At 37.8% G+C, this 72,089-nt stretch overlaps 1 protein-coding gene and 1 long non-coding RNA gene across 3 annotated transcripts in view; one reads left to right on the top strand and one right to left on the bottom strand.

Annotated features, from left to right (window-relative positions):
- Positions 1-6,886: 6,886 nt before the first annotated feature.
- LOC125920451 (uncharacterized) lies at positions 6,887-12,221 on the top strand. Its single transcript, XR_007457055.1, has 5 exons — positions 6,887-7,136; positions 8,058-8,128; positions 8,924-9,021; positions 11,977-12,047; positions 12,135-12,221. It is a non-coding gene; the product is annotated as an uncharacterized LOC125920451 (long non-coding RNA).
- A 44,833-nt stretch (positions 12,222-57,054) lies between these two features.
- IGF1 (insulin like growth factor 1) overlaps positions 57,055-72,089 on the bottom strand; it is a 77,741-nt gene continuing 62,706 nt past the window's right edge. For both annotated transcript variants that reach the window (XM_049626188.1, XM_049626189.1), the window contains one exon: positions 57,055-63,355. In XM_049626188.1, the coding sequence (XP_049482145.1) occupies positions 63,330-63,355 (26 nt within the window). In that variant the 3' untranslated portion in view covers positions 57,055-63,329. The remainder of the gene's footprint in view (positions 63,356-72,089) is intronic.

Consider the following 72,089-nt stretch of genomic DNA (forward strand, 5'->3'; position numbering starts at 1 on the left):
CCTTCTTGTTTTTCCTCTAGCCTTAGACTTCTATTGCTTGTTACTCTGTGCAGGGCTCATGATTAGGCTAAGGGTTTTCACTTTTCCTGCTTTGGCCTCAGTCTTTGGCAGACCTTATGCCCCTGAGCCTCACTTGTCAGGCTGTTTGATCATTCCTAACTCTCTGCCAGACAAGCTATCTTTGCCTTCCTCTCAGTGCAGGTAGGTTCCCTGCACTTTCCTCTCTCCTCTGCCTTTTAATGAGTTTACTGCTCCTCCTTGAGCAGTAACAGTCTTCTGCTTTGTTAGGAGTATAGCATCTTGGGTGCAAGCGAGTTCTTAGGCACTTCTTCCTCAGAAGCAGCCAACTTTTGCCTGGGAATAGAGATATGACAGGGTTTCCTGGTCTCTCACTATACCAGATGCATTTTATTTCATGTAAAAACATGGTGATATTTGGGATATGAGCAGGTTCTTTCCACTACCACCAAGAGAAGACAAATTTTGCTTCTTATCAAGGAGATTCTGAGCTGTGGGCAGTAGCAGCATCTCAACATCCTATATTCATGCAGAGCCCAATGTGAGAGGAAATTCTGTAGATATTCTTGTTCTACTTTGAAACCTTAGCAGGCCCTGCACATCTCTGCTACCAAGAGGAGCTTTCCAGTTTCCAACCTGCACCCATTCTTTCATGTGAATATGCAGTGGAGGCCTATTGAGAGTAACTTGTGTGTGGGTGCAGACACCCTTGTGTTTGTGACCTGTAGGGGTTCTACACTTTCACACTAGTCCACACTTGTCCTTTAAGAATGTGACAAAAATTCGCTTGTGTTCTTCTTAGCCGCTCATATCTTCTTTTCTCCTATGTTCCCTACAGGGTAAATCATTGGGTGTCCCATGTTTCTTTTGAGCAGCCTTTTACCCTTTGGAATTTAGTTCACCCGATTACACTGAACCTCATCTCACTGATGAAATCAAGAATGATTATTCTGTAGATTATTTGCTCTTCTCTAAGGCAGTGTGGATTACTTAAGAGTATGGATTATTGAAAGCAAACAGACAAATCCAGAAAACCACATTGTTTCAGGACATTCTGTAAGACAACTGACCCAGCTTCTACAACAAGTCAATGGCATGGAAAAATAAATAAAAGGAGAAAGTACTCAATAGTTAGAAACCTAAGAAATATAACAATACAAGGTAATTTGCAGACTGCGTTTGTCTCTTGTTTCAAACAAACAGTGATGAGATATTTCTTAATTGGGAAATTTTGAATATGGACTAGTTAACTAGATGATACCATGGAATTATTGCTAATTGTGTATGAGAGATAATAATATTATAATTATGTTAAAATGCATTTTTAGAAATACATAATAAAATATATAGATGCAAAGTGATGGTATCTGAGATTTGAATTAAAATCTTGGTAATCTTAGAATTTAAAAAGATTACCTAGCATATGTGAGGAGAATGAATTAAGAAGGTATGAAACTATGTAAGCAGAGAAACTACTCCTATGGTCTACTCCTATGGGGAATGACGGTAGCTTTGACTGAGGGGAACAGCACGTAGTAAGTCCTCAGTAAAGATTTTGTTAAATAAAGCAATGATAATGATATAAGTTTACACACACACACACACACACACACACACACACACTCACTCACTCACTGATTTTTTTAAAACAAATTTAAGAAAGTAGAATGTGTCCCTTTTGAAAATCACATTAACTTCAAATAAAAATTTAATAGGAAAAGAACTCTTAGACTCATGAAGGCTAGAATTGTTCAGGTCATACTCTGTCCAAGAAATCTTTTCCTATTAGCCTATCAGTACCTGGAATTCAAACACTATAGGTATTTGGATTGAAAAACAAAAAGTACAGATTATCAACTTTATCTGTTTGGATGATAGTGATGTTCTTTTGTAGCTTCTACATCCAAAGTGAAAGGAGAACTGCATGTATTGATTTAACAAATATTTATATCAACAAATGTACACCTGAATAGACTAATTGATGTCTCGAACTTGAACGTATACATAATGAAACTTTTGAGTTTCCCCAACTTCTTCCTGTTCCATCCTAAATCTATTTTGATAAATTATACTACTGTCCACCTAGTTGGTCAAGCCAGAAACCCAAGAGTTATCCTTATTTTCTTTCTTTCACACCACACATTCAATCCAAAAGTAATCACTATGATAACTGATTCTATCTCTAAAATAGATATAAAATACATTCACTTATTTCCATTATGGTTATCACTAATGTAATCCAGGCTGTCATTGTCTCTTGCTGAATTTATTTGAAAACTAGCAAACTGGTCTTACAGCTTTTACTTTTGTCCCTTTAGACTACATTATCCACCCAGCTACCAAAGTCAAAATCTAAGTCTAATCACATTCTAAAAGCAGAAGTTAAATCAGAACATGTCACATCTCTGCTTATAATCATTCAATGTCTTCACATTGCCCTCAGAATAAAATCCTAATTCCTTACTGTGGCTTGCAAGGATCTGGATGATCCAGCCTTGCTTACTTCTGCAACTTCATGTTGGGCCATTTTCTTCCTTACTCACTCTTTCTGTTCCTTGAATACATCAAGTTATCTTCCACATGATCTTTGTCCTTGCTGTTCCCTTTGCCTGGAGACTCATTTTTAGAACTTTACAATACTGACTTCTTACCATTGCAGATCTCAGCTTTAATATTGCCTCTACATGTGCCTTTTATGGTCTCATGATGCCATGTCCAAGATAGCTTTATCTCCACCTCCTCAAGCCCTCAGATTTCCTTTATTGGCATCCTATGTGTTTCTTTCATAGCATTCCCTAAATAGATGTTTGTTTATTTGAGGGGTTTTTTTTTTAGTTTGTTTTTTTAGTTTCTCCCTTATTAGTATGTGAGCTTCATGAGAGTTAATTTAGTACTGTATCTCCAGTGTTCAACACAATAGCTAGAACATAGTCAGTAATCAATAAAATTTGTTGAACAGATGAACTAATTTAGCACCATCTATATGTCAAGTCCTAGGCTAAGTGATGGGAATACAGTAGCAAACAAGCGAGAGTAGTTCTTAATCTTCTATAGGTCAATACTTAGTGAAGGAAACAGATATTAACAGTCACAAAATCAACAATTTAACTATAGTTGTGATTGGAGCTATGGAGGGATCACAAACAGGAGAAATTGACTTTAAATTGCCCCTAGGAAGTGATGTCTGAGGTATTTTCCAAGACCTGGTGGGAAGAAACAAGTGAAAAGGGGCAGGGAAAAACAGTCTTAGAAAAAGAATAGCATAAATAAAGGACATGAGGAGGGAAGAAGAGTGGGTGGTTGTTGTTGTTGTTGTTTTTCTTTAGACAGAAGCAGTCCCAGAAGGTTTTTGTGCTACATTCAAAAAAGTTTTCTTTGGCCCCTGCTCTTGGTGCTTTTTGGTCTTAGGGGTTCACAGTTGAGCTGTTGCCTCACTCAGTGCCTCTTATACATTCTCAGACACATATTGTCTTGTACAAAAGGCACAAAGAGACCATCTGCCCTAGCTGAAAAGATTAAGTTGAAATGTTAATGTTTCTTCAGAATTTTAGGGGAAGCTAGGAAAGGAAATAGAATAAGTTTCTTTTCCACATCAGTTTCTCTTCATTTTGACATATATCAAAGACAAAAGTGCCCTTTCTCAAATTTATATTTGTGGACTAAGAATTTAAATGTGTGACATTTAAATGATGAAAATAGAGTTCCGTCTGTTAAGTCAGGAGAGAATCAGTGTAACCTGAAGAAGTCCCCGCTACCCTTGACTCCATGGTGGTCCAGCTGTGAGATGCTGCAAAAGCCACTAGCCTTCTCCGGAATTCTGTTATTTCATTTGCACAATAATATATTTAAATCTGCTAAAGGAGGCCAGAAATTAAACAGATTAAATATAATCACACAATGAAGTATCAGAATACAAAGTAGTGTTTAGAAATTTATCTTAATGCAAAGTGAGTTTGATAAAATAATAATACATTACCTGGAATTTATGTCTAAATTATTGGCTTGCTAATTTTGCTAGAGGAGAGAGAAATGGTTCTTACCATAGTTTACAAAAGACCATAAAAGAAAAGTAGATGTATCATGGGGTACCTGGTTTTTAAAATGATTTATAACAAGATACTATAAATAACTTACATCATTAGATGTGTTTAAAATACTTTATTATAAAGATTTTATCTATACAATACTTTATAGGAACACCTGTTGAGAGGCATTCCCAACTTATGCATGTTTGAGGAAGTACAGCATACCATGAACATACCCTTGAACTCTGTAAACTTTAAAATATAAAATATTATTCAAAAAAGAATTCTAAACTTTAAATCATCTTTATTTATTCCAGCTTTGCTTATTTTGGGGCATATATGCACTATTTTCATCTCTTTCAAAACTGACTCATGTTTTTCATAGTTAACTTTGGTTTATTTTTGCAAGCAGACCATTGACTCAAAGCACTGCATTTACTGATGATAGTGGATCCTTATGAATCTCTTTTAACCCTTGTTGATAGAATGTCCCTTTGGTATAGAGTGCAATGAGGTTTTCTCAGGGTAGACATGAAGAAGGCAGGACGTCTGTCTTTGCTCAGTTTTCTAGCCATCACATCTTATTTGGAAGTAGTCTGCTTCAAGTAGTTAAATCAATTCCTGGGGAACCTCTCCTTCTTTATGTTTTATTTTTTCCTTTTTTTTAAAAATTACATCATGCAAGTAGTTTGACATGAGGAGATCTTGAAGGCAATGGTTTCCTCTGGCAATGGTGACTTCCCTGTCACTGGAAGTGTTTATTTAGTTGGGCATAGGTGCACAACCATTTGGAACCATTCTTTCATTCAAGAACAAATATTTATTAAAACACCTTCTTTGCCAGGCACTGGGATACTCACTAGGAGTTCAAAGGTGGAAATTCATACTCATAACAAGGGCCCTTGTTTGGTGTCAGACATACAGCTTTAAATCAAGTGCTAATTATTCTAATGGAAAATGGGGAATTCAACTTTTAAACTCTTATATGGCCTAGAAGACATTTAAAAATATTGACTGATTTCTTGGAGTCTAAAAACCTGAAAGCCTTCTAGAGGGGTTATTAAAAAAGACAAATGAGAATAGTCTTCAAATCCAGACAAACTTGGATTAGCAGTCTGACTATACCACCTCTGAGCTTTGTGAGTCTTGGGCAAGTCCCTAACCTTTCTGAAGCTCAATTAGGTTTTTGCTTTTTTTTTTTTTTTTTTTTTTGGTTTTATTTTTAGTCTCTAAAAAGGGTATATTTTGAAGAGGGCTAAATGGGATAATGTATGAAATCCCAGCACCTATTAGGTATGGTAGAGTAGAGGTATGTTTAGTGAAATTGGAGGTTGGATTTAAGCACAGATACTAACGGGTCTCTTTTTCTCTCTCACTCTCTCAATGTGTCTGTTGGGGGGATGGGCTGGGGAGGATGTTTTATAATAAAGAAGCAGAGGGGTGCCTGGGTGGCTCAGTCGGTTAAGCGCCCAACTTCAGCTCAGCTCATGATCTCATGGTCCATGAGTTCGAGCCCCGCATTGGGCTCTGTGCTGACAGCTCAAAGCCTGGAGCCTGCTTGGAATTCTGTGTCTTCCTCTCTCCCTGCCCCTCCCTTGCTCACGCTCTGTCTCTCTCTTTCTCTCAAAAATAATGAATAAACATTTAAACAATTATAATAAAGAAGCAGAAGGGAAGAAAAATGTGAAGATCTAGGGAGCACTACAATGAACTGTGACAGACAATGAACTGTGTGGCTTGAGCAGGTTTTCTGAAGGCAGTGAGCTTCAGCTAGTGCATCTTGTATGCACCCAAAAGAATGACATTCACTGTGTCCAAGGGTGTGTGTCTGATGACAGTTTTATAATCAGTCTGTTTGCGACCTCAGAGAACCTGGAAAGCTTAATCTTAGTAGTCTTTAGTTTTGAGAGAAAAGTTGTTTTTTTTTTTAATATTTCACTGCTTTATTTATTATTTCTCATTAAGGAAATAACAGTATGTTCCAGAACTAATCTTAACTTATTAACAGCTAGCTCTTTATGAGGCACTTTAGTAATAATAACCAATGTTTTGTAGCATTGTACAGGTCGAAAATGCTTTCACATCTTTGTTCCCATTTTACAGATGAGAAAACTGAATCTCAGAAATAACTTGTCAAGTTCATACAACTGGTATATGTTAAAGTAGAGACTTGAACTCTGGTCTTTTCCATCATACTGCACATAAATGGGCCATACCTCAGATTAGGAGATCAAAATTGTCAATGAAAATAAAATGAAAATTCAATAAATATGTGTCATTATATTTTACATCAGTCTTAAATTTATGAGTAGATAATCTTATAAAAGCCCTTATATTGTCATTTAATTTACCCCTGCTGATCAATTTCTATTCTACTTAATGTTTATATTCTATTAAATATGATGTCACTGAAAACTTCTGGAATTTGATGAGCTTGTGAGATTGGACAAACAACTCACTCAAAACACACACACACACACACACACACACACACACTCGTAGGCATTTAATTAAATATAAGAACTATATGCAGTAATTAATTTAAGCAATTAATATTTGCTTATTATGTTATTAGTAAGCTACTTTCAAATATTCCTGTATAAGTAGTATGATGTCAATTAAATTTAATTCATACCATAGGGGTGGTCAGTTAGAATAATGTGCTGGCAAATGTTTAGCAACCAGCTCTCAGAGGGGCAGAGTCCTGATTTGTAGTATTTGCTGATTTCCATTGTGTAACTATTCCCACTCACCAGGCCAGTTTCAAGTTACCAGTGTGAGGTCATAGAATGCAGCGTTGGGAAGAGATGTGCACAGTTGACCCATAGCCAGTACAAGCCAGCTCTAGCACAACACTGTGACCTTACAGTTCTTTACTTAGGGATCCAGATCCAGAACACTTCAAATGTTGCTATTTAATTCTTCACCAGAAGGTTTGGTGATAAGTGCAAGGGATGTTGACATAATTTCTGGAGAGTAAGCGAATGATAGGGTGCAAGGGATATACCTGGCTAAAAGATTACACAGGCATCTCTGTCCTTGAAGGAACAAAATGAAGGATCCAACAAAACCCAGAAGACTAACATCTTTAGAGTATGTTCTCAGTCTAGAATTTTGGTCCTGTGTCTCCCTATTTACTCAAGACTCTGTCTGATTTAATGAGAAGTTTTGCTAAATTTTTTATTCAACTATTATTATAAAGCTTGTTGCTGTGCCTAAAAGGTAGAGAGCAGGGACTTCCTCAAGCCCATGGGAATAGCTTGTATGACTATTTTGAAGCTTGCCTGCTAATAAATATTCCTATGAGGCAGAATTTGGTCAGATGTTTACTTTCACTACACTTATCACCTAGTGGTGAGGTCATGGGGAAGAAGTCATAGCTTCTACTTATCTTATATTACCAAATGTGGAGGCAACCGATATTTACCAAAACAATGTGACAATTGTGTAGGGCCAACTTGGCATATATCAATTTTCAATATCACTAAATGCATACTATGCTTGGGGCATTGTAGCACAATAAAGTCTCTGTCTACACAGACCTTTTAGGTTGATTGTACCATGAGTGATTTCAAAATGCAGTGTTACCATTTGTATTTGTAAAGAGTGAAAACAATCTGGATGCTAAGATCACACATACCAGCAGAAAATGGTTTATTCATAATACTGGTGTTGTAGTCAAGATAAATATACAAATCCCTTCACTCTCTTATCAGATAACAAGATCTTAAAGTGTGCAGGTAATATTTAACAGTACTGATTGTGTAGCACCTTGGTGTAATGGGTTTAAAATATGGCTTCCAAATTTCTGACTCTCCTTCCTCTAGATGTGGGAGGTCTATGTCCATTTTCCTTGAATCATTATGGGTTATGATTGCCTGATCAATACAACATGACAGAAGTATTGCTGTGTCAGTTTCTTAAAATATGAATTTGGGAACTCTGGTAAGTCCACAACCAGATTTTAAGAAATTGACTGCTTTCACTCCTATCTCTTGGGATGCTTGCTCTTAGGAACCAGTCTCCGTGCTACAAAGAAGCTTGAACCACCTCTTGAAGAGGACTGCATAGAGAGGAACCATTAGGTAACACCAACCTACCAGTCATCTAAATGAGACTTTTGGGAGGTGGATCACTCAGCTTCAGGCAACAGGGAACAGAGAAGAGCTGCCCCCGCTAAAACTGGCCCCAATTTTTGTTTTAATTTTTATTTGAGAGGGGGAGAGAGATAGATAGATAGAGAGAGAGAGAGAGAGAGAGAGAGAGAGAGAGAATACAAGTTGGGGAGAGGGGCATAGGGAGAGAGAGAAAGAGAGAGAGAGAGTATCTTAAGCAGGCTTCACTCTCAGCACTGAGCCCAACACAGCGCTTGATCCCATGGACCTGGGATCCTGGGATCATGACCTGAGCCAAAATGAAGAGTCAGATGCTCAACCAACTGAGCCACCCAAGTGCCCCCCTCAAATTGTAGATTCCTATGCCAAATAAATGCTTGTTGTTTAAGCCACTAAGTTTTGGGGTGACTTGTTATGTGGCAATAGAAATCTGAAACACCTGGAAATTTCTGCAGCTGTGAGAAGAGGCTAATAGATTTTTCTCAGCACCTAGCCATCTCTCTTTCCTGTTACCTGGTGAATAGTTCACGTGGAGGTAGTACATAGATTTCTCTTGTGTTTTCTCCCTTCTGGAAAGTTTACTTGTCTTCTGCCTGGCCCTTTCTGATGGGAATCTGCATCATACAAAACTCAAGCTGAGGCAGGGATTGGGTATGAATACCTTTCGCACCAGTGGAAGTTTGCACAATCTGTCAGATCTGTAGTTTCTGCATGGGTACTTTTCAAATATGTTAAATTGCATAATTCCTTTTTATTTTTGGTAAGGTATCATCAGTCCTCTGCTAATTCTTCAGGTGTGGACTTATCTTACAGCTCTGTGAATTTCTTCTAAGGGATAGCACCCTGGATGAGAATTTAAAGATGTGAGTAGTTGCTTGGCCAGTGATTATGAACTTGGTCAAGTCATTTGACGTTTCTGGGTCCATGGAGGACTAAGACATTTAGAAGCACTAGGCATTGAGTATATCATGGCCCCTTGATCCCAGATCTAACTGTAAGCAAATACAAAAAAATTCTGATTTTCCCCAAGATGACCGCTTGATGCTTTTTTTTGAATTACCGCCTGTCAAATTTGCTATTTTTTTTGTCGTTGTTCTTTTGGTACCACTTATTAGTCTAGCTAATTGGGCAACAATCTTCTAACTCTCAATTGTCTCATCTGTAAGATGAATAAGTAGATTAGTTGATCTGTTAAATATTTTCAGATCTAAATATTTGATCCTGAAAGTGCTTTTATTTCCTTTCATTTTATTGCTATTTGCTTTGCCCTTTGCTATAACTTTATTGGAGTATAATTGACAAAAAATAAACTGCACAAATTTAAAATGTACCATTTGAGAATTTTTGACACACTTATACATCCATGAAACCATTGCCATAATCCAAATAGTAAACATGTCCATCTTTGCTATAAATCTCCTGTTGTCTTTGGGAAGCCTTCCCTTTCACCCTTATCCACCCCAGTCACCAAACAACTACTGAGCTAGCTGTTTTCTGTTACTACTGATTAGTGTGCATTTTCCAGAATTTTATTTAAATGGGATCATAGAGTATGTATTTTTTTTCTGGCTTCTTTCACTCAGCATAATTATGTTGAGATACAGCTATGTCGTTGCATGTATTAATAGTTCATTTCTTTTAGTTGCTAAAGAGTATACCATTCTATAGTTATGTTTATCCATTCACTTATTGATGGACATTTAGATTGTTTTTAGTTTGTGGCTGTTATAAATAAATCTGCTATGAATGTTCACATATGAATCCTTGTAGGAACATATGATTTCATTTTTCTTGAATAAATATCAAGGATGGAATGACTGAATCAAATGGTAGTTATATGTTTAACACTTCAAGAAGCTTTTCCAAAGTGCTTGTACCATTTTACATTCCCACCTATAGTCTGGGAGAGTTCCAGTTCCTCTAAATCCTTACCAAAATTTTGAATGGTTATTCAAAAAAATTTTAGCCATTCTAAGAAGTATGTAGTTGTATCTTTTTGTGGTTTAAATTTGTGTTTTTCTAATAACTAATGGTGTTGAAAATCTTTTCATGTGCTGATCGGCCATCTGTATATTTTCTTTGGTGAATATCTGTCCAAATTTCTTGTCCATTTTTTTTATTGTTGAGTTTTAAGAAGGTTTTTTTTAATATACTTGTTAAAATTTCTTCATTGGATATATAATTTTAAATATTTTTTTCTCAGTCTGTGGCTTATATTTTCATTCTCTTAATGTTTAGTATGTTCTTAAAGAGAGAGTTTTAACACAGGTGACTTATTTTACAGACTGTTTTATGCTCAAAGAGGAGCATAGATGGATCTGGGATGACAAAAGTAATAGCAAACAATTCAGTGGTTTGGTATTGAGTGTCTTTTTGTATGGTTTTATTTAGTTAGCATTTGTTAAGTGACTTTTCTTTATAAACCATTGTTTTAAAAATTTTTTTTAATGTTTATTTATTATTGAGACAGAGAGAGATAGAGCATGAACGGGGAAGGGACAGAGAGAGAGGGAGACACAGAATCTGAAGCAGGCTCCAGGCTCTGAGCTGTCAGCATAGAGCCTGATGCAGGGCTCGGACTCACAGACCGCGAGATAATGACCTGAGCCGAAGTCGGACGCTTAACTGACTGAGCCACCGAGGTGCCCCTACTTTTCTTTATAAACCATTGTAATATAAATAAGCATTTTGGTAAGTAATGTTTAAACTTGAATTCTGGGCCCAAAGAAAACTTTTGAAAACAGTCTCCAGTTTAGAGAAGACCTATTCTCTTGGTTGTCACTGTATTATGTCTGATCTGTGAATAGTCTATGCTAAAACCCCATGCATGCTATCTGTATTTCTACACCTATGTCGTCATCTGCATCTGTAACTATTTTTATTTCTATATATGTGTGTATGACTTGCAAAAAAAAAATCTAACTTGCATTCACATTCTGCTCATGTCTTTGGTCAGACATAACCATTGGGAACACTGTTATGAACTTAGAAGTAAACTAAATGATAATATAGTACGTGTCACAAAAACCATGTACTTTAGTCCATAGTGAAAACATGGATCTTCTCTCAGGCCTTTATCCAGACAATTATTTATAAAGTAAGATAGATTATAACCAGTGAGGCCATACTGACAGCATGTGGAATAACAGTTTACAATGGTGGGAGGAGAGAGAGATAAAATACAGATCCAACAACTACAATGCACAGAAGTCTGGATTTATTTTATATAGTTACAGAAAGCCTTATAAGCATGAATTCTCCAGAGGACCTTGAGTCATCAAAAACTTATAATAATTTATTTCAGAAATGGTTGAAATAAATTATAACTTCTTAAAAGGAATAAAGTTTTGAAAAGCACATAATTAAATCCTTGATAATATAAAAGAATTTATGTAATGAAAGAATCTGAGGCTATGAAAATGTAAGACTTACAGGAGAATGGAGTCAGAAAGCTGAATGGAGTTAAGGTAGAGTTTATCTTGAAAATTCTTCCACTTTAAATATTCTAAGTACAGAATAGAAAGATACAGTTAATTGGAAGGGAAGAAAGTAATAGTTACTGAATGGATTTCTGGCAGTAATTGAAAAGGGATATTCCCACGCAACCAGTTATTAAGACTCATGAAATTAAAATTTTATCTAACATTTGAAATATTTGATCTAGAAATTTAAGAACAGGTAGGTCTGAAGGAAGGAATTTTATTTCCTCTGTTAGAGCTTTTTAGTGCTTAACAACGTAACTTTAGAAACAGCCCAAACTGTGTTTAGGTTACAGCGTGATCGCTGGGTTTTTGTTTTTGTTATTTTCCAAACTCTAGGTTTCTCATCTGCAAAATGGAACTAGAAACCCCACCTCATGGGATAATGGTGAAGATGACATGGAATGCAGGTATAGGACTTAGTACAGTACCTGGCCCAAGGTTTCCAACACTCAATAAATATTAAATATTACAATTATCATTATTGTTTCTTCTAGGCAGAAATCTGGAAGTGAAGAAGCACTGGAAAATTCAAGTAAAGAACATCAGCTATCAGTCCCATAATTTGTGATTGAGGATTGAGATCAGGTTGTATTTTCATCTGTTTTTGTTTCTTTGGTTTTAATTTAAAAAACTTGAGGAAGTCCCCAGAAATAACTGACCGTTTTTTGAGGGTGTCCCTCGATGCTTGTGGGCTCCATCTGGGTTGCAGCCATTATTTTACCTACTTGACAGATGAGGAGGTCCCTGAGGTTAAGTGTTCTTCACAGCAGACACCCAGGTTGAAGGCGGAGTTAAAGTATGCCCCAGGTCGCATAACTCATTCTCCGTTCAAGAATCTTCCCTAATCCCTGGTGCCATTTGGGAATGGTTTCAAAGGCATTCCAACGGCAAAATCATGCCAGTGCACTGGTTATCAATTATTTTGTTGATCCTTTAGCAAATCCTCAAACTGATTTTTCTGCCCTCCTGGGACACAAATCACAAAGCTGACCTTAACCACTTTGGCATCCCCCTCTACTCCCAAGGCACACAAAAAAGCAATGCAGGGCTAGTGATTTATTGTTTTCCCACACAGGTCACCCTCAAGCCCAGACAGATAGAGAAGATCTGTCTTTAATGAGAGAAATGTACCATTACTTGGTCATAAATTCAACTTAGTGGTAATTTTAGTAGGGCAGCTTGCCCAGGCTTTGTAGAAACACAAATCAAAAATCCCAAATTCCAGGCATATCCTCCTAGAAACTCTTTTGGCAACTCCATTCCCTTTGCTTTTTAAGGAAATCCATTTCCCTAGTTATAGCCCCTAGTTGCTTAGGGTAGATTTGCACAAAGTCTAGAATCACTGTGGCAGCAGAGAGGGGAGTGGGTGGCATGCTGCTGAAATTATTTTCGCCAAGCATTAGGCCCTGACTTCAGTCGTCAAGGAGGCACAAATGAACCGACACGCAGATTCAGTATACAGTCCAGGAGAAGTAGTTCGCAGTAAGAGTATTCAGACAATTCCGTCTAAGGATTTTTTCAAATCCTCATGTCCTTGGCCAATTCTAAACTGACTAATACTAGTCCTTACCACTCTTAGATTGTAGGATGTGTTTTTATCCCCAGAGTTGACTTAGTTTGAGTTGCTGGGTTAGAATTATGTATAGAGTATGTTCAGACATAATACTACCAGACATCTTGCCACACTCTTAGAGGTAGACTCGAATGTATCCTCTTACCTTGTATCATCTCCTGTGCTCACTTCCATCATAACAACCATCAGCTCTTTTGTGCTTAATTATTCACATATGTTGCTGTCTACAATGCTGTGTCCTCCCAGGTGTAGGGTGATGTCATATCTGATTTTGTTCCTCTAGTTTCTAGCCCAGTGTCTGACATGTGACAGATGTATAGTTAACATTTGTTGAATGAACAGAAGTATGAATAAATTAAGTTCATGCCTTTCCAGTAAGGTCTGACTTTGAAGTCAGGGAGGCTGGTAAATTGCCATTTCTTTCTGTTTTCAAGATGATATGCTTGGCTAGGTGAGGCAGTGTTTTGGAAGACAGTGGAAAAAAAAACCAGAACTGAGAACAACTGCCTCCCATAGGTAGGATAACTGAAGTCTATTAAAAATATTACTTCATCAATTTGAACAAATATGTATAGATTGCCAACATAGCTAAAGCACTTGTGCCAGCTACTGAAGAAAATTCAAGGTAACTAGAAATCAAAGAGTTTATAATATATTAATCTTTTGTTCTAATATCCAGTGTATAATGTTATCATAAATTACTTTTTTCCAATAGCATAACTCTCTCCAGAAAAAAGACATGAAATTCTAGCTCTCCTTCTCTGATTTGGTTTTATAGGTGGGTCTGCCGACATTCCTCTCCTCAGTTGTAGGGTGAAGTTTAACTGGCAGTTTATTTGTGTTGCTATTCATCCATCTAGCGTATGAGAAGGTCAGGATTAGAGCAGGAAGGGAGGCCTAGAACACCCATGGGATGGCATGTCTGGATTCTTACAGTTCTCTAGGAAAAATCATGGAGAGATATCATTTGTACACCTTCCATTTGTATGATGTCAATTTACATATGTCAATTATATCACAGTGAAACTGGGAAAAAAGAGTTCAACAATAAGAACTAAAAGACAGTGGTTCTCAGGCTTGGGCAAGCATCAGAATCACCAGGAGGCCTTATTAAGACACAGGTTGCTGGGTGCCACCTCCAGGATTCCTCATTCAGTGGTTCTGGGTTAGGATTCCAGCAGTTGTATTTCTGAAAAGGTCCCAGGCAGTGCAGGTGACACTGACACAGTGCAGGCAGGCAGACCAGCTGATCTGAGGTAAGCTCAATACTTACCTTCTACCAAGTCTTGTTCTGCCATTCTCTTTATAACCCATAGGGTGATTCTATTTTTATGGTTTTGTCAGGGTAGTCTTGGCCTGGGGTAAAAGAAAATCAGTTTGAATTATTTTGTAGCCATTTCTTAGTGATCTAGGGCAAGTTTTTTTTTTTTTTTTAATGTCAGATGTTTTCCTTTTGCCATTTAGCCTATGTACTTATGAGCTGCCTCTCCTGCCATTTAGTTGGAGATAAAAACAATGATAATATCAATGAAAACAACACATAAGCCTACTGTTAACAAAGACATGTATACATGTTAAGTGTTTTACTTACGCCATTGGCCTTGTGTGAATAACTACCTGAAACGATGAATTTAACATTAGCTCTTGGATTTCGTACTTCTTTCCCTCATCTGCTCTGACTAGGAAAATAATTGTAGCTTCAGTCTAAATGGGGAAATATCAGCCAGGTCTTTCTGTCTTCTAGATAGTTCCTGTAGTCCAGCCAAACTATCTGGCTTTCTGATTAAGCATTTTTTATAAAGAGGAAAAAATGTTTCCCCAAGAATCATTTTTAGTTATTTTCCCCTTTCATGATGAAAGGCTTATCTAAAAGCCCAAACTTCATTCAGGATTCTTCCCCATTCATTGTCATCACCCATCCTTCCCTGACCCCACTCATCCCTCAGACAGCCAGGGATTTAAAAATGTGTTGGAAGATTTTAATAGTGTCTGCAGAGGAGAATTATATTCTTCTGTAATGTAGCATTCGGACACTAAGCAGAGAGATAGCACAGTCTGTCTAGCTCATGTAATTAGTTTCATGATACTGTTTTAATTGTGGCACAGCTTAATCATTGGCTGTGCACAGATTATGCCACATAGTTAAAATAATTATGGGGATTTGATAAGATAATACTTTGAATTCATCTGATGCTTCTTTTCCAATGGGCTCCACACTCTAAAATAAGAGAGAACGAAGAAAAATAGTTGATGCCAGCATTTGTCTGCACCTTGTCAGGGCTGGCCAGGGGACGATTATTCATTTCTTCCAAGTTATCTTCCACCTGCCCAAGGTAGCATTTTATCTAGTACTTGAAGATTCTGAAGATAGTGTGAAATGATGCATAACCTGTTTGCCAGCTAATATTTAATACAGTCTATATATCTAGCAACTTACATAAGCTCATGTAGATGCGTTAGTTCTAAATCCAATGTTTTGTTTACATAACTGATGGTTGCTGTATTCATAAGCAGTTCTTTATTTTCAGAAGCGTGCATCTGATCATAGATCTTTCTTAGAACTACTATACAATTTATATGGCTTATTGAATATTTATTTATTCATTCATTCATTTACAGTAGTATGCCTACTATGTGTCAAATGCTATTCTAAACTCTAACAGTAAACATGTTAAGCATAATTCCTACCCTCATGACACTGATGTAGGGGACATTCCAGATGTAGGGGAGCTGACAGTAAACAAACAACAAAATAATGACTTCAGATATTATTAGTCTTATAAGTAAAATAAATCAGGATTAGAGAATAGAAAGTTCCTAGAATGGGGCAATTTTACATAGATTAGGAAATATCTTTTAAAGAAGATAACATCTGAACAGAGTCCTGAGGATGAGAAGGAATTGAACATGTGAAATTTAGGGAAAAGGGAATTCTCGGCAGAAGGAAGAGAAAGTGTAAGGGGCTGAATCTATTTTGAGCTTAGTGGCTCTGGGAACAGCAGGCAGAGTAGACGGGCTAGAGCAGAATGAGTAAAGGGGAGAAATATTGGGCTGGCACAGAAACAGGGACCAGGTCAGAGGGCTGTGCCCCACAGCTATAAGATTGGACTTTAAGGTGATGGTAGGTCTTAGAGGGTTTATATTACCTGATTTACATTTTTGAAAGATCACTCTGGCTGAGGAGATTAGACTTATGAGCAAGAATTGAGATGGGAAAGACTAAAGAATATAAGACTTTTTTTTAGACATTTGAGTTTGAGATAGGTGTTACACATCCAAGTGAGGAATCTAATATCAATCTGGAGCTCAAGAGGTAGGTCCAAGTGGGAGACATATATGTGGATGTTCTTAGTCTTTATATATGGTATTTATTACTTAAGCTGGATCTAGGGTGAGTGGGGAAATGAGGTGAATCAGCAAAGGAAATATATACATCATTGCCCTATCCTAAATGAGGGTTTTTTTTTTTAATTTTATCTTTTCTCTTCTTTTTTTTTTCTTTAGTATAGTTGACACACAATGTTATATTAGCTTCAGGTGTGCGACATAGAGATTCAACAAGTGTATACCTTATGTTATGCCTTTTTATGATGCAGGTAATGAATAATAGGAAGTAACAGAATATGACTTTAATGCAATTTATCTGTTTATTTGTGTGTTTAATGGCAAACAGAGCAAAATTTAGATATTCAAATAAATCTTATCCTTCAAAGGAGCCACTTTGTAGGGCAGTCAATTGGCCTAACAATGCTTCCCTTGCTTAGAACTTTCTTGGAATGATTGGGACTCACTTTTTAGATTTGCTTATGCGACATGAGAAAGTCAGCCTAACTTTCTCATAAAACTTTATCTCATTTTTATTTAAAAAGTAGAACTGGATTGAAAATTTTGTAACAAAATTTTGTTGTTGTTGTTGTTTCATAAAACCAAATATTTCACCATAGAGAGATGAGTTGCGTCATGGATGATTTTAAAATGAATTTGTCACTTGCTTTGGAGAGTCTCAGAAGAGCATCTGGATATGTTTTGAGCAATAAAAGAGTGATTGGGATAAGTATCACCTTCCATGTGCTAATTTGAAGAAAATTCCGTTTATTTGTGTTTGAAGCTTCAATTTTAGTCATTCATTCACTTATTCATTCATAAAAAAAATGTGTTATCTGCCACATGCCAGGTGGTTTTCTAAGCAGTGAAAAGGCAGTTATAAGCAATAAAAAGAATAAGACAATGCTAATTTTCAGGACTTCATTTTTGGCCTAAAAGATTAGTATATCTTAGCCTTCAAAAACCTCATTTCTGCAAATCGCTCCATTAATCAATTTCCTGAAACAAAAACACTTACATGAAGGAATAAAATTTAACTTTATCTTTGCCTTCCCCATCTGTTTTCCTCTTCCTGTTATATTTCCAGAAACCTAACTCTCAACCTCTGATTTTTAACTTTAAAATAATCTGTTCCTATAAGATCTCCCTCAGACATGGAACACCCTATTATCTTTCTTTCTCCCCATTTTGTTACTACAGGATGTTGAGAAATTTCTGGGATTCTAATTTATTAATTAGTTCATAGTAAGGTGTAAATTATTTGATGTTGAGTTACTATGGCCGGAATTTTTATTTTAACAGAAAAAGACTTAGATCAAAGTAATACATCTATAATGATGGAAGGTAAAGCATTTGCAAGGAGTAAAATGATGTATTTCTTGGCTGAGAGCCTTCTCCATGTCTCTGAAATCACAGCCTATACAGCTCACTTAAATTGGCAATCATAATCTCTAGGAACAAGAAACTTTCAGTTTCCCCTTGATGCCACTATTTCTTTTTCTTTTTAAGAGATATTCAGTAGCCTCCAGGACTATATAATAATGTCAGCAAGCAATCCTCATAGTTTTGTTAGAGCAATGGACCAAATTTTGCCTTGGCCTTTGTTTAGCTGGAAGGTGCCTACCCACTGAACTGGGGCTCTCCACTACCATTGCTCCTTCAGCCTTGTGCAGCATATTATTACAATCAGCTTCACTTGTTCCTAGTTCTTTCAGCATCTGTAGTGGCAGCTGGCGCATCTCCCACTTCATCAGGAAGTGCATTCAAGGGTATCCGGCTAGAAAGCTCCCCCAGCAAGCATTTCTTCATATTACAAAATGAAGAAGCAAGGTTTCAGTTGGAGGTATTCATATTTGGGGTCAAGTAAGGTAGAGTAGAATCGGGGAGATCTTCTATCATCAAAATGTCTTCAATCATGGGTGAAACCAGTAAAAAAAAAAAACAACATTATTTTTTCTAGCAGACTGGCATTCCTTTGACCCCGGTTTAATCAGAAAAGGGATGAGCAGAATTATGCAATTGGCACGGCCTTTGTTTGTTTTCTAAATTCTCAAAGAGAATTGCTCTCATACCATGGGTTTCCCTCAAGATCTGCAGTTCTGATTACTATGGTTCACTTTTGTGTGGAGTTTTCTGCATTTTGCCTTTGGACACCCATATCTATCTTTATTCCAGCAGTTAGTAGGAAAATTCCATTGTGCCAATTGTGGTTTTGCTTTTTTTTTCTTTTTCCCCTGAGTAAACAACTTCTGTTGTCCTCCACCTGACTTTACCTCCTGTATCCTGTACTAATGTGTAATTGCTTGTCAGGGAGGCGGTGATGGTGATCGGCACACGTCACCAAACTGTTGTGGTTCATTAAGGAGAAGAGATGTGGTGGTGGAGGTTTAGTTCACGTGAAAGTAACTGTGGCCCAGACAACTAACTTGTGTATTTTCTCCTGGGGGAAGAGCTTTGGGACAACATCTCTCAAGGTCATTCATTGTTGTCTTTTAATTTTTTAGTATGCCATGTGTCCAGTACTGAGTATAGAGCCAGAAGTGTTGCTAGCCTTCAACAGTCTTTGGCAGATATTGAGATAGATGTGTCTCTTGGAGAAAGACTAACTGGAGTGTGATATGTTTAAGGAAGCTAACAATTATCGGGTACTTACTTTGTGCCAGGTGATATGCTAGGAATTTCTGCATGTGTTATGTCCTAAAGTTTCAATTATTTTTGTGCATATTAGTTAGAATATCGATTTTATTTAGTTTTATTTAAGTCTTGTTTTTATTAATTTTGTCTGAAATGTTACCTATGTCATTTTGTACTTGAGGGAAAGTGAATTTGATACTCTAAAAGAGCAGTGGTGGTAGTAAATAATTCAGAATTAGACCTGTTCATGAAGTATATAAATTCAAAATGCACACATACATTTAAATTACAGACTTAGGATCAGTCAACACAACAACCAGGGTAACTCCCAGAATTTGGTACTCTGGTACTTATTGAGACCATTCATCAATATTTCCAGACATCCCCCCTCAGCAATACCCTGTGCCATATAACATGTTAGTAAGTAATACTCAGAGTCAGACTCTATTTTCCCACATCCTTAAAATTAGATGTGGCCATGTAACTTACTTTGGCCAATGAAATATGAGCGGATTGATGAGTATCACCTTTAAGTAGAAGCATTTAAAGCCAGTGTACAAATTGTCTTTTTATCCTTTAGCCATCATGACCAACAGCATTCCAGAGGGAGAGGCTCTGCCGGCCAAATCCCGAGAGAGGATAACACGAAGCCAAGTTCACTACTGACCCAATATTACATGAGTGAGAAATAAACTCATTCTAAGACATTGAGATTTGGGTATTGTTTGTTATTGAACCACAACCTAGATCATTCTACCTAATAATGTAGGCTCCATCCATCCAGAAAGTAGAAACCCCCAAAAGCCCTTCCTAAATGTATCTGCTTTCCTTATATGAGTGGTTTAAGCAGAGGTTTGAACAGACCAGCCCCTTGTGATGATTGGATAATCTAGAAGTTAAGAGGTCTGCGCACTCAGGCTGCCTCCGTTTGAGTAGTAGCCCTGCTATTTTCTACCTGTAAAGACTTGAATGAGTCACTTAATCTCTGAATCTCAATTTCCATATTTGGAAAATTAGGACAATTAAAGTTCCTACCATACGAGGCTATTGTGAAGTGAGGTAAAATAATATATTAGAAACACTTAGCTTGGAGGATAACCCTTTTAAAGTCTTGGGGAAAAAGGGAAATGGGGAGTTACTAAAAATGGACATGAAGTTTCTGTCAAGCAAGGTAAGTTAGCTCTAGGATCTGCTGTACAGCATTGTATCTAAAGTTAATAATCACATATCACACACTCAAGCATTTGTTGAGAGTGAATCTCACTTTAAGTGTTCCTTCTACAATAATTAAAAATAAACGTTAGCTATCATTCTGTTATCTGGTACCATTTGAGACTGGCTTTATGGATCCTGTCTTCTTACAGGATTTTTTGGGTAACTGATCCTTAAAGTTGCTTCCAGCTCTAAAACTCTATGCTTCCATGAAATACCTTGCTTTCTGGTCTCTAACTTTCCTTAGAGTGGCTTTCGCTATGGTTTGAGTTTTGTGGTACATGAAGGAACAGATGCCAGCAGAGTTTCTTTGGCTTAGCAAGAAATCATCTACCAAAAAATCAATTTATTCTGCTTCAAATTTCTCCTGGTTGTCCACTGCATCATTTCTTAAAGTTGTTCCAGAATTCTACTTGACTTTGTAGTGCTTGATTGTTTCTCATTCTGAAATATATTTTTATTTTTGGCCTTTGACACTGGACAACATAAATTTTCCTTTTAATAGACTTGCTCATGCCTGTAGTAAATAAGACCAGGACTATGTCAAGGAAATTTCCCCAAGAGATTATGGAGGTTTTTGATGGTAAGTGTACTAAGATCTAGAGACTGAAGAGGGGAGAGGAGAAACTCTTCTTGTTAGACACATAGTAACTTTAATATTATACCGAAACATTTCATATGCACATACTTGTAGAATTATTTCTGATTTGCTGTGTGTATTTGCCAGTGCTCTCTTTGGGAAAGAATGCATTGTCCCCTGAAAACGTAGTCATCATTGGCTAAAAATGTTTTGTTAAAATTAAAAAGTTCAGTCTTAAGTATCTCATTAGTGTGGTTGGTATCAGTGACTGTTGCTTTGAAATGCCGATGTGGATTGTGAAGCTGTGAACAGGACTGCACAAGGAAGATGGCATTGTCCAGGATGAAGGAAAAGGGCAGGACCTGTGTCAGATGTGAGCGGGTAATGCCAACGTTATTTGCAGAAAAGATGATGAGGGAGGAGAATGGTTGAGTTCCTGGGACAATAGCCTGAGAGCTCAGGGAAGTGGAAAGAGTAGAGGGCAGGAAAAGTGACCCTGGGGATGGGGGTGGTGAGAAATACTGGGCAGGAAGAGGGAGATCAGAGAGGATGCAGAATAAAGGCAGGGCAGCAGACAAAGCGCCCAGGACCAAAAGCCAGAGAGAATCCCAGTTTGTTTAGTCCAGAGACAGGAAAAAGGACATCCTCTAAAGGGACCTAGGTTAAGGGCTGGAGGGAGAAGATAGATAACAGGAAAGAACCCGGCTTCTCTAGGGACCCAAAGAGCAAAGCCTGTCCCACCATCCCATCCTCCCTTTATTCCTGCCCTAACCTTTCTCATAAGACAATAGCTTAACTTGAGTCTAGAAGGTAGAAATGGAACAAACAGTCTGACAGGAGAGAGAACCTGATCCCTGAAGCCAGGAGACTGTCAGGGAAAGCCTGGCAGAAAGGCCACCATACTAATGGAGACTGCAGTCTCAGGCCAGGAAGAGCTTGTCTCATACTTTGAAAGCATTCCTTTATTGAATAAGTGGGTATGTGGAGTGGGAAGCATTGAACTTGAGCTGAGCTTACTAGAAACGTGGCATTCTATTTCAACTGTAGAAGCTGAGACTGTAAAATTTCCTCACAGGTGGGAAAGTTTTTTGTCTGGAGTTGTTGCCCAACAGATACTGTGTGAGGGAGAGGACCCCAGAAGCTGAGTCAGATGTGAAGTGGGGGTGGAAAGAAAGAGGAGAAGAAGCACCCCGTGTTGGAAAGCAAGTGCATTATGACAATTCCCTCTTTTCTCTCCCCCAGCTCTCAGATTGGGTGAGTAATGGGGAACTCAGATTGGGAAATCATCACAGTCGGGTTACTTTCACATGATGGCATTTTGTAATTTGATGTAACATTTCCACCATCTAGGCTGTATTGGGGGGAGGGAGTCGCTGAAAATCCAAAGCAAATACAGGAGCAGTTTGGAAAACAACCAGTACTAGATGAATTTCCAGAATCCTCTGTCAATTCAATGTCACGAATCCTTAGCTATTCTTCCTTTGCATTGTTTATGGATCCAGGTTGAATCAGATCTAATTTAATCTTAAGGGACTTCAATCGCCCCAGTTTGGGTAACTAGATCCTTGACTTGCATCTTTCCCTCTGAGGGGCCTTCTCAAACATTTTCTGGGGGGATAGGTTTGGGTGCTGTTCCTCGAACTCTGGTTTTCTACATATTAGTTATATCCTTAGGAGAGTACCTTACTTCTCTGAACTTCAGTTTTCTTGTCTATAAAATAGTTCACCACTACTACCATATAAGGAAATTCTGTGAACTGATTACATGATGTATTTGAAAAGTGCCAAGGCATGTGGCATACAGAAGTCCTTCTTCAGTAACTATGCCCCTTCTTCTCTCAGAAGGCCAGACATGTAGCATGTCATCTTTGCCCCAGTAGCCTGGGGGATTTTGCCCCAGAAAAAAGCAAGCCAGCATTGTGTGATGTTCTCAAAGATTGCTCCAAAGACACAAGCTTTGTCCTAATAGCTGAACAGGCATAAGTAATGGACAGTCTCATTGTTGCTTTCAACCCCAGTAGTAGACTTCTTCTTAGAGCTCTGGCTGCCTGAAGCAGTCAGCCACTAACCCCTTCCTCCTCACCAGGAGTACAATGGAGAACTGGTGATAGAATTGGTGAAAATGGGCACCCATACATGTATGTTTTATGTGAGTTATACTTTCCTAGGGTAAACTTAAAGGAAATAGGTTTTAGCAAGACTGGGGATGATATCAAATAGGGGCATTTGCTGAGTGTGGCTTTTCAGGAACCCGCAGATCCTAACAGGGGATCCATTTAGGTACTTCTTCAACCTTTGTCCAGGACACCCCAGAGCCCAGTGTGGTGACCCCATGGTTACACTGGCATTGCATTCCTGTCTTAGCCATAGGTTATAAAATAATTTATTGGATGTCACACAAATGTGACCTTAATGATGACTTATCTTTTAGGCCGAGGCCTGGAAGAGACTGAGTACTTCCAGCCTTGCTGTGACCTCCCCGTGCCTCCAGTATTTGTGCAGGGTGATGTGATTCAAGTCAGCAGTGTGCATAGTGTGGAACCCCATACCTTTTGGTGTACCTCAAAGAGTTCATACCATCTTCATGCAGGGAGCGACATATACCAGGGTCCCTTGCCAATTGGTTTTCAGGTAAGTTTGGCCAGTGCGAGGTACTGGTGGAAGACTGGAAGGCAGGATGTACCAGAGTATTTCTCCTCCATTTTGCTTCAGATGAGGCCTCCAGCACTAGCTGCTTTTGTTTGCTTGTTTATTTATGCAGTTTCAGCTCTTACTGGTCAATCCCATTCTCTGTGTTCCCAGCTACTGTGGAGTGTTCCCTATCACAGTTCTAAATCTCACCCACTGGCTTCAGTTCCTGGCTGTGGTAATGCCACATCTTCCCTGTGTCCCTTCGACCCTAGATGTAGTGGTGGCTTTCTGTTCTTGCTAATATATTAGTTGCCTAACCATCCTTCCTTGGCTTCTCAGCCACACTCTTCCATCACCTATGTAACCAGTTCCTTGTTTGAACCAGTTCCATTGTTCCTGTTTGAAATGCTTCTGGCAGGTCTGTGTTCCTCACTAGACACTGAACTGCTATACCTCCTTGAGTCAGTGCTATTTTGTCATCATGTTGGACCTAAGGCTCTCAGGCGAGGTTTGTAGTCTCCTGGGCCATGCACTGGAATATAGGCAATGTTTCCTTTCAACAGTTAGGTTTCCCTGAACATACTGTGGGTTTCATGTACCCTTTCATGACCCTGTGAGGGAGACAGGGTGTTTGTCGTTTCTTAGTGACCTACTTTCTATAAACACTAGTTAAGCTTTTTGAGATTGTCCTTGTGCTCCTTCCTATTGGTTACATTAATTTCTTTTGAGGTAAATAAACTGCTCTTAGTTCAACACCCATTTTCCCTTTTTCTTTGGTTTATGATATACACTCTTTGTTATTTCTCTGGACTTTGCAGCTAGAGATAAACCTTTAAATAAAACAAATAAGCACAAAGGCAAAAGCAAGCCAGGGATGCAGAGCATTGAAGACCACACAGATCCATTAAAATGATCAGCAGCTGCATCTGATTTCCAGGGAGAGCAATGGCCACAGGGCTATCAGCAATGTACCGTGATAGGGGTGTGGGACATCCAGTGGTAGCGGTAGTGGTAGCGGTAGTGGTAGTGGCAATGGTGTCTTCACCAGCCAGGTTCTGTAGCATGATTTTGAATTTGATCCTTGAATGTGTAGCATCTGAGTCTGGTTTTCCGACTTTCCTAGAGATCTGGTGAGCTACTCTATATCGTTTTTTTGGTAAATCATACAAAATTTGTTTCTGATATTTATAAATTAATAATAGATACAGAAATTGGAAACATGCACAGTATTTTCTGATCCATAAAAGCCATACGTTCAGGTGTGCCCAGGTGCCCTCTAATCTTATGTGCTTTCAGATTAGATCCATAATATCTGAGTTCCATATAAATATTTCACTAAAAGTGCCTGTGATAATTAGATGATTAACATGATCTGTCCTTTGAATGCCAGTAGGTCTTTGACCTCAGCTATGCCAATGGTGCCCATTGGGCTCATTAGTTAAGTGGCCATGGCAGCAGGAACTAACCTACTAGTTTATTTATGTGGAATTCCCTTCACTAAAGATTTCCCAGAATCACCAACTTGCCAGCTCTAGTGACCAACCTTAACCTGAATGACTGATACCATTCCTGTCATTCAAATGGTGGAAGGTTCATCGTATTTGACTTATTTTGTGGAGGGAGAAGTAGTATGTCCTCGCTAAAATACACACTATTTGGATTTACTTCCCTTCTTTCCATGCTTCTGCCAAAGCCATCATCTGCAGATACTCTGAACACCTTGTTCACTATCACAGTATCTCACCCAGTGTTGTTTCTCACAAAGAAACTCATAGTTTAGGAAAGGAAGCCAATGGGCTGGTGCCCATGGAAATTCATAGTCTTATCATAAATTCTGTCTTAGAAGCACCTGGCTTTTTACAGTAGAATGACTGAAAGAAGACTCAGTTGTTATGCCAACGTAAAGTCAACATCTTGAAATGTTGGGGTGCCATCTTAGAGGTGAGATCAACTTGTGTTTGATATATACTGTAGGCCCTTGCAGAAAACATGGATCCAAGGACCAAGGTGAAGAAATGTGAGTGCCGTTTCTCACAATTATGTTTAATATTATGGTCATTATACTGTGACTCTATGCAACAATTGTATAAAAGCTTTAGTACTTGGAGAAGACATGCGTCCACCAGAAGAAACAACAGAGACTGCCATTCTGCCTTTCCAGGCTCCTTTTACCACTGGACCAGGAAAATATAGGCCATAGTATTGGCTGGGGTGCCTGATGTGAGTGATCCTGGTTATCAAAGTTTTCTGATATACATTCTGCTATACAGTGGGATCAGAGAGGAATATGAATGAAATCCAGGTGAAACTCCCAGGACTTCCCTGTTCAGTCATAAATTAAGGGAAGCTATTTCAATTCTGTCTAAGCAGGAACCACTGAGAGCTCAGATCCTTCAGGAACAAAGTTTTGAGTCACTTCACAGTAGGAACACTGGCCATCTGAAAAGAAAGTAAAGGGATGAATAGTGGAGGGTTGAAATAATAAATATTTGCTATGGTCTCCTTACCAGGGAAATCATAGTTTGAGAGTACACATGAAAAGAATAGGAGACAATCTGCATTTTCAGGAACATAAAGGAAACCCTCCAAAGGTTTTCTTTTGCAACAAGAATAAAAGCCAAAGAAAGCCCATGTGAGATGGGCATCCCTCTTACTTCATTTCATTTCACCCATTGTCTGCCATGTTAAAGCTTACCAGGGAGGTTCATTCTAACCTCAAGGATCTGTACTACCTGTTCCTCCAACCTGGAATGCCCTCCTTCTAGATATCCAAATGGTCTCATTTCTCACTTTATTTGGATCTCTGCTCAAATGCCCCTCATCAGTGAAGCCTTCCTTGGCCACACTATATGAATTGTACTGTCCCATTTTCTCTCTCTACCTCCTTAACCATGCTTTAGTTCCCATTACAGAACTAATGACTATATTGCATATTAGATAATAGGCATATATATGTTTATTATCTGTTCCTCTCCAGTGGAATATAATCTCCATGGGGACAGAGTCATTTTGTTTATTGTTATATCCATAGGGCCTAGAATAGTGGAGGTGTTCAAATATTCATTGAATAAATGATTTAATTAATTAGTTGATTAATTAATGCCATAAATAAAATGTATTACCAGACCATGGAAAGACTTGGGAATCAGATGAGATGTTTGTATCTCTCAAAGTTCAGATAGTTTAATAAGCATAACATAAAAGATGTTTTAGGGAGTTTTTGAAATTTCTCAGAGTCCTTTGCTATCTTCCAAGCTCTTTAGTCATTCAGAATTCTACTAAGGCTTATTCTACTCTGAAAATGCTTTTAAGTTGATCTCTATTCTTCCCAAACCACCTCCAAATTTCCCTTCTGAGCATCCTCAATTCCTTTTTCCAGAAAACTACTGACTTCTGTGTGTGTGTGTGCATTTTTTTTAACATTTTCTTCTCTAGGTGATATATCTTGATTATTGAGCAGCTGTTTCATAAAGATGGTGGGAAAGGGCCTTATATCTTTGTTATCACCCAGCATCCTGATTAATGTCCCTGTTTGCTTCTGCATATCAGCTTTTGAAGCTATCTGAAGCTTTTGCTTTCATTATCAGAACGTCCACACTGCTACTCAGAGGGTTGGCTTTCGTGAAATATAGTATGGAGTTAACTCTTTACTGGCCCATCAGGGCAGTCAAGGTGGCCTTATTTTTCCATTTGTTCTGTCTACACTATCCTGCTTCTTCAAGATTGGTCCAGAAATGTCTGCCGCTTTTCCATGCCTCATTTCTTTTTCCTTTGAGCTCATTTTACATATATAGTTTCTACCTCACATTGAAGCCCTTGCTTACATACTATTAGGCATTCTATTTCATTGGGGGATTCAAACTCTTTTCTTTCTCTAGGTAGTTACCATTTCCCACTTTCTCATCAGCAACATCTCTCTCAGTAATCATCAATAGTGGAGAATTTGACATGCCCCAATTGCATTCTATTTGAAAGCCTCTGCTGATTTAATTTGTCTCAATTATCTTTCTCAACTTGTAACTTCTGGGATCCTTGACTGTATCTCATGTTTCTATAGTATTTCTCCAAATAGTGGCTTAACATATGGGATAGTGCTGGGCATATTGCAAGTACTCTTTCAACAAAAAGCAATTGATTGATAGATTTCTTGATTGATTACTAATTAAGGGTTTTACTGAAATTTAGGTGAATCATGATACACACACACACACACACACACACACACACACACATTTGAATACCTTTACTTCTATTCCAGACTTTCAGCAAAGCTGTTCTTGGATTGATGACCTGACTATGTATTGTAGATGGGGGTCACACAGCTCCACAGAAAGTCCAGTTTTAATTCTTCAAGCATTAACTCCCATTTCAAGTTTGGCAAAGACCAAGCATCCTGTCACCCTCAGGCCTCTTCTAGCCCAGCCTCTGGGGAAGTGGAAGTGCTACTGGAGACCAAGTTCAACAATGTGGGTAATCCATCCATCCGTCCACCCACCCACCCACCCACCCACCCATCCTTCCATCCATTATACCTATGCAATAAAACTCCAGTAAAAACTCTGGACACTGAAGCTGGGTTTCCCAAGTTGGCAATAACGTGTCTGTGTCGTTGCACATTGATGCTGGGAGGGTAATGTGTCCTGAGGATGACACAAGCTTTGCACTTGGAACCCTCCTAAACTCTACCCTATATAGTTTGTTTTAATCTCTGTAACAAATTATGACTGTGTATATAATAACTTCAGTGAGTTCTGTGAATCTTTCTAGTGAGTGATCAAAACTGAGGTGGTGGGAATCCCTGAACTTGCATTTAGTGTCAGACATGAGTGAAGTCTGAGAGACTGTGCCCTGAGACTTTGCAGTTTGACTAACTCTGGTAATGACACCCTCACATTCCCCTCATTTCTCAGTTTGAAACATGACCAGAATCACAACTTTACATTGTTGTAGTTTGGGAGAGACAGGACTGACCTTTTCTTTTGTTCTGATTTATTTTTCCACCCACTCAGTCTGTGCCAGCTTTATTTCTTCAGCCCTTTCTCAACTTCTGGTTTCCCTCTTCACAATGTCCACTACCTTGTACTCAACCTTGCTCAGCTCCACACTTCCTTTTTCCAGCAAACTACTGACTTCTTTATGTGTGTGCATTTTTTTTTTTGTTGTTGTTGTTAACATTTTCTTCTCCAAGTGATATATCTTGTGATAGGAACAGCTGCCTCTCAGCTGGTGCAATTCACTATTTGTGTTCTCTAAAAGTTAGACATGACCTTCAGGGACCCAGGGATGACCAATACCCAAACTTCAAATCTCCCTCACTTCCTATCAGATATGGATTTGGTGCCACCAGGATGGGTCGTTAGGTGCTTGGCTTTCCTTTGCATTAAACACTTTTTCTACCCATTCTCAGCCACTTCCTAAAGTTGCTTAGCCAGGTGTTTCATAAACTTGATTATAAGGATCCCCTGGTGGCTCTTGTTAAACTTTTGGATTCTTAGTACATTTCATGGAGATTTTTATTATAGGTCTGAGCCTTGGCTTGAGAGCCTGCATTATCTGAATTTAAATAATAAGTGTACCAGTTATTGTTATGAATACTAACCATATCAATGAGCCTGGACTTCAGCTTCATACCTACTTCTAACTTTCAATTACTATCCTGGGTATTTTCCTTGTCCCTGCTGGTGTTAAGACATAAACCTGAATTTGTTTTGTATGCCCTCTGTGTTGAAGGAGTCATGCCCTAGCCTTGGTCCTGGGGCTGGCAGTCCTCCTACCCCACCTTATTATGGCCAACACTCCTCTCTGGCCCTAAGATCTTTCCTGTGCCTTATCCCAGCGTCTGTAGTCTTGCCACACATGCATGGATGGATATCAAATATGATGACCAACTCCACAAACAACATCACTTAATTCAATAAACATTTACTGACTTGAGTTATGTCCCAGGCACTGTGCTAGGTGCTGGCGAGATGAAAAAGGGAAAATACTCATAGTTTAAAGGGTGTGACAGACACATAAAGAAACAGCCATAATACCTCATGATAAATGCTTTAGCAGAAGCATGTACAAAGTGCTATGGAAACTCAGACGGGGAAGTGATTAATTCCTCCTGGGAAGGGTCAGGAAAAGTCACCGAGAAGAGTTTACATTTGGAAGGTGACTGAAAGTTCTCTCAGAGGTCAGGGTGACGGGAAGGCATTCCAGGGAGAGAGCAAAGCCGAATCAAAGCCAAGGAGAGTGAGAGTGCTCTCTGTGCTCAGGCAACTTGGACTGAGCAGCCTAGTGGACAAAGAGCAGTGTTTTTTCCAAGTGTGGTCCTCACACCATCTGCACCACAACTCCTTGGGGAGCCTCTTGAAAATGCACATTTCAAGATCTCCACCTCACGGTCATTGACTTAGAATCTCAGGGGTTGGGGCTAAGCCATCTTTATTCTTAACAAGGCTCCTAGATGATTCTTAAACCAATTAATGCAGTGATTCTCTACTTCCATATGCTATAATCACTAGGGGAGCTTTAGAAAATTTTAATGCCTGAGTCTCACCTTCAAAGATTCTCATTTGTTGGTCCTTGGGTGTGGCCTGCGTATCAGGGCAAGCTTCCCTTGTGATTCTAATTTGGAGAACCACTCCACCCAAATTGAGAACCATAGGACCACAGCATCAGATTCAAGAAGGTGAAATAGGCACATGGAGAGCTGCTACAAATTATGATGGAGATGTAAGAAGTTCATGAAGGGTCTTCCATGCCAGATTGGGCAGTTTGGTTTTGATTTTATGGGTGATAGAGGTGGCTCCTACAAGCTCACATTTTTCTTTAGGTCTCACTAAACGGTGGTGGTAGAAAACAAGACCAAATCTGGTTTGGATACACTTTGTGTTGGGGGAAGGGATGTTCTCCTGGAAGCTTGTCTACATGAAGTGGCTCAGCTATGCCTTCAGGATGGCTGCATTTTCCCAGTACATGGGCACTGAGTATTCCTGTTAGCTTATTCAGAGATGCATCAGGCACCTATCTTGTGGCCATTGTTGAAAAATCCCTGTTTGTACCCCAGGTGGATTCTGAGCCTCAAGGAGACAAGACAGCAAGGAGATTGGTAGTGGGGGTTACACATTTTAGCCTCCATTAAGCTCAGAGGTTAGAGGTATAAGCTTTACCCAAGTCCCTGAGGTTCATGAGTAGAAAGAAATGTGTGGATTATGGTACATTTAGAACACAGAGGAGTAGTTTTGGGGTGGATCAAATAGTATAGAAGCGGGAGAAAGTATAGGACAACAGCCAGTCACCATCCCAGTCTGAGGTCCTGGGACCTTAGTGGTCACCTTGATCAAGATAGAATGAGATATTTTATGGGTACAGATGTTAAGGGAAAGGAAAGGAGATCAGAAGTCCAGTACAGGAACCACCTGAAGGCCCTACCTAGTCATGCAGACCTCGGTGAAATCTCCTCCTCTTCTAGTCTCCTCAAATTTCCCCTTTCTCTCTTCTGTCTTCTCCATCTTTTCTCCTCTTCATTAACCCTCTGCATCCTCATTACCCACAGGGCTCCCAGGAACAACCAGCAAAACCCACCAGACTCAAGTTTTAAATGAGCCCAGGAGTCACAGCCTTTGTTGAATCTTAGAGCTGAGAAAAATGTGGACAATTTTTGGTCCAACTCATTTAATTTGTAAAAGAAGAAAAGTGACTACCCAGAGAGGAGAAGATCACACAGCTAGTCAGTGGTAGAAGTAAGGCAGATCACTGGGGTTTTATGTAAATTCTACACTTGAAACTAGTATTATACTGTATATTACCCAATTGAAATTGAGATAAAAACCTGAAAAAGAAACAAAACAAAACAAACAAACAAACAAAAGACAGACCCACGTCTTTTGACTTTCTGAGCCTGTGTCTACTATACTAAGCTGTTCTCACAATGGTGAATTCTTAGATTTTGCAAGCTTTTAGTGGGAAATTTTATATTCATCATGTGTGGTTCCTACAGCCATTTTATAAGGAGGCTACAACAAGTAGTTTCTCATGTTTGTCAAGTCAACTGAAGAAGAAAACTACTTTGTTTAAAAACACAAGTTTTACCAGAAAGGAAGTACAAATTTACAAAATAGGGAATTTCAGGTTCATATAATTTTAGGTCAAATGATCAGATTTTTTCATATAGTAGATTCTAGAATTGTATCTTGACATCAATATTTAGAGTCCCAGAACCACTACCCTGGGACAGAGAAAGACTTTCATGGTTCTGTGGCTGAGCGCAGGAAAGGACATTATGTGGTTGATTACATTACTTTGGTCCTTTGACCTTTGTCTTGCTTCTTTTTCAAGTCTACTGAGCTTGTCTGCTGCTGCTGTCACAGTAGGATGTGGGAAATGAAATAATTGCTTCTCTACAAAGCAACACAGTGGTGCCTTTAGCTGTGGCCTTTTGGGACCTGGGAAGCCAATGTGGTGTCTGACTCAGTGCCTCATACATAGCAGGCACTCAGGTTATTTGCTGCACTGAGCTGAGATGATATCTGAAGCTTCACTGGATTACTATCAGGGCAACCTTGGACAAGTCATTTCCATTCTCCACACTCACTCTTTGCTCCTACAAAACAGTAGATAAGAACCAGACACTTTCTGATGTTCCTTCTCACTCAGAGATTATATATACATATTGGCATCTCTTTCAAAAATCCCAGAAATTTGGACTAGGAATGACTTTGAAGGTCAATTAGCCCAACCATACCATGTTCAAGGCAGAGCCAGACTATTCAAAGAAGTGAAGATTTGGCAACTTTGTGGTTTGTGTAATAGTGAAAGTCAGCCAAAAAGAACAATTCAGATTAAAAATTATTTGAGGGCCAGAATTACTCTAGTTTGCTCAATATCCATCAAGTCAATGAGAAATAGTTGAGTCGCTGCTTTGGTTTTCTTCCTTGTTTTACACTAATGTATAACTTATATATGGTAAAATGCACAAATATTAAATGGACAGCTTGGTGAATTTTTACATACGTATCCATCCATGCAACTACTTCCCACATCAAAATATAGAACATTTCAACACCATGGGAAAGCTCTTTCATGCCTTTTTCCAGTTGTTATCCTCTCTTAAGGAATTAGAGATCTAATTTCTACCACCACAGTCTGGTTTGGCCTGGTTTTGAACTTTATCTGAATTGAATCACACAGTATATAACCTATTATGTCTGACTTTCACTCAACATTACATCTGAGATTTATCTGTGTTGTTTCACGTGTCAGGAGGTTGTTTTATTTTCACTTGCGTGTATGAACTATATGACTATATCACATTGTATGACAATCATACAACTTAAGGATTTACTAGTGCAGAACATTAGCTACAGCCCAGGAGAAAAAGTCAGAAGATTCTAATCTTAATTTTACCACTAAGCAGCTTTATAAACTTCTCTCTGCTCCCATTTTCCTCATTTGTTAATGAAGAGGTTGGGTTAAAGAATCACTAATAATTTTTCTAATTCTGAGGTTCCACAAATAGTATATGAATCACAGACTCATAAGGAATTTGAAGATAGTTATAATCATATATCTGACTCATATTGAGAACTCGTATCAAAGAACCCATATCAAGAATGTGTAAGGGATGCCTATAAATCAATAAGCAAAAAAGAGACAACCCAACTAAAAACAGGAAATATGCTTACATACTTTGTGTGTGTGTGTGTGTGTGTGTGTGTGTGTGTGTTACTGTTGTTATGATGGAGGAGAAATTTGTTGAGTGGGAAATTTTGGGGTTCTATGACCATGTAATGAATGTATTCAGACACTCAAAACCATTTGGTCATTTACATGCCATTGAAGCTGATTTTTTTAAAAAAGTATCCTTTTGTACTGTTTTCTGTAAGGGAGGTACCATATTTAAATGAATGCATGAAATGTACATAAAAGGGCTTCATAAACTGTAAAGCTCTCTGAAAATGAAAAGCATTATTATTATTCCAGACATAATATGAATGCAGTTGACATCAACCTCCATTCATCCCAGTTGCAGGTGTAACAACCAACAAGGCTATTTTCCTTTGTTCCTTTGCCATGGCCATGGGAAAGTTTCTGAACCCAATACACAAATAACAGCTGTGATTTTAATTGAGACTTTTGAGTGGATAAGCAAGGTGTACACTGAACACATAGCAACAGATAGACTTTCACTTATGCAGCCACATTATTATTTCCTCAGACTTTGAAAAGGGAAAGTTTTAACAGACCTCTTGGAAGTGACCCTTGTTTTTCCCCCCACCTGTTCGCAGTTACTGTCACAGAATGCGTCATCTCTCTCCCACGCACACAGTGGGAAAACAACTTTGCCATCCAGAGCAAAGAGAGTATTTTGCTGCGTCAGGGATATGAGAGTCTGCATATGGTTCACTATCCATTTCCCAATTAGGCTCCCTCCCTAGGCGCTGGAGTTTCCTGCCTGGAGAGCCTGCCTGGGATCCTTATCATTTCAGCAGAAATAAGTCATCATGAGAGGCCACTGCAAACCAGAATTTTGCCAGAATGCTTGTGGTCTCTGCCTTGCCCTTTTAAAAGATTTTGCAACTCTGGTCTCGCCTTAGAAGGGTGAGAAATTGTCCCAACGATGTAATCAACCCAGATTGGTCAACCAAAGGGAATTTGCTTGTTCGCTCACATTTGCTGCCTGTATCTTCTTGGATGAGGATATCCCCATGGCCCTGCCCCTTGACTAGGGTGACTAACTACTGGGTATTCTCTTTGGCATAGATGTGTTTTGGAATTTGTATTTATTTGCCCATTAATGTTTCCCCTATGATGGACTTAGCAGCTCTATAGTAACACACACACACACACACACACACGCACGCACGCACACACTAATAGCTGTAGACTGAAAAACATTTCAGAGTCCAGAAAACCTAGGTTTGAATCTTGGATTTGTCACCACATCTGGATTACCCTCAGTTGCTTCGTCTCTAAAATGGGGATGAAAATACCTTTCTTGTCCTCAGGATTCTTGTGAAGTCAGGAGAGGCAATGCTTGTACCCCTTCCTAGAGAGGTCTGGTCCACAGTAATTGCCTCATAAACAGCGGGTGAAATGATTATTCCATAGGTTGTGCAACTGGGACAGATTACCCAGTAGTGCAGGGAGGTGGCCAGCCCAAGTTTTGCAGTAAGTTAATGGCAGACTTAGGACAAAAGCTAAGGAAGGCCCAGAGCTGTTTTCCACTATGGAGCAAATCGGGCCATGTCCATGAATTGCTTCCGCAGATTTTGGGAGGAGGCAAAATGAAACAAAAGAAAATGAAACAAAACACTTCAATGAAGTGAATTATTAAGCTTTGATGATTTCTTAAATTGAGTGGACTATGGTTGGCTGGCATGAAAGGGAGGTTTTTATTTTTATTTTTGTTTTTGAAATACTAGCCTCTCTTTATGTTTCAGCATTTTTTCCCTATTCAGCCAGAAGCATCTATATTGCTTTGAGGAGGGTTAGGATTGTTAGATAAAGAAAGCAAAAAGAAAGAAATTAACAAAATATGTTCATGCAGCCTACTACAGAAGCATAGATTTGAATGCCAAATCAAAGCTTTTGATTTGTAAGATGGAGGTTTTGTAGAGAAAAAAAAAACCTTGAGAATCCAAAGGAAAGGTCCTTAAGGAAGCAAGCTATAGAATCTATGACATCAAATTAGGTGACAAAGAAAATAAAGAGCCAGATTATTGCACCTCCTCTTTGGGCTAGCAAGTGGTGGTTGTCTGGCTAGAAAAGGGAGAGGAGAAGGGGTAAGATGAGTGTTGGGGTGAACAGGTCTGACCTGAGGGGGCCACATGTAGGGGAGTTGGTGAGCATTGAGGGACAGGGCATGCCTTGCAGACTGTGCTTTCCCATTAAGCGGAGGGTCGTGTTAGCTGTTTCATCCTTTTTTGTTGAGGACCTTCTGTAAACAGCTGCCTGTATGTCATATGTGGGCTATCAGCAGAAGTGAAACCCTACAATGTCTCAAGATTTTGATAAGCTCCATAAGAGCTACCTGTTTGCTAAGCTCCATAAGAGCTACCGATATTTCTCATTTGGTGGCCAATGACACTAACAGATAACACAGCCACAGTTCTCTGAAGATGGGTGGAAATGTAGAGAGTAAGCCCCTAACACTCATCCTGGGTCACCAGCCATCTTCATTACTTAGGTTTAATGTTAATTTTAGAAGTTAACAGAGCATAGTGATTAAGAGTGTGTGCCTAATATCCTGGTTCTCTCCCCTTATTAGTTGGGAATCTTTGAGAAAATTTACCAGACTCTCAACCCATTGGTTTCCTTGTCTGCCAGATGTCATAATCACAATGTCTGCTACATAGGTTTGCAGTGGTTAAATGAATTAATACACATGAAGGACCCACCCAAAATAATACCTGATACATAAAAGAGTCCACTAATTATTAGCTCCAGTTGTTCTTAGTATTTCTGTTCAGTCACACCAAGGCAAATGTGTGTGTGTGTGTGTGTGTGTGTGTGTGCGTGTGTGTGTGTGGTGTGTCAGAGCTAATAAACTGACAGTTTTGTTTTTTTTTTTTTACCATAACTGAAAGGGAAGTTACATTTTCAGTGTGTCAACTTTCTAGGGTTACCATTTGATTTTCTATTCATTTGCTTATATGTGCCTTCAAAAACTATTTACTGAGCCCCTTCTTTCTGACTGACAGGTACTGTGCAAGGTGGTGAAGATACAATGACATAAGAGAGACATATTTCCGCCCTCATGTAGTTTGCAACCCCACATAGTCTTTTCACATAGCTTCTTTCCCTTTATCTGATCTGGGGACACAGGACAATCTCCTGAGCATACTCCATAGTGCTGGCAATCTGGGGTCCTGTAGCAGGCCATAAAATGCATGGTATATGGGTTTAATAATGTCAAGGGAAATTTTCAGTTAATCCCTTGGACTGTGGGTACACTCAGGATTCAAAGGCCAGACCAAAATGGCATGAAGAGAAACAGAGAACTGGTAATTATCTGGTGAATTTGGGTCATGTGGAAAGCCAAACCAAATTACTTTAGCCAAGGAAAAAATTATTTTTTTTTTCTCTTCAGATGAATTGGTAGTTTTGGTAAGATCTTGCAGGGGTCTCCCTTCCCCTCTTTGCTTTATTCCAACAGATATTTCCTAGAAACCAGCAAATTGTGGGAAAGATATGAAGACAAGGACTTTGAGGGAAATGACAGCTGTCCATTATGGGGTGTTATTTTGGGAGCCCTGGTCTTTCCAGTGCATATACGGAAAATTGAAGCAAGGTTCTCAGTCATACTAAGTTGGCAGTGCTATCAAAAGCCAGTCAACTTTTAGGTGCTCTAATTTTAGACTAAATCCGACAACTTCTCTTGATTTGTGAAACAAATGTTTTGAGTTAGCTTTCTTTTAGTTCTAAATTGTATCATGCATTTGTATTTCTAAGGCAAAAGCGAATGCAGGGGATATACTTTAATTTTTATGTTTTGAGTCATTTATTATCCTTTTAATCGATTTCAGTGCATTCCCCATCCAGGAAACGGTAATGGAAATTGCCTACTTCAACATGTAATCTATAAAATCTTGTTAAATAGTGTAATGAGAATTTGTCACTTTGTCACCTAGCTGACCTTTTCCAACCCTGAGACCCAAAGTGAAGTGACACCTTCCCCAATTCCGATGAAATGCCCACATATTTTACTGTGTTCTTACCAAGAAAACCCTTCAGCCAAAATTTCAGCTAGTCCAAGTCAATTTTTAAGCAAAGTGCATAACCAGAAATTGGCACAAACATTTGTGTATCATCCTTTCCATATTCAAAAGCTGTCTGAGACTCATTTGATTAAGCATAAAAATAACTCTGTGAATGTCATTAGAAAGACTGATGAACATTCCATGTCTGGTCCCTTGAATTTGTATTCTGAAGATGCATTATTAAGTCACTGCTAAATAGTTTCTCTTGTAAGAACCTGATCATGCTCTCTAGAGTCTGAAGGAATTATTTTTATATTGAGTTTAGGAGGCTTAATTTTTCTATTTCCATTCAACAGAAAGGAAACAGCTGGTAAATTAGGGAAGGCCGTTACAGTTTATTTGGCTACGTAATCTCCTCTGGCTTCTTTGGTTAATAGAGCATCTTTATTCCAGCCGGGGCCCCCTCCCTGCCAAATCCCCTCATTAAACTGAGTTGTGATTAGAAAAGAATAAATGGCATTTTATTTTATATGTGGCTCCTTCCAAGCTTCATACTCCTCTTTAAGTTTTCCTCTTACACTACTTTTCCTTGGCCTTAAGCATTTCTTATCCCTGGCAGCTCTTCAACAGAGGATGTGCAAAGTTCTTGTCCAGTCTTATAGACTACTACTAAATGTAGCATCTCCTTGTCCCCTCCTTGGACTCAACTGTTATTCATTAATTTATTCATTCCACAAACAATTCTTACACACAAAATGGCCTTATGTACTTTAGACTCAAGCCGTCATCTGTGAGGATAACTTATTGGTGCAGACATGGAAGTCCTCTTTCACTTACTCAGATTCGTTTCTCTATCAGGTGGGGCAGTGGTGTGCTTCTTTCCAGAGTCAGGAAAGACCAAAATATACCTTGCATGTATTAGAGTGTGTTCCAAATGTGGACAGATGTAGACTTGAAAAAATATCACTTGAGTTTGTCAAGAATGGAGTTTTAGGAGATAGCCTGAAGATGGCGGTATAGGAAGATCCTGAACTCCCCTCCCACAGACACAACAAAAGGACACCTACCTATGTGATGATTCCCTCTGAAAAACCAGCATCCTCACAACAGAGGATAGAAGGGCCATATGGAGATAAGGAGAGGCAGACATGCAGTCTTGCTAAAAACAAAAACAAAAACAAAAAAAAACCGACCTCTGGTGTGATGACCCACAATTGTGAAGGATCTCATAAATATGGAGCTTATCACTGAGGAGCCAAGGGTTTGTGCTCCACACCAAAACATCTGGCTTTGAAACCCAATAGGGCTTATGTTAAGGAGAACCAGAGGGTTGTCAGGAATGAACATTCTACTTTTAAATGAACATTCTACATTCTGAGTTCACATGCAGACTCATTCACCTTGGGACCCAGTGAAAAGCCAGCGGTTTGAAAAACACCTAGACCATGTGACAAAGGGATTAATTTGCTAATGTTAAAGCATCTGTTAGAAGGGCAGGAGCTTGTTAGAACTCTGGGGACTGAGGCACTGGCAGGTGCCATTTTTATATTTTCCCTCTAACCTGCTAGCATCATAGGGCAAGGAAGGGTGTTATTCCCATGGCCCTGCCAAAGCCACATATGTAGACCACACAGGGTATGCCCCTGGAGCACCTAGGTAAGGTGGCCAGAGGGGATTCTCTTTCTGGGCCCCATGGATCTGAAACAATCAGAGGGACAGTTCCTGGTAGGTTACCACTCCAGGGCGCCGCACATACAGCAGACCAAAACATATCCTAGTCTTCCTGTGAAAAAGGCCTATCTACTTGTCTTGGACCTTCAGCCTGAGGGGCAGACTCTAGGCTTACTACACATCTAGAGGCTCTCAAGGAACATAGACCAGAGGATACCATTTTTGTACTTTCTCTTGGCCTCACAGCAGCTCATCAGTAACTCCCAGAAAGGAGCTCATATACTTGTCTGGAGCCCTGATTTTTGCAACGTTGCCAAGGAGATACCCCCAGATCACCTGGTTTGAAAGCCAGCAGGATTTACAATTGCAACCCCACAGGACTGTGTATGTTTACACATTTTTAAAGCTGCTTTCTGATGTTCTAGCTTCCAATCAGCCTAAAACTAGGTGGTGACCGAGATCCCTCCCTCTGGAACATTTGACACATCTCAACAATAGGGTTCTATCAAGAATAAATCAGGCTGCTTTGACAATAACAAAGGCTCAAGAGACAACCAAGAGCTAGGGCAAGGTTAAATAATGTTCATCTTCTATACAAGGCTACTACTTCAAGACTGGGAGAGATGTTTCACCTAATACATAAAAACAAACACTGAGAGTCAAGCAAAATGAGGTAACAGAGGAATATGTTGCACATGCATGATGAAAGAACAAAATAAAACTCCAGAAAAAGCCTTAATAAAACATAGATAAGTAATTTACTTGGTAAAGAGCTCAAATGGACATAAATATGCTCTCTGAACTTGAACTTGAACTTGAATATGCTCACTGAACTTAGACATAAATATGCTCACTGAATGGATGAACACAGAGTTTCAACAAAGAGAAAGTATAAGAAAGTACCAAACAGAAGTCACAGAACTGAAGAATACAATAATTATATAAAAAGCAGCAAGGGAAAAACAACTTGTTAGGTATAAGGGAACCCCCATAAGACTGTCAGCAAATTTCTCAGCAGAAACTTTGCAGGCCAGAAAGGAATGGCATGATATATTCAAAGTGCTGAAAAGAAAATACTTCCAACTAAGAATATTCTACCTGGCAAAGTGATCATTCAGAATTGAAGAAGAGATAAAGAGTTTTCCAGCTAAGTAAGAGCTAAAGGAGTTCATCACCTACTAAACTGCCTTTAGAAGAAATTATATAGTAAAGTTAATGGATCAATCAATTATAAAGCTAGTATGAAGGTTAAAAGATGAAATTAGAAAAATAACTATAGCTACAATACTTAAGAGATACATAAAATAAAATGTGATATCAAAAACATAAAACATAGAGGGTGGGAAGTAAAAATGTAGAGTTTTAGAATGCATTCAAATTTAATTCACTATCTATCTATCTATATATGCCTTGTGGTAACCATAAAAAAAAACCTATTGTAGATACACAGAAGGTAACGAGAAAGGAATCTAAGCATAACACTATAGAAAAACCACAAGGAAAGAAAGCAAGAGAAAAAGAGAAGAACTACAACACAACTAGAAAATTAACAAAATGGCAGTAAGTACATACCTACAATAATTATTTTAAATATAAATGGATGAAACTCTCCAATCAAAAGACATAGGGACTGAACTGTAAAAAAAAAAAAAAAAAAAAAAAAGAGATCTATATGTGTACTGTCTACAGGAGATTCACTTCAGATGTAAGGACACACAGAGACTGACAGTGAAGGAATGAAAAAGATATTTCATGCAAGTGGAAACCAAAGGAGGCTGGAATAACTGTAGTTATATCAGACAAAATAGACTTTAAAACAAAGACTGTAATATAAGACAAAGATAGACATTACATAATGATAAAGGGTTCAATCCAACAAGAAGATAAAATTTACAAATTTTTATGCACTCAACATGACAGCACTTAAATATATACAGCAAATATTAATAGACTTAAAGGGAAAAATTGACAGTGATACAATAATAGTAGGGGACTTTAATACCCAATTTACACCAATGGATAGGTTATTCAGATAGAAAATCAACGTCAGCCCTGAATGACACATTAGACAAGATGGACTTAATAGATATATGCAGAGCATTTTATCCAAAATCAGCAGAGTATAACATTCTTCTCAAGTGCACATGGAACATTCTCCAGGATTGAACATGTATTAGGCCACAAAATAAGTCTCAAAAAATTTAAGAAGATTGAAATCATATCACACATTGTTTCCGACTACAATAGTAGGAAACTTACAAGAATAAAATGGAAAAAAACCCACAAATACATGGAGGTTAAACATGTGACTGAATAACCAATGGGTCAATGAAGAAATCAAAGGAGAAATAAAGAGAAATAAAAATACCTTGAGACAATGAAAATGGAAATACAAGATACTAAAATCTGTGGGATGCAGCAAAAGCAGTTCTAAGAGGGAAGTTTATGGTGATACAGGCCTACCTCAAGAAACAAGAAAAATCTCAGATAAACAATTTAACTTTACACATAAAGGAACTAGAAAAAGAGGAAAAGTTAGTAGAAGGAAATAATAAAGAGCAGAAATAAATTTAATGGAGACTAAAGAGATAATAGAAAAGATCAATGAAAGTAAGTTGTTTCTTTGAAAAGATAAACAAAATAGACTAATCTTTAGCTTGACTCATGAAGAAAAAAAAGTGCAAGGATTCAAATAAATAAAATCAGGACTGAAAGAGGAGATGTTACAACTGATACCAAAGAAATACAAAGAATCTATAAACAAGTATATGCTAACACATTAGACAACCTAGAAGAAATGGATAAATTCCTAGAAACGTGGCACAAAAACAGACACATGGACCAATGGAATCGAATAGAAACCCCAGAATTAGACCCACAAATGTATGGCCAACTAATCTTTGACAAAGTAGGAAAGAACATCCAATGGAAAAAAGACAGTCTCTTTAACAAATGGTGCTGGGAGAACTGGACAGCAACATGCAAAAGATTGAAACTAGACCACTTTCTCACACCATTCACAAAAATAAACTCAAAATGGATAAAGGACCTGAATGTGAGACAGGAAACCATCAAAACCTTAGAGGAGAAAGCAGGAAAAGACCTCTCTGACCTCAGCCGTAGCAATCTCTTACTCGACACATCCCCAAAGGCAAGGGAATTAAAAGCAAAAATGAATTACTGGGACCTTATGAAGATAAAAAGCTTCTGCACAGCAAAGGAAACAACCAACAAAACTAAAAGGCAACCAACGGAATGGGAAAAGATATTTGCAAATGACATATCGGACAAAGGGCCAGTGTCCAAAATCTATAAAGAGCTCACCAAACTCCACACCCGAAAAACAAATAACCCAGTGAAGAAATGGGCAGAAAACATGAATAGACACTTCTCTAAAGAAGACATCCAGATGGCCAACAGGCACATGAAAAGATGCTCAACGTCGCTCCTCATCAGGGAAATACAAATCAAAACCACACTCAGATATCACCTCACGCCAGTCAGAGTGGCCAAAATGAACGAATCAGGAGACTATAGATGCTGGAGAGGATGTGGAGAAACGGGAACCCTCTTGCACTGTTGGTGGGAATGCAAATTGGTGCAGCCACTCTGGAAAACAGTGTGGAGGTTCCTCAAAAAATTAAAAATAGACCTACCCTATGACCCAGCAATAGCACTGCTAGGAATTTGCCCAAGGGATACAGGAGTACTGATGCATAGGGGCACTTGTACCCCAATGTTTATAGCAGCACTCTCAACAATAGCCAAATTATGGAAAGAGCCTAAATGCCCATCAACTGATGAATGGATAAAGAAATTGTGGTTTATATACACAATGGAGTACTACGTGGCAATGAGAAAGAATGAAATATGGCCCTTTGTAGCAACGTGGATGGAACTGGAGACTGTGATGCTAAGTGAAATAAGCCATACAGAGAAAGACAGATACCATATGGTTTCACTCTTATGTGGATCCTGAGAAACTTAACGGAAATCCATGGGGGAGGGGAAGGAAAAAAAAAAGAGGTTAGAGTGGGAGAGAGCCAAAGCATAAGAGACTCTTAAAAACTGAGAACAAACTGAGGGTTGATGGGGGGTGGGAGGGAGGGGAGGGTGGGTGATGGGTATTGAGGAGGACACCTTTTGGGATGAGCACTGGGTGTTGTATGGAAACCAATTTGACAATAAATTTCATATATTGGGAAAAAAATCCAGTAAAAAGCAAAAAATAAAATAAGATAGATAAATTCCTAAAAACGTATAGTCTTCCAAACTCCTTTTATATGGCCAGAATTATCCTGATGCCAAAAGCAGATAAAATATATCACAAAAACAAATTACAGACCAATATCCCTGATGCATATAGATGCACCACCACTCCCCCCGCTCAACACAACAAAATATTACAAACGAAATTCAGCAATGCATTAAGAGGATCATTCATTATGATCAAGTGGGAGTTATTCCAGAGATGTCAGATGGTCCAACATTCACAAATCAATCAATGTGACATACAACATTAATGCAATAAAGGGTAAAAAACCAAATCATCATCTCAATGGATGTAGAAAGTCAGCATCCATTTATGATAAAAACTTTCAGTGAAATGAATATAGAGGAAATGTAACTAAACATAGTAAAGGTCACAAATGACAAGCCCAAAGCTAACATCAAACTCAACCGTGCAAAAACATTCAGCATTTGATCAGGAACAAGACAAAGATGCCCTCTCTCACCAGTTTTATTCAATCACTTTTATTCAAGTAGTAGCTGGAACAATTAGACTCTTAGGAGAAAAAATGAAAGGTATTTAAATTGAAAAGGAAGAAGTAAAACTGTCACTATTTGTAGATAACATGATTTTACATACAGTTGACCCTTCAACAATGCAGCATCTAAGGATGCTGACCCTCTGCACAGTTGAAAATCTGTGTATAACTTTTGACTCCCTCCAAATTTGACTTAATTCCTAATAGTCTAATGTTGACCAGAAGCCTTTCCAATAACATAGTTGATTAGCACATATTTTGTGTATGTATTTTATTACTGTATTCTTACAATAAAATAAGCTACAGAAAATGAACATGTTATTAAGAAAATCATAAGGAAAAGAAAATATATTTATAGTACTGTACTATATTGAGAAAAATCCATGTATAAGTGGATGCACAGAGTTCAAACCCATTTTGCTCAAGGGTCAACTGTATAGAAAATCCTAAAGCTCCACTAAAAACTTTTGAGCTAATAAACAAATTCAGTAAAGTTGCAGGGTACAAAATCAATATACAAAAATCTGTTGTGTTTTTATACGCTAATAACAAACTATCAGAGAAATTAAAACAATTCCATTTATAATTGCAACAAAAAGAATAAAATACCTAGGAATAAATTTAACCAAGGAGGTGAAAAACCTATACACTGAAAACTGACATTGATAAAAGAAATTGAAGAAGACACAAATAAATGAAAAGATATTCCATGCTCATGGATTGGAAAAATTAATAGTTAAAATGTCCATATTATCCAAAGCAACCTACAGATTCAATGCGATCCTTATCAAAATTCCAATGACTTTTTTCACAGAAATATAAAAAACATAAAGTTTGTATGGAACCACAAAAGATCCCAAAAGACAAAGCAATCTTTATAAACAACAAAGCTGGAGGCATCACACTTTCTAATTTCAGACTATATTACAAAACTATAGTAATCAAAACAGTGTGGTGTTGGCATAAAAACAGACATATTTATCAATAGAACAGAACAGAAAGCCCAGAAATAAATGGATACATATATGGTCAATTAATTTATGACAAAGGAAGCAAAAATATTCAATGGGGAAAGGGCAATCCCTTCAATGAACAGTGTTGGAAAAACTAAACAGCCACATGCAAAGCATGAAACTATATCACTATCTTAAATCACACATACAAATTAACTCAAAATGGATTAACAATTTCAATGTAAGGCATGAAACCATAAAACTACAAGAAAACATAGGAGATTAATTCCTTGACATCAGTCTTAGAGATAGTTTTTTGTATTTGACTCCCAAGGCATGGGCAACAAAAGCAAAAAATAAACAAATGGGAGCACATCAAACTATAAAGCTTCTGCACAGTGAAGGAAATCATCAACAAAATCAAAAGGCAGCCTACTGAATGGAAGAAGGTATTTGCAAATCATATGTCCAATAGGGGGCTAATATCCAAAATATATAAAGAGCTTATACAATTCAATAACAAAACAAACCAACAATCTGATTAAGAAATAGGCAGAGGATTAATTAGACAGACACATGAAAAGATGCTCAACATCACTAATCATCAGAGAAATTCCAATCAAAACCACAATGAGATATCACCTCAGATCTCTATTATTAAGAAGAAAAAAATAACAAGTGTTGGCAATGGTGTGGAGAAAAGGAAACCCTTATGCACTGTTGGTTGCAATGTAAATTGGTACAGCCACTATGGAAAATAGTATGAAATTCCCTCAAAAAAATTAAAAATTGAAATATTATATGATTCAGCAATTCCATTCTGGGGTATTTATCTTAAAAAAATGAAAACACTAATTTGAAAATATATATTCACTCCTACATTCATTGCAGCGTTCTTTAGAATAGACAAGATATGGAGGCAACCTAAGTGCCCATGGATGAATGAATGGATAAAGAAGATGTAATGTATACATAATGGAATACTGTTCAGTCACACAAAAGAATGAAATCCTGCCATTTGTGACAGCATGGATGGACCTTGAGGGTATTATGTTAAGTGAAATATGCAAGACAGAGGAAGAGAAATACTGTATGATTTCACTTATATGTGGAATCTAAAAAAGAAGACACATGAACAAACAAAACTCATAGATACAGTGAACTCATTGGTGATTACCAGAGACGAGGGGGTTAGGGAGTATGCAAAATGGATAAAGGGGATCTATAACCAAGTATATAAAAGGTACACACTTCTAGTTATAAAATAAATAAGTCATGGGGATTTCATGTACAGCAGGGTTACTATAGTCAATAGTATTATATATTGCAAAGGTGCTGAAAGTGTATATTTTAAAAATCCTCATCACAAGAAAAAAATTTTTGGTAACTTTACATAATGACAGATGGTAACTAGACTTATTGTGGTGATGATTTTGCAATGTATATAAATATTGAATTAATATGTTGCACACCTCAAACTAATATGTTATATGTCAATTACACTTCAATTTTAAAAATGGACACTTTAGAGTTTCAGTGTCTGAGAGTGCTGAACCAATTCGGGTAGAGCTTGAGGATTCTTATATGCAGCTGGCTTTTGCCCCACTGATGTGCAGGCCTAGAGTAATATCAGTAGTTATGGAACAGGAGGACATACTGGAGAAGCACCAGGAAGGCAGAATGCGAGGGCTTGATGGCTAAGTGGCTACAGGAATGAAGGAAAGAAGGATCAAAGATAACTCACTTATACCTATTGTTTCTCAGTTCATTCACAAAAACAAAAAGAATACTGCTCATTTAATTAACGGAGAAGCTCTCAGAACAGGTTTTTTTTTCTTTCAGAACAGCATTAACGAAGGAGCACCGAACAGTATTCTTCAAATGATTCTTTGATTCTTTGATTTCAGAAAATAAATGCCTGATAGATTGCACACTTTTTGATTAACTGTATGTTTACTGAAAGTTGAATGAAAGGAAAGCTTAATGCTGTACATTTTCTCTGGTATATTTAACCTACAGTCACAAATGATTATATTGGCATATATTCTCAACTTCAAATAGACATTCTCTGCTAATACATTTCTCTACTAAGGTTGTCCTCCTACCTGCCACAAAAAATGTATTTTATACCTTTTGCTCCCACCTCAAACTTTGACCTCCTCCACTCCCCACATTGCCCTCACTTTTTTTTCATTATATGTGTTTCAGTTGTACAGCATTATAATTCAACCTCTGTTTACACTACAAAGTGATAACCCCCAAGTCTAGTTATCACCCATCACCCTGCAGTTGGCCCCCTTTGCCCCTTTGCCCACCCCCAACCCCTTTCCCTCTGATAAGCACTGGTCTGTTCTGTGTATGTATGAGTTTTGTTTGCTTACATGTTTGGTTTTGGTTTTGGTTTTAGATTCCATACCATATGAGTGAAGTCATATGGTATTTTTCTTCTTCTGACTTAACTCATTTAGCATAATACTCTTAAGTTCCATCCGTGTTGTGGTAAATGGAAAGATTTCATTCTTTTTATGGTTACCTTGAATCCTCCTACTTCACAGGGAATGTAGACGTCATCAGACATGCACAACCCATTTCTTTTGCTACCGGATTTATAAACCTACCTGCAGTCGCACTGCTTTCTTCCCTTTTGCTACCCTTCAGGAAGTATCCCTTCTCTTATCAAATAACTTTTTTTTTCTGCAGGGGTCTGGATCTTATCCCTTCTAATCTTTTCAAGGAGTTTGTTCTTCAAGTTGTTCCTTTTCTCTATTTTAATCTTTGATCTTCACCTTTTTTACTGGGTCATTTCTCTTAACATACCTTCTCTAGTATCTTCCATTAAAAATAACTCTGGGGCCCACATTCCCATTGTGTCTCTGACACCTTCTTGATCAAAAGTTCTCTATATCTTTTTCTTCATTTCCTGACCTCTCATTAATTCTTTATTTTTGCCTTAATGTGTTGCTCTCTCTTGTCCAAAAATTAGTCAAGAAAAGCCACCAATATCTGCTATGATGCAAAAGTAACCTGCTAAACATTTTATCACCTTTCAATGTAGTGGAACACTGATAGTCTCCTTGTAACATTTTGTTGACCTCACTCAGTGCACCTCAGTGTTCTGGCTCTCTTTCTATATTTGTGACTGAAGCTTCTCAGAACCCCCTTCCTTTACCCAAACTGAGTAATGTAGTTCTTTGGGGTTTAGTCCTGGGCCCTCCACTCTTCTCCATACTCTCTCCTTAGGTGTTCTTATCCATTTTCTCTTTCTAAATTGTCTTCCTTTTTTCCTCCCTCCTTCCCCCACCTCTCTTCCTATCTCCTTTTTTTCTATCTATCTATCTATCTATCTATCTATCTATCTAACATCTATCTCCATAGAAAATGCACTGTTTTGTTTTCTATTGCATATATTATAGGCTACTTTAGATATAATTATAAATCTTAAATTTTTTTTAATGTTTATTTTTGGGAGAGAGAGGGAGAGAGAGAGAGAGCAGGGGAGGGGCAGAGAGAGAGGGAGACACAGAATCCTAAGCAGTCTCCAGGCTCCAGGGTGTCAGCACAGAGCCCGAAGTGAGGCTTGAACTCATGAACCACAAGATCATGACCTGAGCTGAAGTCAGATGCTTAACTGACTCAGCCACCCAGGTGCCCCTTGATATCATTCTAAATCTTTCTTTGAACACCTAATCATATAGTTTATAGAGATATACCCCATTTTTCAAAACGACATGGTAGTGCTCATTACTGTGAATACATTCACAATTATTTAATCATTACCTCCCACCTCTGTCAACATTGATATTATTTACAGGTTTTTACTTTAATAAATAGTGGTGCATCAGATATCCTTGCGCTTTCCCCAATGCATACACTCGTGAGGACTTCTCTAGGGTAGTAAGTAGAATTGATGGAGGATATGGGCATTTTAAATTTTACTAATTACTGCCCACTCACCCTCCAATGAACTAGAATATACATCCACAAGTAGAATATGAGAATATGTTTTTCCACACTCTTGTCAATACTTGATATCACTAAACCTTAGAACTTTTACCAATATTATGAGTAAAAAATTCCATTTCACTGTGGCTTAGATTTTAATTTTTCTCACTATAAATGGGAGTGAGCACTCTTTTTCATATGACTATCAGCCATTTGTATGTTCACTTCCACAAGTTCTCTGTTCATATCTTTGCCCAATTTTATACTGGGTTATTTTTATTTTTATGTTGATTTATAGGAATTATGTGTAGATTCTGGGCAGTTTCTTCTGTTACGTATGTTCACGCTACTTAATATTCCTAAGCTCACTTTAGTCAATAGGTAATCATGAATACCTAATAGAGTTATTTTGAGGATTAATTGAGATAAGATATTTAAAGCCCTTCATCCAATACCTGGCACATAGAATTCCTCAAGAAATGGTTGCTGCTGCTATTGTTTATATTTTAATTGTTTTTATTTTATATGTTTATAATAAATAATATATTATTATTGTTTATATATCATATTATTATATTTTATTATTGTTTATTATATTTTTTTCATCACAAAATCCTACCACATTTTCCTCAGGCCCCAACTCAAGTTTTCATTCATTTATTCATACATCTCATGAATCTTTATTGAGGACCTTATATGTATCAGAAACTGTTGTAGGTGCTGGAGATACATCACTGAGGTCAACCAACAGTAAGCAAGCCAATACATAAGCATATGTATAATATAGAGCCAGTGGGAAGTGCTATGGGGCAGGGTAAGGGGATCAAAAGGCCAAGACAGGGTATGCTATTTTAGATCGAGGCCAGGGATGGCATCTTTTCTTTTTCAGTGAAAACTGTGTGAAGTAGGAAGATCCATGGGAATACCTGGGAGAAAGAGCAAGTACTTTGTTCATGTATTTGTTTATTTCCCATCTCACTCTTACTGTGATATACGACTATACTATACTATTACTATCATATAATGTTTTTTTTCATGACTATATTCCCAGAATGGTACCTCTCACACATTAGAACTCAATGAATTCCTATGAGATGAAAGCCAAATCCCTGACTTCAGAGAATCTACAATATGGTTGATGGACAAGTGTTACATAGAGGAAAAATAAACTAATGATGGATTAGTAGAGAATTAGATTCCTAATGAATGTACTGCTAATGAGGGGTTCAGGAGTTTAAAAGAGTGAAAAATCCAGGAAAATCCTGGCTTGAAATAGGCTAGAGAGACAGAATTTTAACATGAGCCACATGTTAAATGATGGCTAGCCTTTGGATATTTGGAAAAGAAGGGGGGCACTTTCCAGGTAGGGTGAATGGTTTATGCAAAGGTGGGATACATGTCAAAAGTTTAGTTGTAGTAGATATTGGGAAAATTTAAGATATCAGATTGGACATTTGAGACATCAGTATGTAGTCACTGAGGTTTTTGAGAAGATATGCTAACTAGGATTTTTAGAATTTTATATAAAATAGATTGGAGATGGGAGAGCTTATAGGCAGTAATTGCAACTGTTCAGAAGGCAGTAGGTGTTGCACTATGGTGATGTCTTTGGTGATAGACAGAAAGAGAGATATGAAAGATGTTTGAATAAAGATCTCAGGGGGATTTCAAAGTGATGGAAGATATCCAAGTGGAAATTTCCAGTAAGACTTCAGATGACTAAGGGATTTAGAGAATGTAGTCTCTTTCCAAATATTTTTTTTCTTTTTGCCTATATAAAAAGTGTTTACTTTATGTGTTTCCCTGTGGCTCTGTTGATTACATTCTTATGTGTGGTTTGAAGCTCCTCTGCTTCAAACCTGTATTTGTTTTGGGCATGGTTGGAGTAGGGTGCTAATGAGCCCAAGGTCATGGGTTTGATCCCCAGAAGGGCCAGTTAGTTTCATGGAGAGGAAAACTGTGTTCTGTGGTTCACAGACTTCACCTCTAATCCTGTCTACTTGTCTCTAAACTATGTAGCATTGGTCCCAAGGCGGGGGACATGAGAAAGTATGAGTGATTATGTGCAATCCATTAAAACTACTGGAAGAGTGGCTTCACGTGGGTTTATCTGGGTTGCTTCTTCAAGAAATTTTGTTTGCCTTTCTTCAGAGATCATATTTTCAGAGACAACGTCATGACCAAATGCACATGGAACAGTATTGTTTATGGCCACCCACATCTGTTTTACCACATTTATTTACTTCTCAGGTAAAAGGCAGTATGATGATCCAAGAATGTGTTGTTCAGTGCAAGTGTCTTCTTGGAAGTATTTGAATATTATCAGTCTGACTTTGGGAATTGGCTTACTAATATTGTACAAATAAACCCTGGAGAACATGAATGTGCCCAAAAGACTCTCTAAGCAAACCTTTTACTGACATATTTTCCTTATCTTATCAGGCTGCTCTAGCTTGCTGCATACCCTTACTGGGAAATACAAGTCTACACTCAGAATTCTTGCGAAATGATCATACGTGGATGCAGCATAGAATGTGCTGTGTTTAAAAGAGTGACGGTGTTCATAGAACAACCTTTGGACAAACCCACAGAAGGCATCTTCTACATAAGTACAGAGTTGCCAAGATTTGCTGGGATAGCATCTGAAGTCTGTTTTTGTGGATACTGCATTTTCAAAAATCAATCCTAGAGGTTCTCAAATTGCTTTTCCAGTTGACTGATACACCCCTGGGTCCTGCAAGAGCAACCCAAAGAAGATTTGGAATAATGTTACACACATATTGAAAGATTCAAACTAAATCCTCAGTTTAAGAAGCACTTGAAAATAGGTTCACTTTTCTTTCAGGGACTCTTGTGTTTGCCACATCAGGGATATTTCTATTTGACATTATGGAAAATTTGAAAGGCTGAGTAGTAAGAGACTAGACCATCAAATATTATTTAACAGGTTGCCGAAAATTACAGTGATGACTTAGAAGAATACGGCATGGAACAAATATGACTAAAAGTAAAAGGTAGAATAACTGAAGTTATATGCTGATGAATTCAGGAAAACTGATTAAAAAGTTATTGGTATTTAGGTTGTGCATAATGAAACACAAGGGACTTATTTGCATTGTTTTCTTGAACTTATAGTAAAAGAGTAGTTATTTTGATATTATGTAGGGACAGCCTGAAAATACCATATAAGCTCTTAAAAATCATTATATGGAAAGTTTGTACCTCTGATGGCTGGGCTGGGCCAGGATGAATAAAAAGAAAGGATCAGTGACACAGCAAGAAAATGCTGGGCTCACATTTGTGATGCAAGGATTTTTAGGTTCCAACAGTTCTTTTCACTTGATTTTGCTGTCAGAATCAAATTGAGGAAAAAAGTGGTCACTTGGTCAGTGTCAGAAAAGTTGAGGCCTTGAACCAGAGCGTACATAGGAAAGGGTGTGACAAGCCAATGGAGAGAGTTCTACCTTGGGTATCTTAGGTCTTTAATTACCTCTCTCATGACTAATAAGACAATGGAAGTAGAGCTAATGAAGGAAATCATACAAAAGTTAGGAATCACACTAAACAAGAGCTGATGAGCAGACCAATGCAGAACTGTGCCAGTGTTTTAATCTAGACATAGAGAAATTGAAAAGATGAAAAGAAAAAATTAATACAAAGTGATGAGTTTCCATAAAGGTTAATTTATTAAATTTAAGAAACTTCTATTTATTCTGAGATTATATCCATGATATTTAAATGCATTCCCTTGTAATTACAGAAAGATTCTTTTTAAATGTCCTTACTGTAGTCAAATATATTTTTCTACCTTATGTCAATTTACACATTTATTTTTGGAAATTGCACTATTTTGAGAAATCTAGAAGTTTAGGGACTTACTTACATTGATAATGTTCAATCCTCAAATACTAATATTAGGTAGACTATTATTATTATTATTATTATTATTATTAATTTTTACAAAAGAGGAAACCGAGACTCACAGAAGTTGTTTTAATTTGTCCAAAGCAGCCAACTAGAAATGTCAGAACCACAACACAAACCCACATCTGCCTGATTTCGGTGCTCATGCTTCTTACCACCATGTTATCCCTGTGGGTATGAGTTAGGGTCCAGTGAGGGGAGCAGAAACCATTCTAGGTATTGTAAACAGAGGGTATTTAATACAGGTGATGGAAGAAATGAGTATCCAAATAAGAAAGGGGAGTCAACCCAGAGATCAACATCAGGAAGTCACTACCATCGTTGCAGACAGGAGGTGGTGTTCCCATCTGAGAAAAACCATCTGGGTGGGTCTAGGTCCCCTCCTGGCACAGGGTGCTACTCAGGGTGGGAGCAGGAACCATGAAGGACTTGCCATCAGTGCCAAAGATGCTACTTGAAACAGAGAGAGAAAATGGGGAAAACACCCCGGCTTCTTCCTTCCTCCTGCCTTGCTTCTTTTGTCACAGTGCCTCTTATTAGGCAAACCTAGTCAGCAACCAGGGAACACAGGGACTGGGAAATGTTCCTTGTGAAATAGCGAATGAAGGGAATGTTGGGAAATGGGTATGAGCACAAACAGATAAACATTCTAGTGTAAAATATGTACCTTTTACTGTGGCTGTGAGGTCCAGAGATACCAGGAGAAACTTTTCAATATTAACAGTGTAAGAGAATTTATTTGGTATAGGAAGGGGATGGGAATGTTTCCATTTCCAAATGACCTTTAAAGCAGAGAGAGGCAAAAGAAATAAGAAGAGTATTTTGGTCTTAGGGTAACCTTGCCTTTGAGTATTTTAGGTTCTACGAGGGTGGCTGAAGTAGAAGTTCTGGGCCAAATAAAGTGGCAGAGCACAACCCTGGGTATGGTTTCTGCTTCTGATACTGTTGTCTCCTTCCTTCTTTACAGGAAAAATTACTTTCTCCTCACTGTCTCTCAGAGATTTGAGGTGGGAAGGACAGTCCCATAGTTGTGGGGTGGAATGATAGATTCAACCATAGTACTTATATAGAGACTTGCCATGAATAGAGATGATGACCACCCCACACCCCACTCCCCATTTCCATTTGGAGAGAGACTGTTACTACTGTTCCCTGAGAAAGAGGTTGGGAGCTAAGTAGGAGCCACTGAGTTAAATAAACAAAGTAGAGCTAGGAAATTATAGGACAGTTACTCCATTTTTAACTTTCCTGGTAGTAGTCATTAAAAAGAGAAACCTCCTTTCTGGGCCACATTTCCTACCTTGCTTGAAATCCAAGGTCGAATTTTACTTCGGATGTGCTGCTGCAATTGTCTCAAATCCAATTTACATCTGTTTCTGTTTTTACTGATTGCTTTATTCTTTTCAAAATCATCTCATCCCATCACAGGGTGAAGGAAAGAACATTCAGAAACCAGATGTTATATTAACCATAACCATTATCCTTTATTGGATCCCAGAGAGATTTAATCTCTATCCATAAACAGGTGAGGAAGACACCAGCTTTCAGCTCAGCATTTATACTTTAAAGACGCCTCACTGAGAAGAGGGCAAACCCAGGGAGGATCCTAATTGGTATGTATAGCCCAGTGGTTCAGTTCTGTCAAACCCAAAGCTCCCCTTTATGGAACAAATATTTTATGATATACCCTTTAATGCCCCAAAGAGAAATTCATAGATAATGCTGACATATACAACTTCAACAAAAAACAAAATGTTGCCTGAACCATAATATAAAGGAGAACTAAAATGAAAATAGTTTATAATAGAATAACATGCATTACAAGATAGAAATGCTCAGGCACAACTCTATTAGAACACATAATGAAGTGGTCAGATGTTTACACTTATGTGGAGAATCATGAATGTGACAGCTGCAAGCAGACTGATCCGTTCAGAGAATGGAGAGATTCAAATAGCACAATTAGCATTGTCATCAATGATGTTTTTTTTTTTTTTTCTAAAATAGTGGCAACACTGGGTAAAGTTCCAAATGAAATAAAGTACCACCTTCCTCTTAATTTACATGGTAATTACATTCCTGGAAAAAATCAGCTTATATTAAAGTTATGGAAGAATACTTTGAGCTTATGAATAAATTGGAGTTACAGTCTAGGCTTACGTGATTACAAATAGGTTTGTCATCTATGTGAAATGTCTGGAGTCCTAACCCCTGTCCAGCTAAATGCCAATAATGCCTTCCTCAATCATCATGACTGACAACCCCAAATGTCCTTACATGTTTCCAAAATGCCATTTGGGGCTAGCATTATACCCACTGGGAAGCCCTAGAGTGGTATAATTAAGGCCCTTTTGAAGGGCAGGGATATAAGAACATGTGTCTCATGAAACTCACCCCTTGAATCCACATTTGTCTACGAAGCCCCAATTCAACCATGTCCCTGGAGACCACACTGGCTGTGATAAGCTGTCAAGAGAACAATAGGCATATTGTTGCCAAAGTTCTTGGCGAGATTCTTCATCATCAGCTTCTAGTTTTACTTATGTGGGAATGGTTCGTTTCTGGACTGTATAAGGACACAAGTCATACCTCCTCATTGAGAAATCCCGAGATTGGCTTACCATGGGATGTTACAATCACTATATGAAGGACTATCAGGAAGTGACACTGCAGTGTGAATGAGCAGAGAAATGGCGACAGGTAAGGTTGAAGGCCCAGTTAGATACGTTGGTTATTGAGCAAAAATGCTTACTTATGTTCAGAATATAATATTCATAAATTATCACTCAAAGGTGCAATTAACTATATTTTTTCCTATAGCATGTAAAACCAAACTTTAACAAGAATGTATCTGTCAGTATATGGAACTGACCTTGGGTCTGGATTGAGGCGTGAATGGCAAAATAGTAAAAACGCAGGTTTCGATGTCCCCAGTTCCAGATTCAAGCCCACCCTGCCTGTGACCTTCAGTAAGTTAAATAATGTCTTTGAGTTTCCATTTCTTCATCTGTAAAATAGGGTTCATAACAGTGCCTGACTCAGAATTTTTATAAGGACTAATGAGATAATAGAGGTAAACCACTTGGCATAGTGACTGACCCATAGTAAGTGCTCAGCAAATATTAATATTATTAATCAACAATATTACCACTCTTACAGATCTTACAGGAAAGCAAAAATGTCATTTTAAAAAAGCAGCTGCAATTTTACTCAGACGACCTTGAAGGAAGACAAAATTCCTCTTAGGGACAGAATTGCTCTTTTGTTTAGGAAAAATCACCTTTGGGGCATATTCAGTAATAAAAAGTGAGCAGGCCCTCCTCCCACTCCCACCAAGGGTGAAGCTGTGACAGGGAAGATTGCTCTGCATGAGAATGAAATAGAATGTCCTTGAAAGTTCTTTCTAAGGGAGAGTTTGAAGGATTGGATAGGAAGTAATTCCAGGGAGAGTTTGCTGAGGAGAGGAAGGGGTCTTACTAAAATGACAAGAGACACTTGAGCAGCCAGAGATTCCTTAATGGATTTTAGTGACAGTGATGTTTGACATTGGCAGCAGATTTCTGCCCCATGCTTAATTGCCTCCCACTTCATCATCCCCAGAGCCTTCAGTGAAAGGCGGTACCCACATTAGCCTAGTGTGAAGGAAGGGAGAAAAGTATTGTCTAGGGGGGAAGGTGGAGAGAAACAATGCGGTTAGAAGCTCATGGCCACTGGAAGCAAGATGCTGAGCACAAATAGGACAAGGAAGCCTGGAAAATGTCAGTGTCAAAGGAGAGCCGCAGAAACTCTGAGGGAGTCACAGAGTAACGGTGAGCTGCACGTGGGAAAATAATAAACTGGTATTGCTAGGAGTTTCTTAAAATAAGTACGAGACTCCTGAGCCTTTTAGACATTTAGGTAACTTTCCAAATAGTTCATGGGAGGTTTAAGAAAAGGCAAATAGAATGAAATGCTTTCATATAACAAGAGGGAAATTACTGATCTTTCCACTTTGTGCTTCCACAAATACTGCTATGAGTTTGATATTCAGTAAAGAGTTAGAAAAATTTATTGAAATAAAAACCCAATGCTGAGAGACCACATTCTGATGGAACCACACAATATTGGGAGTGTATTGAATGCTACTTGTAGATGTGTCCTACATGATAGAAAATCTTTTCCCAGACCATTTGTGTCATGGATTATAACTCACTGTTGGGTTACAGTGAGTGGGGTCAGTTACTTAAACCTGCTTTATTGTTAATGCATATATTGTACAATTCATACATCTTTTACATAGTTTGTACAAGTTCTTTGAAACATTTATTGTTAAATATAATCTGTAAATTCTATAAGATATCTCCATCCTGGTATATGATTAGTTTTATTTTTCTGGGTAAATTTTTTTGTTTATTTATTGCAGTGATTTAATTAATAAAAATGCTACATAACAATAGAATTCTTAAGGAATGACACATTACACCAACATTGTCCAAAAGAACTAATTAATCAAACATGATTCATTTTAATGTAATTACTAAAGAAAGATATATCATTTTATTATGACGCTCTAGCCATACATTTTTCCAAATATGGTTACTTAACAGTAAATGTAAGATAACGATTCAGTTAGTTACAGTTTTAGAAGTCATTAGGATTGATATCCTCTGCCATAAGTGAATAATGATTTCAAATGCAATCAGAATTAATTTAATAAAAAAATGCCTTTGAACTAAGACAGATATAATGAATGACCAATCATTATTTTCTAGTTCCAAAGTAGCAGGGAAAAATTCAGTGTCTGTAAGTGTCTTTATCACACCTGGTTTGTAGGTGTGAAAAAACAAACAAACGTATGAATCAAAGCACATGATATAATCCCAGTTCTCATAGTTCATTAACTCTCTTAGTAACAAGAGATCTGACATGGTACTTGGGGCCTTTATGTAAACTGAATACAAGCTGCATGGTGTTTGAAAGTTTTTAATATTTGAATAGACATTTTAATGATACACAGACACAGATAAGAGATGTGAGTAGACAGTTTGAGGTTGCAGACTCCCTCCTGCAGTGTGTTTAGCAGCAGGTACAAGATAAATATCCAAACAAAATCAGATTAGGAGATTCACAGAAGTGACTTTGCACTGGGTAGGTAAAGGGGGCCAGTGGGTGGCTTGGAAGGGATTTTGAGTTTTGTTTTTATTTTTCCTACTTTTACATCAGTGTAGTTTGGGTAAAAGAAAATGAATATAATGTTTACTTTTAGGCTACAGTAGGCCTGGGCAATTAAAAGAAAGGGCAGATTCTAAGTCTTATGAAAGGTCATTTTGAAGGTGACAGGTGATTCAGCAAGGACTAAGTAGGAGAAACTATCTCCATCTTAAATCACATTTCAATTGGGCAGTAACATTTGGACTTTGTGTTCTCCATTTTCAAATGAAAAAAAAATTTTTTTTCCCTTCAAAGACCTTATCAATGACAGCTGAAGAATGGGGAGAAAGAAGGACCATGTTTAAGATCAATGTGTAACCATAAATTAAGAGGGAACATGAGGAGTATTTATTTTTAAAGAGGTCCCTTTAATTCCAGGGTTTCAGCCTGGTCACCCCTTTATAAAATTTTGAGGCAGATACTAAATGAATGACTGGGAGGAATAGAAACAGTTTCAAAAACTCCCTGGGCCTCTGTCTTATCTATGAGAGGTTTCCCCAAAAAAGTATTGTTCCAGATAGGACTTGGTTATTTCAGTTGGTATCTTTATCCTGTACCATATGCACTTAAAGCTTCAGACAGTCTTCTCATATCCTTTTTTTAAATAGAAATCACACACACAAAAATACCTATGTATCAGTTTCTAATACCTAATAGGAAAGTCTTTTAGAATATTAAAATAGCAATAAGCAAATATGTACTATAAGATTAAACACTAGCATTGAAAACAAACAAACCAAAAACAAAGAATCAACTAAATTTTCTTCTTGTTTTTGCCCCCTCATATTCTGAACTTCATGATCATTGCAGGCAAGGGGCATAAAGAATTCTTGTATTAAAAAATCAGATTTATCTTTTGAAAATATTGTTGGGAAAGCACAGGTGATTTGAGTGGGAATGTTCTTTCTTATGAAAAGAGCCAAACAGGATCTGTCTCTAATAAATTAGTATACTCTTTTAAGATTAAAAATAGCAAAAACATTTTAAATAGTCTGATTATAGTTTCAACAAGTCAAACATACACTTCTATCTAGCCTATAGTTTTAAAGAGTCTATGTGGGTTTAACTTATCATCCCTCATTCCAATACAAAAAAAGAAAAGAAGAACCAAGTCATTTTTGAACATTAAGATATTCATAAAGACTGTATAAAGTAAAAAACAAAACAAAACAAAAAAACCCAAAACAAAAAAATCTTCACAGATTGTTAGCCATCTCTTTCAACGATTTCTCATAAATTCTTCTCTTTCCTTATCAGTAGATAACCCCCATCTCATAAGGAAATACTTTCCAACACTTCCCAATGAGATCAGTGATTGCTTTTTATGAGAGCTACTGCTCTTTGAGATGTTTAGATGAAGGGAGAATATCTTCTATAAACCAGTAAATGCCAAAGAATGACTTAAGGGGGATATGGCAGAAGCTATTTTTAGCAGATTTAATCTATGCCTTTTTTCTCTTTGTTTTTATTTTCTCCACTTGCTGAATATCCGTTTTTAGAGCAGAGAGCACAAAAATCAATAAGTAACTTTATCATCTTTTGTTCTGCCAGTTGCCTGTAAGGTCCTCCCCGCCCTCCATTTATACTCTATGCTCTTGATTAAGGTATTTAGATTGGATAATATATTGCTAATTTTTCTGAGTTTGAGAGCCGGCAGAATAATGGAGGCTTCTAACTTCAGAAAAATGCCATCTTCTGCCTCCACACCCCCAAACTCACAATTTGGTGAACAGTACGCTACTTGTGAGTGATAAAAAGTTGAAAGGTGGTGGTGACTAGACCTAATGCTATTTTATTAAGCCATCTATCTATAGAATTGTTGTTTTCATACTTTAAAAAAATATGTCTATGCTTTCTTTTTTTTCTTTTTTTTCTCTTTTTTTTTTTTTTTTTTTTAGTCAAGTACTTTCTTAAAGAAACAATAGCACCACATTGGCATAGCTGGCCAAACAATAAATGGGAAAGCAAAATGTGCTACATCTTCCATTCAAGCAGTCTCCCAAGTGCATAAACTAGTAACAGAAACCCTGGAGCCACAGTGCATGAGATGGTTTCATCTACATAAACATTGACATTCCAAGGAGGGGATGGATTCTCAAGGGAGGCCAGGCTTTTTTTTTTTTTTTTTTTTCAATAAGATTTTCCAAGGAAGTGATTTCTTCTGAGTATTCCATTGGACCCTTAGGATGAGCGTGTGTGTGTGTGTGTGTGTGTGTGTGTATACATACATGCACATGCATGTGTGTATGGAGGAGTGGGTATTGCAAATTTTTCTCTATCTCTAGAAGAGTAGATTCTGATGTAAAGATACATTAACTTTTTCAGTGGAGCCTCCTCATCTTAAAGTCTTCAAAAGATACTGTTCTATTATTTGGGGAATTGGGAACAGAGATTTGATGTAGGTAATTCAGTATTGTCAGTTAAACTAGAACTAAGTCTGTTATTACCAATATTGACAGCTTTTTCATAAACATTTTGAAATTGCCTCATTTGAGAAATCAAAAGCAAAGCTTATAAAAGTTTTGACTTGTGAAATTTCAGGTGCTCCTTTCTATCAATCCTGTGTCATTCTGCTGTAGAGTATGGCATCAACTGACTTTTGAAGTTTTACATTGATTTGTCTTCTAGTTTTATTTCATTTTAAAATAAGATAGTTGAGTTAGTATAATTAGTTAATTTTTAATTCATTGATTTATGGTATAAAGGAGAGGATTATATGTTGGAAAAATTAAGAAAGATAATATGACTTTGCACATTTAAGCTTTCCTCACTGGGGTATTTTTGGCTGTGAATAGAATTATTAAGTGAATCAAATAAGTCATAGACACTCTTAGAATTACCATATTCAACTGTGTCTGGAAACTCATAGGTCTGCAGAGGATTACAGGTAAAGTTTTGCTGGGAAACAGTAATTTTAGAAGGTATACATAAAGAACACGAAATAAAAAACCAGAAGTGCCATTTTGGGAAGAGGGGTCAAGCACCTAATTCCATCGAACACATCTGTCTGGAAAATAGATGAAGGGCAAAAATGAGTTACAGTTTCTTTTACATTTGTCTGTAGTGATCAGAACATTGCTCAGCATGACAGAGGTGCTCAATTCAAATAATGCTGAGGGTCTGAGGGTTTAAACACTTTTTGGCTGAGCAGAGGTACCTGCTCTATAGGCCTTCTTTTGGGTATGTCTGAAGATCCAGGAAGTCAGACTTTTTTCTGGTCTCTCAACCCTGAGGTGAACCAGTGGGATGAAAACTAAAGCTGTTATTTTTGTTTTCTACGTACACTTTCTAAGAATAAAAGGGATACAATTTGCACGAAGTAATCAAGCCTGGTTGCTTTTCACCAAAAAGTTTGAAGGCAGATAAAAAGATCTAAATGATGGATGATTCATTGTTCTAATAAGAAAATCTTGATAAGTAGATGGGAAACATTTTCTAGGCCACCATGGGCCTGTCCTCTCTGTTGGATTTTCTTGGTATCAATTTTCAGTTGAATGGATAAGATGCACCCACAGCGGGTCAGGGGTCACTTCTGTAAGCAGACATGAAGGAAAATTTCTAGTTTTGAAGGAAAATTTTGCCTCTCAACTAGCAACTCTAGTCAAGTATATTTTAACATAAATTAAAAAAATATATATATATATAAGTAAATACAGCTAAGGAGAAGCACAAATTTATTAAAGTAATTTTGTGATTTTTAAAAATTAGATATTATTTAAATATTTGAAATCTTAAATATTTGAAACCATTTTTTTAGATTGCCCAAAGAGAAAGAATAACTATATTGTTGAAAATGAATAAAGTTATCATTTATAATATCGCAAAAAGTATTACCACATTACTAGTAACTGCCCGGAAGAGTCAGATGGAGTAGTTGCTGTTTCACTGGTGGAAATCTTTTTTTTTTGTTTCTTTTCCTTTCTCTCTTTTCATTTTGTATTCATAAATCCAAACGCAGAATTCAGATCAAATGTAAGTCAGACATTTCTAAGTTATTTTGAAAAGTGTTTTAAAGGAGATGGAGCTGTTAGCTTTTAACAACTAGATAGTTGGATAGTTCATTGGATAGCTTTGTTGACAAGAATTAGCATGTCAGGAGCATTTGGCTAATCAATTTTCTAGCTATATTGCAGATGGGCTGTTTATAGAATTCCTGGCATCCCAGCAACTCAAGGGCTCTGACCATGTGCCCTCATAGCAACCCAGGAGAAAATCTGGAGCGTTATCTTTTTAATCCTCATACCACCCCTGTGAGGTAGGTAGATGGCATATTGCCCCCATTTTGTAGATGAGGAAACTGAGGCACAGAGAGGTGAAGTGACTTGCCCAAAGTCACACAGCGGTGAGTCCAAGACAGAGTGGGCAGATGTTTGTTTCTTCAGTGAGAAATAGAAACCAGGACGTTAAATTCCTAGCCTTCTGCTTTTTCCACTCCTCTCTAGACTCACCAATCAAATTTGCATCAGCGGACTTTGTGTCTTAAGTTTCTCTTGGAAGGCATAATTGCAGGAATTTTGCCTTCTTTCCCAGATGGATGGATTTTTAGTACCCTTCCCCTTTGTGTCATTTTTGGCTCCAGGCTTCTTTTGTTTTGCTTTCACCTTTTACCGTTTTGGCCAGACTCTTTCATATAACAAACTACAAAATAGCACCATTGTACTAAAAAACAGAGTTTTACATACTGTTTGTGATATATCTTGTATTCTTGATATGCTAAATTTACATAGTGCTCTATATGGAAAAAATAAAAAGAGAGAAATTACTAATCAGGTTGCACACTAACTCATCATTTGAAAGAAGTGTTGAGAGTTTGAGACTTTCTATGCTTAAAACATATGCCTAAAAATGATTGGCCTCAAAACTGCAACTACTTGCATTTTTTTAGCAGGATGTGGAAAAATAAAGCTTTGTGTCTAAAATAAATGCATCCAACTTATATTTGGTACAAATGCCACAGATGGAATCTTTTGGGTTAAAATCTTTTGGGTGTGCTACTGGACTGCTTGTTACTGCTCTTGAGGAGGCCAAATTTGGCAAATATAAAGATGATGAGGTGGGAGAGGGGGTGAAGATAGACAAACAAGATTATCAGACACTGTAAAACAAACGGCCTGTGTTGTGTAGAAAGAAGTGCAAATAAAAAAAAAATTAATAAACCACTTAGACAAGGCTGCTGAATGAATGGCTCCAGCAGCCAAGACTCAGAGACAAATTTAGTGCAACTGGATCTATACAACGCCCATGCATTTGTGGCTCTTGAGAGGCAGGGACTAAGAAATATATATATATATTTCTTTTTTTCTCTATAGAACATTATTGTTAAAGGATCAACAGCAATCTACCAACTCCAGAACCATTTTTGCAAGGTGCAAAGCTTTTAACAATCACTCTTAAAGACAATGTTGGAATGTTTACTTGCGTATTTCATTGGGGGGAAATGCCCATCTTTTGAAATGTCATCAAACTTATTTTTTGGTAGGTCTTCTGGTGTTTATCAGGTAACTCATACAGAGCAAAGGATCCTGCCGGTGGCATGTCATTCTTCACAATTCAGGACGGTCTTCCTACATTCTGTAGTTCTTGTTTCCTGCACTCCCTCTACTTGCGTTCTTCAAATGTACTTCCTAAAAATAAAGGAGAAAAAGTGACATTAACTTGAAGTTTTATGTACCCTACCCATCTATTTGTAACATGGGGTTTCAACCTTTCCTATTTTATGCCTCATCAGTCAATCTCATAGAGAGCTTGGGTCTGTTTTTTTTTCCTAAGAAAGAAGTGGATAGGCCTTTAGTTTTTACTTTAGTCGAACCTCACTCAGGCTACTTTTATGTGCCCTTGGTGTCATGAGGACCACAAATTGCTTTATAAACACACAGAAATATGTTTCTATTCAACTGCCGCCATCACAGATTCGTTGACAGGTAGGAGATTCTGAAAAATTGAGAATTCTGGCCTGTGGCATCTTTCCCCGGTGAAAGAAAAAAAAAAAAAATTTAAAAAGGAACACATTCTGGGGTCATCCTCTATTGTTTTATTGCATTTTGTTCTATTTTAATTATTGTAAAAAGGAAACATTTCTTTTTCATTTTTATTTTTTTCTTCTTTGGACAGAGGGAAAGTTTTAGAAGTAGAAGATTGGGAGGTTTTATAATTGATTTAGAATCTATCAAATCACAGACATACTGAGCTGGGTTCAAATCTTGGCTCTTCCATGTTTAGTTATGTGTGAACTTGTGCAAATGGCAGTCTTTTGTGTCTCAATTTCATCTATAAACTGGCATAATAATAGTTCCTACCTGTAGGATTAAGAATTAAAGAATTAGGGGGGTGGGAGGGAGGGGAGGGTGGGTGATGGGCATTGAGGAGGGCACCTGTTGGGATGAGCATTGGGTATTGTATGGAAACCAATTTGACAATAAATTTCATATTAAAAAAAGAATTAAAGAATTAGTATTAGTATATAAGTAGACTTATAATAGTTCTGGCACATGGTAAGCACCATGTAAGTATTAGCTATCATTATTATTATTATTATTATTATTTACTCATTATTACTATTTTTTCATCTTCATTGGAAAGTCACCTTCCTGGACTAAAAACCCTGGTTCCTTGCTTTGGTGCTACCATTCACTTATTAGCAAACAATGCTGTTATCCAAGGAATATTGAGTTTTGCTTAAAATAGATGCCCTAGAGAGACATGTTTGTCTGTTCACTGTTATATCCGTATGTCCAAAACATGCTTGGAATATTGCAGTTGCTCAATAAATAGCTAGAGAATTAATTAAATGGATGACCATAATGGACCCTGTAATAATGTGAAGAACGAAGTCATTATGCTTTTCCTATGGTTATTATTTTATCCATGAATATATTTAAATAGGAAAGTTTATTTAGACAAATAAGATGTGAATTAAATCCAGGAAGAAATGGCATTTGCATGCATAAACATAAGGTGCTTCTCCTCTTGGTTTCACCTCTAGCCAGGAGGACCTTAGAGGAGAACATAATGAATAGTTTTTGGTACAAAGTGAGGTCAAGAATCCGCAGTATCCCTTTTCCCCAGAACATGCTTTCATCATGACCCAAAACAAGAGTGCTTCTTATGATGTCTGGAATCTCCAAATTCTTCCTCCTGGCTAAGGTAACAACCGCTCAATCCAATCATTCTTAGGAACTTAGAGGTCATTGTAAGGACCTTGGAGATTGCTCAGACCTGAGACCTGCAGAGTGTGAGAAGCTGGAACAAAATTAACTACAGTCTCTGGAAATAATATCTATTGGCTAAGGCCCATAGAGATTGGTAATTTTTTTTAAACATATTTTCCAGCTCTACCTGGAACATTAGAGTTATCACCAAGTCCTTCAAAAAAACTAGTTAGCACTTTGTAAATTGGTGGTCAATATCCTGTACTGACTGAATAGAAGGAAGATAGCATCATTGTATAAATATGTTTATTAAAATAACTAGCTCAGTGGCCATCGAAAAAAGCTTGTGGGAGGAAGTTTGGCATTTGTACAGGATAGCTTGAAATGCCATCTGTTTAAAATCCTGGCACTTTCCCCCAAATATCGTACAACTTTACCAAGTCCATTTAATGTTCATATGTTGCTGTACAAAACATCTACTGTTAAGCTACCAGTAAGTTTGTATTTCTAATCTTACATGTTATTCTGCTTGCTTCGGAATTCTCCCGACAAATGGAAGAAAGACAAATGGGGCTACAGAGGAGGATCACTACTGTCCCAAACTCCTTGAAACATTTCCGTTCAATACTCAGTGGACCCTGCTGATGGTAGGTGGCTCCCAAAATGGCGATTATTAAGGATACCACTTCTCTACCAAACTGCTAGCCAAATAACAGGTCTAGAAATATACTAATTTGAGTTTGCCTTTTTTCTGTTTAACAGGCATACCAGCTTGGAAAAGAAGGTTTTTAAGAATCTGGATAATGCCCACATAGGAAAATGCTCAAGAATGAAATAGTAACAAATTAAAAGAAAGCTAAAGGAGGTGCTTAATCTCCAATCTTTCTCTCAAACCAAATTAATCCCAGATTTACAGAATAAAAAAATTCAGGTATCTTCTATATTTCCCTCTTCAGATTCATGAAGGCCACAGCAAAAAGGATTGAGTTTAGATTGGTCAATCATATAGATCTTATCCTTTTCCCCAACAGAGAGATTCTTTTTCTTTTCTCTCAAAGTGGAGGTGTAAAGTGTCAGTCTGAGCACAGAGATACTCTGGCCTATTTCTTCTGGGTCTGTTTCGGCATTGCAGCAAAACCATGAGCAGAAACTCACTTGAGTAGAGCAGACATTGCTCCAAGTAGCATGGTTCCCATGCACAAACGCATAAGGTGGAGGCCATTCAAAACCAGCTGGGATGTTGTCTGGTTTGCATTTGGCTCTCTTCCCAGGTTCTCACATGTGACTTCTTTGTTGCAGACAATGATGGTGACAAAACAAAAGCACTCAGGGATTTGGTCTCAGTCGCATCTGTTGCTTTGCTCATTGTCTTAATTTAATTATGCCGGCCACCCTTGACAATGGGCAGCAAGTGGAGGCATGTTAGAAGCAGCCGGAGCTGGCACCCACTTTCAATGCACTTCTTGAGGGTTATGAAACTGTCCCACATTCAGCCAAGCAAAAACTTTTCACTTCAACAGCTTGTCCAAGACAAACAAACCAGCTGAAACTGTTTCTAGTATGCAACTAGACAGATTTTTGAAAGGAAAACAGTAGTGAGTAAATACTGTTTCCTATTGACACCAGGGAAGGTAAGATTATTTAAAAAAAAAAAAAAAAAAAAGTTGGTCCTCTAGCTCACTCAGGTTGGTTGAGGAAATTTATCACTCTGAAGGAAACCAACTCATCAGGGAATATGTTTCAAGGTCCTAATATGCAATATACATTATAACACATTATGTACCACGCACAGATATTTAGGAAGCAGAAAAATGCCCTGAAATGTTGCATGACATTCACATTCTCCCACTGTCTTTTGGCTCTTATCCTAGCTCCTAACTTTATAAAGGAAAACAATCCACAAACTTTTTGATTAAAAAGATCACTGAGAGCTAATAGCAATGGCAGTAACAGTAACCTTGATTAATATTTGCAGACACATTATACTTTACACAGTGATCTCTAGTAAGGTGATATTATTTGCTTCAGTCCATTTATAATCTGAGGCTTGCTAACATTTGGTGACTTGCTTGAGGTCACATAAGAACAAATTGATAGACCTAGGACTAATAATAAAACAATTTATTATTTAAATAAGATAATTTTATCACTTAGGGGCTGGGCACTATATTATGTATGTTAATTGCATATATTTTTCTTAATTCTTCTAGTTCTCTTGGGGATGGACACTATGTCTTGCCCATTTTACCTTGAAGGAATCTGAATCTTAGAAAACTTGCCTAATTTTTTATAAGGAAGATGTGACCATGGTTGGGATTTGTACCAGTTCCCTCTGATTCTGGAGCTCATCAGTTAGCCACTCTACCATATTGCTTCCCCAGAAGATAAAACAATATTGGGTGTTTCAAAATCCAAATCTCTTTCCAATGACAATAACTGACAATGTTATGAGCTGCCCATGATCCCAGATGGTGGTAGATTCTTGTTTAAAGGGTAAGGCAAGACTCTAAACTCAGGAGTAGGGTGCCCTCCCTGACCACAAATGTGAGTTGGGCCCCATGTCTATTATTATTGATAGAAATCTAGTAGCACAATATTCAATTAGTAAGAGTGAACCCTGTGGATATTATGAGCCCTTTTTTTGCTGCCTATCTTTATGAGATTTTGCCTGAGAAACAGTATCTAAAAGAAGGATGATAATAGTCTCTTTAAATTTCAGAAAGGAAGTAGTGATGTTTTCAATAGACTGTTTCCATCTCAACTACTCCAAACAAGTAACTATTGTATGACATAAAGTCTAAGAAAAGCCTGGCGCCCTATAAAAAAATGCTGGGAAGTTATTGTCCAGCATGGAATATCAGCAGCTATTGTATAGCATAAAGTCATAATTCAGCATTGACCTTCTGTTAAAAAGGGCAAAATGAGGAAAAAAGATCATATAATTGGAAAGATCACCCACATATCAGCTCTTTACCTGTTGAAAAAAACATGTTATAGCTATTTTGCTGGTTTGGCCTGGAGACACATGAAATTGTGGAGAGTGGTTTAAATATTTCAGTATCAACTTCGATATCTCTTTACTTCAGGGAATCACAAGTTCAAATTCCATGAGAGTTGGGTCAGCCTTTCATCTCTGGGAGCCAAGAGAGTTAAGTGTCATGCAATCTACTCAGCGCTTTGGGGTGTGACTTTTAAAACCAAAGGACAAAGGTGCACATTCTGAGAGGCTGGTAGGATGGTTGCCTCTTTAGCAAAGTGAAAGGTATATAGACTGGACACAATGTCAGTCTGTTCAGACTCTTATTTTTTTTTGGAAGTTACCTCATCCTACTTTTTCTGTGGTTATGATGGTAATGGCCATTTTTCCAATATTACCCTTTCCTCTAGCCATGGGGAATGGCCCAGAGCTGGCACCTCACCCAATGCTAAGACTGAGTTTGGTGGGGATAGAAGGTTACCCATTCCTGAGAAACACGAGATTCCTTTGTTGGCAAACTTTCGGTTCAAGGACTCCCTAGTGACTTTTCTGAACTTTTCCTTAGCCTGTATGGCAGTATAGGACACTTTCACCCAATGTTCTCTCTCCCTCCCCTTCTCCTTCACTTGGGGTCAGACTTGCATTGTGTTCTGAGGGCTTGCCCAGGCTTCCTCGTTCCTCCCCTATTTCCTTTCACACTGGTATTTTTCCTAATGAAATCCTACTCTTTTAGCCTAGTCTCATCTTGGTTTCCCCAAAGACCTAGGCTCACATACCTGGTATAGATCCCATCTCCCCACGTAGGAATTAAGGGACCTTTGACAATCACTATATTGCTCTCTCCTTCTCAGTTTCCTCTTCTGTAAAACGAAAGAGTGGGGTAAGGGCACCCACCTCATAATGTTGTTATGAGTGCATGTGTTTACCCTTACACATTTACCTGGCATAGTTGTGTGCGAGAAAGCCTACTATTTCAAGGGCCCTTGATTTTGATCTATTCTGTGAACTCATTTATTAGCAACATCAGTCTGCTCAGGCTTCTTTGCTATCAGGGTTTACTCTGCCTCTATCTTTGTTGGAGTATTGATGTGCTACAGAGTAATGTATGTGTTTGTTTCCCCACTGAAAAGTAAGCTCCTTGAGCACAAGTAGCGTGTCTCCTTCATCTCCCTACCCTCCCCATAGACATGGTGCTTTGAGCAAACATAGCAAACCAGGAAATTCTTGCTAAATTGTTTAAATTTTTCTGAAGAAGTAGTGCAATGGAGTTCAGGCCAATAGCAACCCTTGCATGGCGTCCTACTTTTACTGTCCTCTTCACAGGGACAAACAGCACAGAGCCCCTCCTGTCTTGCAACTCACAATTAGTAGGTTGTGGCACAAGAAATATCAATGGAAAAATGCAGAAAAGAGAGGGTGGTACATGGTTAACACAATGGAGTCCATTTTGAGTATAGATTCTGGTCTGGCCACTTGTTAGAGCAAGACTTTGGCGAGACTTTTAGCCTTACTCAGCCCAGGTTTTTACATCTATACAATGGGGGATAATTTTAGTATTTACCCTACAGGCTAATGGTGAAGATTAACTGAAATAATTCACTATAAACCTTACCACAGGGCTTGTGCTTAATAAATACCAGGTGTTCTCACTGCCCACCCCCCATTTTTATAGTTATTGTTGTCAAAAAGCATCCCATGGCAGGGTGCTGTCCTTTCCCTGGCTGGAGAAAGGGAATCTACTTATTGGGTGCTCAGAGCTCCCTTGAGTGCTGGGATAGCAGATGTATACCTCTTTTTTTTTTAGTGACTGGTGCATCCCTAGGAATCCCCGGGATTTAGGGAATTTATATTTGTCCCATAATTATTCACAGATTATCCTGATTTAGCAACTTTCTTACGCTTCAAAAGATACCACCTGACTCCATTTAAATATTTCTGTCTGTGATGTAAGAAATCACTACCAAAATTGTTTAAAAGCCTGGGAAAGAAAGAAAAGGCAAAAAAAGGCACCGAAGGGTATTTTCCCTCATTGGCAAGAGGTATTTACGTTGCCTTTAATAGTCTTGAAGGATGTTGTAAAACACTTCAGGGTTCAGTCTGCTTAGACTGTTGATTTTATGGGCAGCTTGTTTAGTTAGCTGTTTGTGTTTGTGTTACATTTTTAAATTAAAAAAAAAAAAAGATTAAGCACACTATCTTTCCCAGAAGGAGTTGATTTTGGAATTGCTGAAAGGTTCAAATGTTGTGGTATTTTAAAAAGTGAAACACCAGATTCTAGCAATTTCACTGATATGTGCTAAAGATTCAGCACATTTTTACCTAAAAACTGGATTTGATTATTTTTTTCTCTCAAGCCTCCAAAATGCCATTGTTTCATCTGACATACAACTTATGCAGGGGTACTTACAGTGGTGTATGCAGTGATTTATCTTACAATGTTCTAAGGCCCAGGGTTGTACCTTTCAGTGTCATTTCAACACCATAGTGAAGAGTTCACAGAATCGGTAGGAAAGGGTGTTGTCCTCCTCTACTCATTCTTTGTGTGTGTGACACATCTGGGCAGAACACTCAAATGTTGTGTTCTAAATTTTCCTCCTCACTGAGTTGAGAGAAATTTTGGAAGTTTGGAAGGCTTGTCTGAACTTTTAGGATGAACAAAATAACACTATGACAAGTTAAAGTGATTTGCATCTGTTTGAGGTTGATGGGAGCCTTTCAGCATATAAAAGTAAACACACATGGTGCCAGACGGAGCTTTTCCAGGACAAAAACATGGCACAAGAACAATTCATGAGTGTATAGTTTTTAGAAATCAGAATTGCTTCATTGTGCCATCATCACTTTTACCTCCATCCTAATATTCGTTTGAAGAAGGAAGCATGTCATTATTTACACAAGGACAAGCCAGAGCATCCACTAGTGGCCTAAGTCAACCAATACTGACAAAGTAACAGTATGATGCTATATATTTACTGATTCATTTATACTTTTCTTATTTTCTAGTCCTGCAATGCCTCATGAAACTACTCAAGCATGCCACACTCACACCATGACATGAATATTGCATACCCTCCAAGTCTACAACAGTCCAACTGATTAGAAATTCTTGTCCAACCCTCAACCTGCCATGGTCTTGAACCTAATCATTTGAAATTTTTGTTTTGCCATAACTGTGATCTATGGCTAAGAAAAGAGCACATCATATTTTCACAGATGGCAGAGATGGCTGGTCTTTGATTGCTTGACCTCCTGGAGCTGGCCAGACAGAGAGCCCCATGCAAGCATTTATATATTTTACACAGAATTATATTAAAACTTTTGACATATGAATCCCATCTTGGAAGCCTGGGCCTCTTGGTCAGTTTGGGTTTGATGGAAAATCTCTTGGTCCCTCATTGGGAACTTAGGTATTATTTTACCAGACAGAGGAGTTGCCATCATGTGCAGCCTTTCATAGGTCTTACTCTTAACATCCTACCTTCTTACAGAAATTCTGATCCTACCAGTTAGAGGAGCCAAGGAGGATGGTAGAAACGATTGCCACCTTCTTTCCAGACTGACAGTGACACATGCCTACTCAAATAAATGTATGTTCCTTTATTTGATCCAATGGGAACAAATGTGTATGCCCAAGTGAATTGAGGAGGTTAGACGTTTATGGTTACAGAAGGGGAACATGGTAGAAAAAGGCAGTTAATAGTTTTTGCCAATACCCCCAATCTCTAATAGAAATAGGGGAAGAGAATGCTGGAACGAAGACAGGCTGGATGCAATGACTTTTGTGCTAAGTCAAGAATTAGGCCTGAAAATTTCTATAGTTGCAAATTGGTTCTGTATGAAAGTTTCTGTTTTCTGATTTATAGAGTCACTCTCTTTCTCTATAGATCAGATTGGAAGTAGTTGAAATCCTTCGACCCTTAGGTACAACAGAAAGAAAACCAACTTCTTTCTGCCCCCTCAGTAATGTTTCCTTTATTTCCTGAATAATATTTAAATTAGTACTAAACCTGGGCCTTTGAGAAGACAAAGGGATAATGTGATTTCTCCTGAACGATGATTAGTTTTCCATAAGAATGTGCCTTCAGTGAAAGAAAAGCAAGGAAACTGCATTTATCTATACTTTTGGAAAGTGATTCACCCTAAATTCCTAGTGATTGAAACAATACTAGAACACAAAACTATACAAACACACGCACGCACGCACGCACGCACGCACATGGAGAAGGTAGAGAA

This window comes from Panthera uncia, chromosome B4 (assembly GCF_023721935.1).
Source record: "Panthera uncia isolate 11264 chromosome B4, Puncia_PCG_1.0, whole genome shotgun sequence".
NCBI classification, from domain to species: domain Eukaryota; kingdom Metazoa; phylum Chordata; class Mammalia; order Carnivora; family Felidae; genus Panthera; species Panthera uncia.